Source organism: Amaranthus tricolor, chromosome 15 (assembly GCF_026212465.1).
Source record: "Amaranthus tricolor cultivar Red isolate AtriRed21 chromosome 15, ASM2621246v1, whole genome shotgun sequence".
NCBI classification, from domain to species: domain Eukaryota; kingdom Viridiplantae; phylum Streptophyta; class Magnoliopsida; order Caryophyllales; family Amaranthaceae; genus Amaranthus; species Amaranthus tricolor.
In genome coordinates this window covers 1298317-1368875 of record NC_080061.1, presented here as the reverse complement: position 1 = coordinate 1368875, position 70559 = coordinate 1298317, and the positions used below count along the sequence as shown (strand labels likewise).

The 70559-nt window shown below is 31.7% G+C and overlaps 10 protein-coding genes and 1 non-coding gene across 17 annotated transcripts in view; 2 read left to right on the top strand and 9 right to left on the bottom strand.

Annotated features, from left to right (window-relative positions):
- Window positions 1-144, bottom strand: part of LOC130801736 (uncharacterized mitochondrial protein AtMg00810-like) — a 1149-nt gene extending 1005 nt beyond the window's left edge. Inside the window, exon 1 of the mRNA XM_057665618.1 lies at window positions 1-144. This exon is cut by the window's left edge and continues 1005 nt beyond it. Coding sequence (XP_057521601.1) covers window positions 1-144 — 144 coding nt within the window.
- Window positions 145-11953: 11809 nt separating this feature from the next.
- On the bottom strand, window positions 11954-14363 carry LOC130801735 (GDSL esterase/lipase At1g29670-like). The gene is made up of 3 exons (XM_057665617.1): window positions 13712-14363; window positions 12719-12971; window positions 11954-12174 (listed from the first exon to the last, which is right to left on the bottom strand). The coding sequence occupies exons 1-3, from the start codon at window positions 13820-13822 to the stop codon at window positions 11954-11956; spliced, it is 585 nt and encodes a 194-aa protein (XP_057521600.1). The 5' UTR covers window positions 13823-14363.
- A 9-nt stretch (window positions 14364-14372) lies between these two features.
- On the bottom strand, window positions 14373-16033 carry LOC130800888 (GDSL esterase/lipase At5g08460-like). The gene is made up of 3 exons (XM_057664610.1): window positions 15809-16033; window positions 15244-15301; window positions 14373-14963 (listed from the first exon to the last, which is right to left on the bottom strand). Exons 1-3 carry the CDS (start codon window positions 15906-15908, stop codon window positions 14618-14620), a joined length of 504 nt encoding a protein of 167 aa, XP_057520593.1. The 5' UTR covers window positions 15909-16033; the 3' UTR covers window positions 14373-14617.
- A 14241-nt stretch (window positions 16034-30274) lies between these two features.
- Window positions 30275-37950, bottom strand: LOC130800886 (RNA polymerase II transcriptional coactivator KELP). Of its 2 annotated transcripts, none has more exons than XM_057664608.1 (3): window positions 37540-37949; window positions 35477-35582; window positions 30275-30582 (listed from the first exon to the last, which is right to left on the bottom strand). In XM_057664608.1, exons 1-3 carry the CDS (start codon window positions 37867-37869, stop codon window positions 30494-30496), a joined length of 525 nt encoding a protein of 174 aa, XP_057520591.1. In that variant the 5' UTR covers window positions 37870-37949; the 3' UTR covers window positions 30275-30493. The 2 variants fall into 2 exon arrangements, with proteins under 2 accessions (XP_057520591.1, XP_057520592.1); XM_057664609.1 differs by lacking the exon at window positions 30275-30582 and adding an exon at window positions 30999-32392 and having other exon boundaries at window positions 37540-37950.
- A 4857-nt stretch (window positions 37951-42807) lies between these two features.
- LOC130800885 (ycf20-like protein) lies at window positions 42808-45402 on the top strand. The gene is made up of 3 exons (XM_057664607.1): window positions 42808-42897; window positions 43122-43294; window positions 44718-45402. Exons 2-3 carry the CDS (start codon window positions 43131-43133, stop codon window positions 45160-45162), a joined length of 609 nt encoding a protein of 202 aa, XP_057520590.1. The 5' UTR covers window positions 42808-42897; window positions 43122-43130; the 3' UTR covers window positions 45163-45402.
- Window positions 45403-49301: 3899 nt separating this feature from the next.
- On the top strand, window positions 49302-51945 carry LOC130800882 (ycf20-like protein). 2 transcript variants are annotated; one of them, XM_057664602.1, is made up of 3 exons: window positions 49302-49503; window positions 49817-49959; window positions 51312-51945. In XM_057664602.1, exons 2-3 carry the CDS (start codon window positions 49844-49846, stop codon window positions 51754-51756), a joined length of 561 nt encoding a protein of 186 aa, XP_057520585.1. In that variant the 5' UTR covers window positions 49302-49503; window positions 49817-49843; the 3' UTR covers window positions 51757-51945. The 2 variants fall into 2 exon arrangements, with proteins under 2 accessions (XP_057520585.1, XP_057520584.1); XM_057664601.1 differs by having other exon boundaries at window positions 49787-49959.
- A 427-nt stretch (window positions 51946-52372) lies between these two features.
- On the bottom strand, window positions 52373-55601 carry LOC130800884 (uncharacterized). 5 transcript variants are annotated; one of them, XR_009039505.1, is made up of 4 exons: window positions 55149-55499; window positions 53232-53474; window positions 53020-53129; window positions 52373-52659 (listed from the first exon to the last, which is right to left on the bottom strand). XR_009039505.1 is itself a non-coding variant. In XM_057664603.1 (4 exons), the coding sequence occupies exons 1-3, from the start codon at window positions 55412-55414 to the stop codon at window positions 53040-53042; spliced, it is 570 nt and encodes a 189-aa protein (XP_057520586.1). In that variant the 5' UTR covers window positions 55415-55601; the 3' UTR covers window positions 52373-52659; window positions 53020-53039. The 5 variants fall into 5 exon arrangements, 4 of the variants coding, with proteins under 4 accessions (XP_057520586.1, XP_057520589.1, XP_057520588.1 ...); XM_057664603.1 differs by having other exon boundaries at window positions 53020-53100; window positions 55149-55601; XM_057664606.1 differs by lacking the exon at window positions 53020-53129 and having other exon boundaries at window positions 55149-55601.
- On the bottom strand, window positions 55536-55607 carry TRNAQ-CUG (transfer RNA glutamine (anticodon CUG)). Its single transcript has one exon. It is a non-coding gene; the product is annotated as a tRNA-Gln (tRNA).
- A 1629-nt stretch (window positions 55608-57236) lies between these two features.
- LOC130800881 (F-box protein SKIP8-like) lies at window positions 57237-62067 on the bottom strand. Its single transcript, XM_057664600.1, has 3 exons — window positions 61373-62067; window positions 59075-59271; window positions 57237-57733 (listed from the first exon to the last, which is right to left on the bottom strand). The coding sequence occupies exons 1-3, from the start codon at window positions 61802-61804 to the stop codon at window positions 57472-57474; spliced, it is 891 nt and encodes a 296-aa protein (XP_057520583.1). The 5' UTR covers window positions 61805-62067; the 3' UTR covers window positions 57237-57471.
- Window positions 62068-64047: 1980 nt separating this feature from the next.
- Window positions 64048-68141, bottom strand: LOC130800880 (SUN domain-containing protein 5). Its single transcript, XM_057664599.1, has 4 exons — window positions 67591-68141; window positions 65518-66830; window positions 65345-65430; window positions 64048-64467 (listed from the first exon to the last, which is right to left on the bottom strand). Exons 1-4 carry the CDS (start codon window positions 67847-67849, stop codon window positions 64242-64244), a joined length of 1884 nt encoding a protein of 627 aa, XP_057520582.1. The 5' UTR covers window positions 67850-68141; the 3' UTR covers window positions 64048-64241.
- Window positions 68142-69481: 1340 nt separating this feature from the next.
- LOC130800879 (probable inactive ATP-dependent zinc metalloprotease FTSHI 1, chloroplastic) overlaps window positions 69482-70559 on the bottom strand; it is a 6874-nt gene continuing 5796 nt past the window's right edge. The window contains exons 14-15 of the mRNA XM_057664598.1: window positions 70475-70559; window positions 69482-70000 (exon numbers count right to left, since the gene is read on the bottom strand). The exon at window positions 70475-70559 is cut by the window's right edge and continues 165 nt beyond it. Coding sequence (XP_057520581.1) covers window positions 69812-70000; window positions 70475-70559 — 274 coding nt within the window. The 3' untranslated portion in view covers window positions 69482-69811. The remainder of the gene's footprint in view (window positions 70001-70474) is intronic.

Below are 70559 nucleotides of genomic sequence, written 5' to 3'. Positions count from 1 at the left end.
ATCCTGTTTGGATTGTACAAATCCTTGATGTAACAGTACAGTGTGCAGCTTAAAAAACCATTGTCTGCTTGCTTGCTTCAGCCCATATAGGGATTTGTTGAGTTTGCAGAACTTATTCCCAGGATTTTCAATTCCTTTGGGCATTCACATGTATACTTCTTCATGAAGATCACCATGAAGGAAAGCATTGTTAACATCTAATTGAAATATATCCCACCCTTTGCTTGCTGCAATTGCAATTAAGGCTCTTATGGTTGTCATTTTGATAACAGGCGAGAAAGTTTCCTCATAATCCACTCCAAATTTCTGTGTATATCCTTGAGCAACTAGTCTTGCTTTGCATCGTTCTAAAGTGCCATCTGGTTTGAGCTTTACCTTGTATACCCATTTGCATCCTATAGCCTTTTTTCCAGGAGGCAAATCAACAATGTCCCAGGTGTTGTTCTTTATTAGAGCATGTATTTCCTTGTTCATAGCTTCAACCCATTCTGACTGTTCTGATGCTTCTTTATAATTTGTAGGTTCTGCAGTATTGCAAACATTTGACACTAAAGCAAGATGAGTTAGTGGAAGATCAGAAAAAGATACGAGATTACACCAATGTTTGATGGAAGGACATTCATATTCACTGAGATAAGAGGGTGGTTTGGTGGGTCTGGAAGACTGTCTGAGAGGAGGATTAGGTATAGGTGTTATGTCTGAAATATCAACAAGGTTTGTATGTGAGGAAGAGGGGTTAGAGGTGAATATATCAAGAATATCACCTGGTGAAATAGATGTAAAGGGTGTATGTGTGGGAAGATATATGGTAGAAGGGAAATCAGTGGAAGGAGATGGTATGGAAGAGGATACTGGGCATGGATAGTGAAAAGGGAAATGATGTTCATGGAAATGAACATCTCTTGAAATTGAAATTTTGTGGGTGGTTAAATTTAGAATTTTGTACCCCTTTTGTGTAGGTGAGTATCCAATGAAAACTGATGGTGAAGCTCTGGGGTTGAATTTAGTTCTGTGAGTGGTGGAAGAAGAAACAAAACAAAGACAACCAAATGTTTTTAGATGATCAATAGGAGGGTTTGCGTTCATATAATTTTTCAAAGGCTGTGATGAAATTGAGGCTTTTGAGGGGCATTCTGTTTATGAGATAAGTGGCACATAGAATACATTCACCCCAATATTTAATTGGAAGCTTGGATTGAAAAAGTAAGGCTCTTGCTGTTTCCAAGAGGTGTTTATGCTTTCTTTCAACAACACCATTTTGCTGAGGTGTGTTACTGCAACTGGTTTGGTGTAAAATACCTTGATTGAGATAAAGCTGTTTGATTGATCCTTCAGTTAATTCCAGAGCATTATCAGACCTTATACATTCAACCTTTGCATCAAACTGAGTATTTAAAAACTTCAAGAATTGAGCAATGACATTAGTAACATCAGTTCTTGATTTTAAAAGAAACACCCAAGTGGATCTAGTAAAGTCATCAACTATAGTAAGAAAAGAATTACATCCATTATAGGTGCAGTGTTTGTAAGGACCCCAAACATCTAAATGTAACATTTGAAATTTTCTAACAGTTTTTATGCTACTTATAGGAAATGAAGATCTAGTTTGTCTAGCTGCTGGACATATAGTACATATGGAGTCACATTTATTAGGATTCAAGTGTATGTCAGGTTGAACAAGCTTTAAGTGATCAAAAGGAACATGCCCTAATCTTAGATGCCATAGTTTAGCAGATTCTATAACAGAGATGCAAGCAGTTGATCGTATGAGAGAACCAGCCTGAACATTGTAGAGACCAGCTTTTACTTTACCAAGAACTTGTGGCACATTCATTGAAGGGCCCTGTACAAAGCATTTATCAGCAGTGAATGCTATTGTACATTTCTTGTCAACACATAATTTGTTTACAGAAATTAAATTGTAATGAAAGTCAGGTACATGTAGGACATTATATAAAGTGATGTGTTCATTCAATATGACTGTGCCAGTGTTATGAACTAAGACATGTCTACCATCAGGGATAGTAATATTAGTTCTAGTATGCAAGATTGAATTATGTGTAGAGAATAGCCTCAAATCAGAACACATGTGATCAGATGCTCCACTATCCAGAATCCAAGTATTGTTTGTACAGGTTAAAAAACAAGAAGGTATACCTGCCATGAGAGCCTGAACATCATTGTCATTTTGAATAACAGTTTTTGTATCAGCTTCAGTATCATTTTGAGGTTTATTCAGAAGGTTAAGAAGGTAAGTTCTGAGTTGTTGTTCTTGATCAGTTTTGGAGGAGTCTGTTGTAGTCGGATGTTTTTGATGAGATTGGTTTTCATCTGTACATGTTGCTGCAAATTTTTTTCCTTTGTCCTTGTAAGCAGTGTACCCTGATGGATATCCATGAAGCTCAAAACACCTTTCTGTGCTATGACCAGGTATCTTACAGTGATCACAAAAATAGCTACTAGGTGGTCTTTTGTTACCATTTCCTTGCATAAACCTTCCTCCTCTAGTTTTGTTCTGTAGGAAGTTTCTTGAGTATCCGAAATTTTGTGAATATGGTTTGTAATCATTGTATTTTCCTTTGTTGCCTGCCAAGGCAACAGTCTCAACAACTGAAGTATTGTTTGCAGTTGTGAGTGCTTTGTGTTTCTCTTCCTGCATTAGTAACCTATAAGCTTGTGTAAGATTTGGCAGGGGATTCATCATCAAGATATTTCCTCTCACAGATCCAAATTCATCATTCAATTTCATGAGAAATTGCATCAACCTGAGATCTTGCTGTTGCTTGAAGATCTTTTGAGTTAGATTACAGGTGCATTGATTACATGTGCATGTAGGTAAAGGACATGCTTCACTGATTTTATCCCATATTCCTTTGATTTCAGTAAAAAAATTCAGCAACATTTTTTGAGCCTTGCATAATCTCGGAAACTTGTTGTTGGAGGGAATAGAGTTGCGGTGCAGATACATAGCCATATCTTTCTTCAAGATCGTCCCAAATGTCCTTGGCTGTTTGCAGATATAACACACTTTTGGCAATAGTTGGATCAAGATTGAACAAGATCCAGGATATCATTAGATCATTGCATCTTTTCCATGCTGAATACAATTTATCACCTGTTGTTGGTTCAGGTATACTACCATCAATGAAACCTAATTTGTTTTTGGATGAAATTGATATTAACATACACCTCTTCCAATCTCCAAAACCTTCCCCATTGAATTTGATGGATACTAATTGACATGCTGTGCTGTCTGTAGGATGTAAGTAGTATGGACTGGTGAAATCTTGACTTTGAGAAAGATTTTGTGATGAATGTTCAGCCATAAGCAAAGGATTAGGGTTCAGATCTCAAAAAACAAATTTGAATTTTAGGCGAGAGACGGAAGAAAAAAAAAGAAAAGCGATGAAGAAACAGAAGAAACGAAAGAAAATCTAAAAAAAACTCAGTTAAAAGAACAAAAGAAAGAAAATCAATCAAACCGTAGATTGAAACGCATTCATTCGAACAAATCAAAAAAAAATCAGATTCTTGATGTATTGATCAAGAATTCCAGAAACGCTAAACATCAGATTATGAAGGTGGAAGAAGAAATCAGCAGGTTGTTGTCCCGCTCTGATACCATGATGAAATCAGCAAAAAACAAACCGTGGGAAAAACATAGAAGATCAGGAAGAAGGAGGAGAAGAAGGAATATCGAAGAAGAACGTTTTCTGGAATCATCAATCGTTATTCAAAAGAGGAAAAATAGCCTATATATATACATGAGGGCATTTTTGTAAATAAGAGGGTTAATGCCTTGCTATACATAGTCAATTACAGAAAAAATAAAACCGAAATAAAACCGTAGCGGATGACAAGTCATCAGCTCCAACAAAATCAATACAACATATATAGTATTTCGTAATCCATCTCAAACTTTAGTAATATGGATTATGGAGTATCTAAAAAACTTAATTAACGGTACTTTTATATAGAAATTATTGTACTTACACTTGCATGGTGTGTTTCAACTTATTTTTGTGTGGCGTTTGTTTCAATTTGTGTTGACTACATAATTTCTTAATCTATGGAGTGGCAAAAATTAAAAAACGTGTCAAAAAAGCTTTTTTCCTATCATATATAACTACGTTATAAAAATATTTTTTTTAAAAGTTTATTCAATTAGATAACTTGATTCAAACTCGATCACAATTAAACTGATGAGGATTGGATTTTTTAATTTCTTTTAATTTGTGATCTAATCTATTTTGAAAATAATAAGGTTGAAAACTTCTATTTCAAATATAAACTATTTTGACACATTTATATATAAATTCTCAGAAAAAATATTTTGTTAAATAATAAGATTGAAATAATATATTTAATTTAATATAAGTTCATATATAAATCCTATCAACTTGATCTATTTGTCAGCCACAAACAAAGTGTTAGGTTTCAAAGGCTTTTGTAAAGTGAGCATCTTCTTAGAACTGCAAAATTCTAACTTTATTGATATACTTCTTCCGTTCCATAATACTTACTACATTTCTATTTTTGGCAATTTCATATTATTTGCTACATTTCCGTTTTTAGTAATAAAACAATGATTTAAAATTCTATCTACCTCTATTTTTATCCTACTCTATACTCTATACTCTATAATAAAATATATACTATACTCTATAAAGTAACCTAACAACCTATTTTTTTTTTCTTTTTCAATTAACAATAATAAAATATTATACTCTATAAAGTAAACAATCAACTACAGTGTAGGTCAATCACTTTTTTTAATTCCCGTGCCCATGCAAATGTAGCAATAATTATGGAACGGAGGAAGTATTTAATATACCAATAGTATTCTTGTTAAAAAAAAATTATTGAAATATTAATAAATTTTTAAAATAAAGATATACCTTCATTCTGTTTAACAGTCTTAAGGATTCAGATTTTAAAAAAAATGTTGGTATCAAAAACTTCAAAAGATTTAGAAAGTAACTTTTCATTTTTATGTGCGGCCGACCAACTTGACAAGAACATTAATTATTCAATTAGTATGATTCTTTTTGTTTGTATATTTATTACTCCAGTTAATTGTCAATTGTGATAAAGATATATGTATTCTATCCAATGCACTTATTTAATCTTTAAAATTTTTAATTGTGCATAGTTAAAAATTATAAAAAGTTGATGTGAATAATTCTTGCATTGAGACGAATTAAACAAGATCATACTTGATTATGTTTTAACTTATAGATTAATAATAAAATACAAATTAAGAGTAAAAGATAAATAGTGTCCAAAAATTAAATAGGACATTACTAGTGAATTGATTGGAGTATTTTTTTTTAGTCAGCTTCAAATTTGACCTTTTTTTTATTTTCTTATTTTTTTACATTATATTCATAATATGATCATAATTTTGTTTGTATTTTTTATGAAAGTTTTAATGCACTAATAATATAAGATATAGGTCTAAATTTAATCAAAAAATAGTTCTAGATGGATTCAATAAAACTAAATTTAGAACATTAACTATCAACCTCAATTTTTATAATTTACAATATTTTATTGGCTTTAATGTTGTTAACGTCTTGAATGGATAAAATATAATAAAATAACTTCATATTTAATTTGTGCTGAATTGTTAGTTTGCACGTTTAACTTGTTCCATGATTACTCAATAATAGTATAATATTCTACATTCTAATTGTTCATGCATATTGAATTATTGGAGGACCCACTATCATAAATAAAAGACCAACATCGTTCCCCTTGACTTAAAAAAGCAATGAGCCGCCGGTTTGAATTTCAGGCGGGCCAATGACTAATGACTAAAGTGTTTTTGGACCAAGTTGTTTGGAGTCTTCTATAATTAAATCACCCTAATATCACCAAATCAAGATAGCATATGAGTGAATATATATTAACCTAACACAAATTCTTAAATAAAACGCTTATGATGAGACTATTTTTTTGAACTGATTTAATATACATTTATTATTTTGAAGTAATCACTATAATCTTATATCTTACCCTTATCAGAGAAGACAATGAGATTAAGCCAAATATGACCTTTAATTCTAGAAACAGATGTAAATGAAAACATGTTGATCAATTTATAATCATATTATATTATGTTATTATTGATCAAAAAGACTTTTAAATGTAAGTGTTTATTATTATTATAATAATAATATTATTATTATTATTATTATTATTATTGATAATTAAAATATAGTTTTATGACACATGAAAACACCCTCACTTTAAAAGAAAAGTAACATAATATGATAATTTGATTAAACTATAAAAAAATCAAGTTTTTATTTATCTGTTATGAATAATTTCATCTATTAATTATTTGCAGCAGATGAATAAAAAGTTAAATCATTTTGGACAATTATTTTGCTATAAATAAAAAGATTTATTTATTATCACTAATTGAAAATCCTTTGTGTTAGAACTTGTAAAAGCTCAAGTAAAGTTCCTTAAGATTAATTGGGTAAGCATCCTTGGAATTATAAGCTTTGTCAGCCAAGATTGCACTACCAGCTGAAGTTAAATGTACACCATCCATGAACAAGTATTCTTGTCTGTTTTTGCATAGTCTACCGTTTCTTGCGCAACTACCTGATCCAGGGGCTAATTCACAACACATACCACGCACATACCTCATACCTGTGTACAGATAATTAATAGTCAATGTAAATTTTATTAATATTGAATTTTTATAATTTTTAATTATGTACAATTAGAGATATTTAAGATTGAATTAGAGCATTGAATAATGTGTCAAAACTAAATGAGATAATTGATGATAATTGGAGAGAATAATAAACAAATAGTGTCTTTTATTTTGCTGTACGTTATATTATGTGAAATCATATTTAATTTGTATTAATATATATATTTTTACATTACTAATTTAATGTAATTTGAAATCACATTAAGGGACTAGTAAATCCAAACAGTGTGAAAACAAGAAATTTAGTAGTGATATGTAGTTATAATATTGCATAAGTAGTTGATCAGATTTGCCTTCTAGAGGTCAAACTGACATGATGTACATCTTCTTCAATCCATCATAACATATGTATATTTGTGGAATATTTATTTTTAGGGCATGTTTAGATTGGGTGTAATAAATAATTAAAGAGGGAAATAAAGTCAAACTAATAAAATACAAGTACATAGAGACATATTTGAAGTAGCTGAGATAGTTGTGAATAACGTAAAATGAGCATAAGATAAAAATAATGAAGGAAAAAGAAGATGATTTCACTGTTATGAAGGTAATACATTTCTCACCCTCAACTAGGATAAATATTTACCCTACAAAATTGAAAGCTCCCTTCATTTTTCATCACTTTGCAATCATTCTTCCACCTCTACAACAATCAAATTTCACTAATTTCTCATTTATCAACTTCATTTTCTTACTTTGACTTTTTTTTCATTCCTTAAATATTTACACCTAATTCAAACATGTCTTTAATAAAAACATAAACGGCGGTAATTAAAAGTATTCATGATATTGATATATTTTAGCCTAATACTTTTAAATGGTTGCATAAATAATTAGCTTTTTTCTGTAACATGTTCAGAAAAATAATACAGTACTTTATTTTTGATTATTATCTATACATTTTTTATTACTGATGCACGTATTGTAGTACTCGTCCAATTAACTTGTGTTGTATTGTTGTATGTGCCGGATACGTTTATACTCAAATTATTGACTAAATGAGTTATACTTTCAGATTCCACATATAGTTTTTTATGCGCTTAATGTATTGGGTATGATGATGTGTGATACTCTAAATAAATTCTAATACGCGTATTAATAGATTCCTATAATAAGATTTTGATTCTCACTTTTTGTGAAAGAATAATTCTTACGATGATGCCAATCATACCATAATGTTGCACTCTAGAACTAGGAAGAAGGGATGAGAAGAGACGATCGGGAGAGATCTTTAATTTTAAAATTTAAGGTCTTTATGATATAAGTATAATTTAATATTTGATACCATAATTGAAATTTTTGTAAAGCAAGAGTTATAGGTTTGACTAAAGAGCCCACCAAGCAAATTATATTATTCTATCAAATCAAAATTGACGTTGATCTAGCCGTGTGTAGAGTGTAGATAACACACACTAAACAAACATGCAAAAGTAATTAGCCACTTTAATAAGACAATGTCTTAGTAAATAATAGTTATTAGTAAGGTAAATAAATCACTCTTATGTGTTAGGATTTGATAAGGTGAGAGTTTTGTTATTCTAATTTATCTTTTTTGATTTTGTTTATTTTATTATTATTCTTTTTGTCTCTTTGTGGTGATTTATAAATCACGATTATTGATTAAGAATTTTGGTTATAATAATTAATACTCCCTCCTATTCTTCTAATTAGTCCCATTTGACTTTTCACCATTTTTAAAGTGGATCAAACGAGACTACTTAGAAAGGAGAGAAAAAGGGTAGTAAGTAAATTATTAATGGTTTTTCATTAGACAATTGTAATAAGATAATGTGACTAAGAGTAATAAAATAAAAAATAAACATTATAAATAGAAATGAGATTAATAGGGTACGATGACTTAATTAATCCTATTTAAAAATGAGACTAATAGGGAAAATAAGAGGGAGTACTTTTGACTAAGCACTAGATGCCCAATAAAAAGATCAAAAGTTTTATAATATATAAAATATATATATTTTAATGTGGACTAAATGATTACTCAATACGCGAGTTGTACATAATAAAAGCTGGTAAAAAAAAAAAAAAGAAAATTAAGAACTTAAAAAATGAGTGGAGAATAATTAAGTTACAAGATGTAGCTTGTTACGTTGTGTAATTTGGCCTCTATGCTCTAACCACACGAACACAAAGACATATTGCTGCATCACTTCCAAGGTTGTTACTTAAGTAGAACTCAACCTGATCACCAATTTTAAGGTTTCTAGCACGAACAAAGTCGAGCCACTTACCTTTTATTTCAGGCCTAAAATAGAGACCATTTGGCCTGGTGACAAAGCGAAAGGGCCAATCTTGACAACCTTCTTGATCAAACACTTTAAAGTCGACATCATAGCAACCAAAAGGACGATTCAGATCTGGTAAGCATCGTAAAATTTGTAGCAACATATCCACACTTTTAGTCGGACATGCTAATCTATGTTTTATGTCTGTGCTCGACAATATTTTCTTAACGATTGGATTACCATTGGCCGCCATCACTTGTTTTCTCTGCTTAATTGGCTAATTATTAAGTACTAATTGATGATTCTAATGCAAAAATTGGATGAGAGTGAATTATGAGATTAAATTGAAGCATATATATAATGTTCCTCTCAGTCAAACTCTTGTATTCTATGTAGTGGATTATGTCAAAGATTCTATTACAGTTAGATGATGTGATTCAAAGGATAGACCTTACATTTTTTTTAAATATTTGTAACTAATAGTGACGATATGTGTTAAACACAAGTATTTTTTCAATACCTTGAATATTAATGCTATAATAATCATAAAAAGCTTTAAATTTTAAACTATTACTTATACTCTTTTCCTTGGTTTGAATTATTATCGCCTTAGGATTATAAAATTCTTAAATGCATTATGTATACGATACGAGATAACATACTACTATTATTCATAATATTTTATTTTTAGTATTTAAATAATTCATTTATAATTTGTTTTAAAGAACTTATATAGTATTGTTTCTCGATCACTCGTTTGGCTATATAGTATATGAAAACTTTTTCTCATAAATATAGAAAACTAAGTAAATATATTACCATGCATATTAAATTATTAAAACTCTTCTAAAATGGCAATATTACATCACTTCTAGAAGACATGAACACGTAGAAAATCCGAAAACAAAGATAAATTATGGATGATGTTTTATCGTTATTTAATATGATTAATTAGATGGTCCTACAAAGGTAACAAAGTTAAGACTATACTTGAATATCTCTACTAATTGTGACCACAAATTAAGGTCTTAGAACGATGTGGGTCAGTTGATAGTGCTTTGTCTTTCAAAGATACATCTTCTATCCTCAACACTATATTATCTAATATAATTAAGCTATCCTTAATCATAAAACGTTCATAGTAAGACGACTTTAAAATAAAAAATATATATTCATATTTTTCTTTTTATTTTGTATTATTTGGATTAATTTAATCTATATAATACGACATGTCACACAGAAATATCATTTTATACATTACAATTTGTTCAAATCAAATATATATATATATATATATATATATATATATATATATATATATATATATATATATATATATATATATATATATATATATATATATATATATATATATATATATATATAATCTAATCTTCTAATTTTAATATTTAGTTAAGTATAGGCGATGACAATTTGTCATATAATCACATCGTGACCCATTCATGTGGATACGAGACATCCTTGGGCTCAGGCCCACAAACCCACAGGTAAAGAGTGTTGACTTGCACACACTCTAATTGGTGAGGTTCATTGTTTCTCAAAACCATATGGTAGTAAGAGTATTAGCTCACCCAATATATATGCAAATCCACAATTAACTATTTTATCAATGTGAGATCTTATTTCACATGTGAAGTATTTTCAAAACTTCGATTAGGCTTAAAAAATATGATTATAGGAGTATAAGATATGGATGAAAATACCATAATAAGAAAAGTTGAAATCAAATAAGTGGTGAAAGGGGAAAAATGAGAGACTAAGATTGCAACTTGCAAGAGAGAATTAAGGTGAGAAAAATGAGGATATTGTCATACTTTTGAAATTTATATTTAATTTTTTAGAACAATCTAATATAAAATTTGCAAAAGTGGGAGAATTATGTATTACTAGAAAATATATAAGTAACAATACTATATATATATATATATATATATATATATATATATATATATATATATATATATATATATATATATATATATATATATATATATATATATATATATATTACCACTTCTAACTGATAATGTTTGATAATAATCTCAAAATTATATATTATTAACTTAGTGTTTTGTTTTTTAAGTTGAAATAAGATGAAAGTTACAGAAATGCGTATGCTGAGGTGGATGTGTGGACAAACTTTGATGGATAGAATTAGGAACCAAGAGTTTAGAGACAAACTAGGGGTAGCCCCTATATCTGAAAAAATGTGAGAAAATAGATTGAGGTGGTTTAATCATGTGCAGAGGAAGACTTTCGACACATCTTGAGTTAAAAAAGCAATGAGCCGTCGGTTTGAATTTCAGGCATATATGGGTTGGGCCAATGACTAATGACTAAAGTGTTTTTGGACCAAGTTGTTTGGAGTCTTCTATAATTAAATCACCCTAATATCACCAAATCAAGATAGCATATGAGTGAATATATATTAACCTAACACAAATTCTTAAATAAAACGGTTATGATGAGACTATTTTTTTGAACTGATTTAATATACATTTATTATTTTGAAGTAATCACTATAATCTTATATCTTACCCTTATCAGAGAAGACAATGAGATTAAGCCAAATATGACCTTTAATTCTAGAAACAGATGCAAATGAAAACATGTTGATCAATTTATAATCATATTATATTATGTTATTATTGATCAAAAAGACTTTTAAATGTAAGTGTTTATTATTATTATAATATTATTATTATTATTATTATTATTATTATTGATAATTAAAATATAGTTTTATGACACATGAAAACACCCTCACTTTAAAAGAAAAGTAACATAATATGATAATTTGATTAAACTATAAAAAAATCAAGTTTTTATTTATCTGTTATGAATAATTTCATCTATTAATTATTTGCAGCAGATGAATAAAAAGTTAAATCATTTTGGACAATTATTTTGCTATAAATAAAAAGATTTATTTATTATCACTAATTGAAAATCCTTTGTGTTAGAACTTGTAAAAGCTCAAGTAAAGTTCCTTAAGATTAATTGGGTAAGCATCCTTGGAATTATAAGCTTTGTCAGCCAAGATTGCACTACCAGCTGAAGTTAAATGTACACCATCCATGAACAAGTATTCTTGTCTGTTTTTGCATAGTCTACCGTTTCTTGCGCAACTACCTGATCCAGGGGCTAATTCACAACACATACCACGCACATACCTCATACCTGTGTACAGATAAATTATATTTAGTTCAATAAGTTCCGATCAAAATAATACATACCATGTAATTAATCTAACAAAATGACTAGTGACACTGACACGTACATAACAAAAACAGCTAGTCTCTTAAGAGACTTAACTCAAGCTTGGCCCATTAAAGATTAATGCCTATTTATATTATCCTTAATGCCTACTTACCGTATTTTTAATGTCTACTTACATTATTCTTAATGTGTACTTATAATATTTTAAAAAATATATAATGGGCCAGCCCAATTAAATGGTCTCTCAAAAAGACCGTCTCTCACAAGAATTTGTGGACCAAAAAAGAAACACAAATTCTTGTATGAGACGGTCTCACCGTAAGGCATGTCTCATACTTGGATTAAATAGCCAATAATAGAAACTTTTAGCTTATGAGCTTCTTATTTTGTGGTCGTCTTATCGTGAAACGGTCTCATACAAGACAGCCTAAGGAGACTTTAATCTCGTTTTGACCGTTTTTCGTAAAAACTAATTCTGAAATTTGAATAAAATATGTAATTATACCTGTTGGTTGTGGATTATTAATCACGTCTAAGAGAATTTTGGCAGAATTGAGTACAGAAAATTTAGCCAAAGGCATGCCGAGCTCTGCTTTCCTTTTAACCACACGAAGTAACTGCTCACGGAAACCCATAACTGCTGAATTAAGTTCATCTACGCAAGTTGTTTTGTTTAAGAATTGTAATAAAACAGGATTACACCCAACTGGATATACTGATACCAACAACATTTTCCTAGCTCCCAAATCGTATAACGTCTGCATCAATGTACCACCGTTGTTGTACAAATTCTGTTAGTCCTAGCAAAGTTGAATATTATATTTTATATTTTATTATTGTGATTTATAAGTTTTCTTTAAGTTTAATATTTCGTAATATTTTATTTCTTTAATTTAGTTCTAATTTCTTGTGTAAATAGAGATAATATCTCTCATTTTATTTAATACAAACAAAGTATTCAAAACTCCAAACTCTAATCTCTACTTTTAGTCTTTTACTATACTCGTGATTTTCTTCATTGTTCCATGTAATTATCGTTTTGTTATTTGAAAATTATTAGAATTTTTTATAAAATTTGTTAGAGTATATATAACATTTCACTATCAGCTTAAGCTTTGGCGTGTCAAGGAATAAACTCTACCAAAAACTTAACCTGATGTGTTATACATTCTAATTTGCCCTTTTACATGAGAACCTTTTAGGCTAGAAGTGTGGATGCAACATAAGCTTCTTGTCATGCTGGCTCTAATACCATATAAACGAATCATTCAACCAAAAGCTTAAACTGATAGTTAGAGTCTCCATGATATGTTATATATTTTAACAAAAAAATAAATGAGCTGAACTCTTGGGGATCTATTTTATCTCGGTTTCCTTCCATTCAAAGAACTTGTTAAGTTGTTAGAATTCAGCTGGCGATTGATCCTTGCAAAAAGTTCAGTCGATTGACAACGTAGAATTAAAGAAGATTAGTTAGTAGTTGATGAAGGTGATGTACCTTGAGGTGATTAATATAAGCATTAATAAGCTCTGCAGTAAAAGGCGTCCAATCTTTGCCAGGATCGGTAAGGTACCGTAAACTGTGGTCGTTATTTCCCGCAGCCACCATAAACAAGTACTGAGAAATTATATTTCTTGATTTGCCCCCCAAGTAATTCTCCAACTTCCGCAAAATTACATTTTTAAGATTTTGAATTTGTTGGTACGTAGATGTGGCCCCCTGTTATGGAAAGAAAAATACACATTAGGATCAACGGCATAACATTAAATTGTAATTTAATTCAATTTTACCTCCATGCAAGATAATGAGGAAATTTATATTCAGGCGTATATTTAGGTTACGACCCTGATAATTTGATATAAAACTCTATTAATTAATATAGAATATAATTGTGTTATATGTGTCGTGAGTTGTTGGTGGATTCTTACGTGACCAAACGCTCTATAATGCCTTGGTTTGATGGGCTATGCACAGTGGTGACTGGTGAAGCCACATGGGGGGTTAGCACACCTGACAGGGGCTCAACCCTACCCAATTATATTACGTTTCACTTTTGCGACTTGATTTTTTATTCAGCTATTTTTATTTTTATTTTCTGATTTCTCCCCTTTAATCTCGAGTGTCTTGAAAACTCAAAAGGAGCAATTAAATAGGAGAAGCAAAAGTTGAACATACAAGCCGGCCTTTTCTAAAGTCCCCGGCCAAGAGAGCAGACTCGACTTGGGGGTCTTGGCCAGACAACTTTTAAGGTATGTGTTATAAGTACAACCAAGTCTACTTGGGCCAATCCAATCTATCCCAATGCATCGTATTCTTTCTTAGATAATAATCCTAACCTCTAGTCTAAACACTAATAAAAATGTTCAAGATCCGGCGCTGTTAATGAAACATGTAGGGATAGAACTATAGATAATTTATCAAAGTCGTGCCCGTTTCGTTGAGGATGCCCGAGCCACCGGAAGCCAAATTGACACCATAAAGAATGGAAAAATTCTTGGTTTGATGATCAAGAAAAGATGGGACAGTTGGAAGTTTGAGGTGGGCAGTGATCTGATCAGCTAGATTGTTGCCATTGCTAAATCTGCCTGTGGGCCCAAATCGATAATCAACTCCATATGGCAAGTAATTAGCTTTGTTTGAGTCACCAGCAGGAACAAGATTGTTGTTTCCATAATCAACAACAGAGCTTCCCATGATAAATATACCTTTCAAATTATTTCTATTTCTTTTTCTTGATGCCGGATAATTGCTGTAATATATGACACAAAAGAAAATTCTTAAAATATATACTATAATATTTAAATTTTTAGTTGAATTCGTTCCTTGATATAGTATCAGTGGTCAATGTGATAAGATGTTATAAGTCCGAATAAAATAGCTAGATATTAGACTATAGTGATGCAATATCAATCATTAAAAAAATTAAATATTTTAATTATAAATTTTCAATTGAGTTAATTATATCAATCCGGCTCATAAAAGATATACTAGTTAAAGTTATTATTTTTTACAAGTAACAACGAACATACCTATTCTTATCTTTGTATGAAACTTTACTTGAAATTAGTTCCCTTCTACTATTAATACCTGTACAATTAGAAACTGTTTTAAACGAAGGAAATAAACTAAAAATATAAAAAAAAAATTAGCAAAAAAAAATACAGTTGGAAATAAATATAGTAAAAAATAGTTTATAGGTAGAAAAACATTTATGGATGTCGTGTATTTCCACTTGTAATAGAACCACAAGCTATCATAACTTATGATTACTATATGAGGATGTTCTTGCAATTACGCGGTATTGTTAATAGTCAATTTACTTTTTTATCAAAAAAATCACTATAATGTATTATACTAAAAGTCTAAAATTACTTATAGGTTACTACGTGAATTAATAAAAAGATTTCAATGTAAAAAAAGTTATAAACTTAGAATTATATATAAAAAATTAAAAAAATATTTATTTTTCTTTTCTTTTTTAAATAAGAGCACACCAAATTAATCTTGGGTTAAATTTATAATGATTCGATAATTATAAGAAAAACAAAAAAGTAAAAAGATGACTTAAATATGGTAAACTACTCTAATCTTTACCTGATGTATAAGAGTCAGAAATGATATCTGTTATGGTCTTAGTAGAGTCAAAAAGAAGAATATTTGCACCAGTTAATTCATTTTTAAGATCATTCACCATAGATTTTAGTTGGTCACTATATATGTTAGAAATAACATTTTTCCTATCTCCATTGCTTAAGAAAAGGTTTCCTCCTCTATGAATCAATGGATGTAATTGAAAATTTCTTGCTCCCAAGCTGTATAATTTCTGTTATGTATAGTTTACCAACCAAAATTACAAGAAGATTAGACTATCATTATAGTTATAATTGATAGTGTATATAACATATTATGAAGTTTCAACCATTAATTTTAAGCAATTGGTTTCCTTAATATGGTATCAGAAGCCAGCATGATAAGAGGTTACTGTTTTAAATCTCAAGTACCCTTAAAAGTAAAATATACAATGTCATATATGAGGAATGTCTGTGTTGCATTTATATTTCTCACCTTATGGACTCTCGTATGAGGAAGAGCGTTAGAGTATATAACACATCTTAAAGTCCTAACCATCAACTTAAACATTTAGCTAAGTTGATTCCTTGGCAATAATAAATAGTTCAATGATCAAAGCTTACTATTGATGCGTTTAAATTTCGATCCATAAAATAACGATCCCTGACATATCTTATAATTTATAACTTCTCCTAACACAAGAATCATTTGGAGTTAACAGTGTAATGCAGCAAATATCGTCTTAATTGAACTACTAATAAATATTCTATTTAATTTCAAAATAAAGAAATAAATATTCTATTTAAATAAAATTTGTACACGAAATTTTATGTTATTTGATGTCGAAGAGCTATTAACAAGCTAAAAGCTTAATTAAATTTATAATTGTGGCTCTAAAGTATTGTATAATATATATATATATATATATATATATATATATATATATATATATATATATATATATATATATATATATATATATATATATTTTAGAAATATTACATTATCATACTACTTCCTTTGTCCAGTAGGTTTTGATACATTTTACTTTTTAGTCCGTCACATTAAATTTATAACATTTTTATTTTTGACTATAACTCATAACTATTTCTTGAATTTTTATCTTCATATTTAATATATCTTTGTACTTTATCCATGTATTTCTTCCGCTTCATTAAAAATATTGTTTTTTTTTTTTACTTTTTCTTAATATTTCGACAACATATACTTGCAGCAAATACGGTAAAACAGAGGAACAATAATAATGGTCCTATTTTTAACACAAAATAATAATAATAATAATAATAATAATAATGTAATAATAATAATAATGAGCTGGAATTTACCTGAAGTTGACTATGGTAAGTAGAGATGAGTTTATCATCATTTTTAAGAGCAATAAAGAAAGAATATTCAGGAAGAATTGCAGTTCTATGTGACTTTTGCTTGTTCTCAATAGCTGGCAACATCACTTCTTCAAAGTGCCTTATTTGTTCATTTAAGTCCATCATCTTCCCCTATTTCACCATAAAAATTAAATATTCAGAATATGACTATTATAATATGAGGGCTATTTGTTATAATATTTATACAAATTAGAGGTGTTCATTTCGTTAATCGAATTAGACGATATTTTGAGTTGATTTAAAATCGGATTTTGTATTCATATTGTTTTTTTAAATTATTAATTTATTTTTTATGTCGGAGCACTACAAATTCGGTTACAAGGTCGAGTGAATATCTAACCATCGAATCTGTTTTAAATACCTAATACAAACCATATTTAAAGACATAATTATTTGTACAGCTAGTCTCTTGAGAGACCGTCTCTGAGAGACGTATCTCAAATCCAGCCCATTGAAGATTGATATCTACTTATCATATTCTTAATGCCTATTTATACTATTTTTAATGCTTACTTATCATATTCTTAATACCTACTTTTAATATTTAAATGTCTACTTATAATTTTTTAATACCTACTTACAACATTCTTTTTTTCCTTTCTACTTACAATATTTTACAAAATATATAATGGGCGACCCAATTATAAGAGACCATCTCTCACAAAGTGTTATTTGTAATATGTATTCTTATATAGGAGTATTTAAATTTTGATATGACTAAGTTTTCATCTCTTTACATTAATTAATACAGTTTTTTTTTATTCAACTTAAATCCTGTAAAATGTTATCTCTGAAAATTAATTAGGAAATAATCACATAAGGAGTTAAGGACATAGTAAATCATAAAGAAATAACTATCCACTAGTAAAATAAACGAAACTATTTTATTTGGTTCAGAATCCACATGCTACTTGATTACTATTTGTATGTGATTATTGATATTATATATTATATTATATTTTCTCTAATCCGTATAGATTTTTCTCGGGACTCTTTAATCGCACTCTTCTTTATGGGTATGGCTACTGTCATTCTTCCTTCCCTAGATCCTAATCATAATTTTTTATGAGCGGGATACACTGGATATTGTTAGAATAATATATTTTATTCAATAGAATATGTTGTATAATCAATCTGATTGTGTAGGATATTATGTGAACATTTAGTTTCCTAAACTATAGATTGTATCTTTGTATATAATATCATTTCAATCAAATGAGAAGACAACCATTCAACCAAATTAATCTTTCATGGTATCATTTGCTTAGGTTTCTTGCATCCTAATCCCCTCCATCTCCTCCCTTTCTCTTGTCTTTTTCTTGTTTCTCTTATGGCTTCTCCCACAAAAATTCATCCCGTAACTTTGGTTAGTAATATTAAAATTAGTACAGTGTATTCAATGTTTTTGAGTATTTTATAAGCTAACTATATGTAGTTGGCACATTTAAAATCATAATACAATATTTATGACAAAATAAGTTTAGTATTCAAAAAAAAAAAAGTTTAGTATTTAATTATCTATTTATTAATTTAAATGATAATTACTCCGCAATTGTCCATTTTTGCTCCTATTAAACTTGCCAAATCGGTAAATCAATTCTGGAGTACATCATGAGTCTAAATTTTTCATTAATAATCTTAATTAACCGATGAGTGAAACGTGCAATCTTCTTTGAAGAATTTATCGCATGCAATCGCACTGACCAATCCAGTCGTTTAGTTGCAAGTTGTACATGATCTTTTTATGACATCGGCAAGTAAAAATATGTACTATTTGTTATCTTCATATACTTTTTCTATTAATTTTTTTTGTTTATTTTATTTTCTTACGCTTTTTGAAGCAAACTTTGTGTCTTAATCTTAAATCTTAAGTATGCATCATAAAAAATTGTAAAAATTATATATTAATAAATTTTGCATTAAGACGAATTTAACAAGATTTTATATGAATATATTTTATCTCTAATATATACTTCGAAAATCAAATTTAAATTTCTCTCTTTTAAAGTGGACAAACAAAATAAAATGAAACATATATAATTTTATAATATACTTTTTAATAAATTTTAAAAAAATATATCTAAAGATATCGAGCTTCGAATACATACTTTAAAAACCATGAAAAAAAAATAATAAGAACATCAAATGGGTACAGTGTCATAGTTGTATAACATAGGGGACTTCCGATATATACTACACTTAATAAGCAAAGCTAAATAGATATATGCTATATATTGAAATGCTTTGAATTAATTATACTCGGTGTCTTCATTTTCTTTTGTTTTTCTTTTTTATAAATACTTATCTGTCCTATTAGATTGCATCAAATAGAAAAGAGTATTTTTTTTAAGCAATTGATAATAAATGAAGAGAGAGAATGAATTACGTGAATAAAATTAAAAGAAAATTAAAATATATGAATGAGATTAGAAAAAAGTGGTGGATCATTGTCCAAAAATAAAAATGATGAAAATTAAATAAGACGGACCAAAATAAAAAATACTACATATTTAATAGGACAGAGGGATTGTTCTATTTAATGAGGGAAAAATTAAATATGATTTTATAGATTTATGAGTTAAAACAGATGTATTTGAGATCATGTAATAAAATTCGTCTATATGTATTAAAAGTTTTATAAATTTTGGAGTACAAAATGTGTTTTGAAAATTATTTTTAAAGTAAATACGACAAGAGAAATGAAGTGTTTAAAGAATAGTATCCAATAATGATTAAAACTTAAAAAAAAAGGGTTTAGATACACCCCTAAGAAGATTAGTTACAAATATGTCTAATGGGACAAAATAAATGAAGTGTTAAAAGACTAAAGTGTTTAAAGACTATAGCCATATAAGGCCTTTATATCCTGCTCTTTCAAAGCCAAGAGTTTCACGTTGAGGCTCTTTGCACCTCCTAAGGATCATCATTTAATTAAAATTCTAATATCAATATTAACTTGTCCAACATAAAAACAGAAGAATAGTAGATAAATTAGTTCAACAAACAAATAAATTAATGATGAGTGTTCAGTTTGATCGATTTTATACTAACTTTGGTGCATATGCTCTAATTTAAATTATCATGCCATCAATTGGCTAATCTCGTCTAAGTATATGATTTAGAATCATCAGATGAATGTTAAATTGCAATCTTCATCATCGATATAAATAGTTTGTTTTTAATTGACCTTTAATATATAGAGTAAATTTTATCTATAACTTCTCAAAATACGAAGTAAAAAATATTCAAATAAGCTATTTTACTATCGTCCATCATATTAACCGATAAAAAATCTAATTTTACGGGAATTTCGAAAATTGAGAAATCAAAAAAAGATTTGCACTATCAGAGAAAGTAAGAAGTTTATACCATTGCTAGATGAGTTTCGTGGAGGGTTCCATATACACCAAAAGTAAGGGGGATGTCATGAAAATCAATCATGTATGGTGGAAAGTTTCCCTTAGATGTGGGGGTGTCAAAGATGAACACCCCCTTAAACCCACCGCTATTTGTCGTTTCTTTGGCATTGCACATGGAAGCTAGAAAAGCAATGAGACAAAGGGAAAGGACAATATGTAAGATATTGCGCAAGTATTTAGTCATGGTGTTTTATGGTTGCATTGCTTGCTTAAAATAGAGGAGGTATATATATAGGAGAAAGTTTCTCAAAATGTGAAACATGTGAAGGAAATCAACTCCAATCAAATTATAGCAAAATGAAAAAGAACAAATAAAAATTAAAAAGTACAGTAAAATCGAAGGACAAAAAGATTAAGAAATTCTTAAGATGAATATTGTCAAATTAGAACTAATACAATCAAAAGCTTAAGCTGATAGTTAAGTAGAATATACTATATATACTCTAACACGCCCCTTCACACACAAAACTCTTTGGGCTAGAAGCGTGGACACATCACTTGCCCTCCTCATACCTGGCATTGAATCATCATCAACCCAATATCTCGCTCGAAAACAGGGTCTAGGTGAGGAAAGGTGACGGACAATCCATACCCGTACTTCCTTGAGAGGGAGTACTAAAGAAAAACGGTCAATTTTACCCCTAAAAGATGAGAGCCCTGCATAGAGAGGAATATTCCTCTTCAAATAAGGGATGGTTTAGATTTCAACTCATGACCTCTTGTCACCTTGGCTTTTGTTACCATGTCAAAGAACCAACTCAACAAAAATCTTAAGCTAGTGGTTGAAGGCCTATGATATGTTATATACTCTAACAAAATATTATTGTAGATATAAGTTCAATGATAGCTATGTGGTTTACGAAAAAACTCACTTTAAAAAAATAATTAATATTCCCTCCAATTCAGAGTTAGTGTCTAATTTGCTTTTTGGACACTATTTAGATCTCACTATTAATTAGTATTTAATTCTTAATTATAAGTTCAAATATAGTTAAGTGGTATCTTGTTTAATTCTTCTCAATGTGAAACTTATTGATGTCAACATTTTATAAATTTTAATCATACATAAATAGAAATATTATGAATAAAATTAACGTATTGACAACGTATAAAAAGTAAATATGACATTAAATCTAAATTAGAGGCAGTATCATATAGCAACAGATATCAAATGTCTCCGAAGAGACGCAACACAGATATATTATTGCATTTAACTGAAAATTTTCCATGTATCGATGTTGTGACAAATATACTATTAGTGCAAGTTGATTAAAGGTTAAACACTGATTTGGGGTTATAATATTGTTGTGTTGTTATTCAATAATGATAATGTGAATATATATCCAGGAGTACCACTTAGGGTTACCTAAAATAACTGATATACAAAATATACACTTGCCCTAATTGCAGATATTCTAAATATATTTGTTACCATAATCTAACACTCCCTCTCAAGATGGGTTGTAGGGTCGCCAACACCCAACTTGCATAAAACTTCAAAGAACTGAGTTCCAACTACCTTCGTAAGAATATCTGCTAGTTGATCCTTTGATTTAACATGTGGAAGTTTGATCACTTTGGCTTCTAATTTCTCCTTTATGAAATGTATGTCGACTTCTACATGTTTTGTGCGATCATGTTGAACTGGTTTCTGAAATGTTGATTGCAGCTTAATTATCACAGTATAGCTCACAACTCCTTGTGGGAGTGAATCCCAGTTCAATTAGTACCTTTCTCAGCCATAGTACTTCTGTGATTCCCTTTGCTACACCTCTAAATTCAGCTTCTGCACTGGACATAGCAACCACCTTTTGTTTCTTGCTTCTCCATGTGACTAGATTTCCTCCAACTAGAGTAAAGTATCCTGAAGTTGACTTCCTGTCATCTCTATCCCCTACCCAGTCTATATCTGTATATGCCATAAGATCAAGATGACCATTCTTTTGGTATAAGACCCCCCTTCCCGGAGATCCTTTGAGGTACATGAGAATTCGATAAACTGCTTCCATGTGCTGAACCTGTGGTTTGTGCATGAATCGGTTGACTACTCCTACTGCATATGCAATATCAGGTCTTGTGTGAGCTAAGTAAATTAATTTCCCTACTAAACGTTGGTACTGCATTCGATCAGTCAGTTCTCCTCCTTCAATCATCTGCAGTCCATGATTCATCACCATTGGTGCCTCGATGGGCTTGCAGTCCAGCATCCCTGTTTCAGCTAACAAGTATAATACATACTTCCTCTGGGATATGAAGATTCCTTTATTTGATGTAAGAACTCCAATCCCTAGAAAGTATTTCAATCTACCAATGTAACAAACCTTTTTTTTCTCTTAATCTTAAATATGTTGACAAATTCAATAATCGTTTCGTTTTATTATTTTTTAATGCCGTTTTAAATTTTATTCCAATCATTCTTAAGTTCTTGATTTTTTTATATGTATAATTTATTTCTCTTAAAATAAAATATTAGGTTTAAATTATAAGTGTTTATATACATATATATATATATATATATATATATATATATATATATATATATATATATATATATATATATATATATATATATATATATATATATATTTGGTAATTGCATTTTTTTTTTCTTCTCTCCTTCGGTTGAATAATTATATTGTATTTTAAATATTAAGTCTAGTTAAATTACCTATAATAACTTAATCCTTTTATTTCCTATATTAATTTATGATTAAAGAAAAACAAAAGAATATATAATGATAATAATAAAATAAAATAAATAAATAAATAAAAAGAGTAACACGTGAAGAAAAAAATGAAGAAACACATGTCCTAATTCTAGTTTCTTCATTTTTTTTCTTGTCGTATCTTAATGTTTCTTACACAAGAAGAAACACAAATAAAAACAAAATACACATATATCTAGTACTAGCTAAGGGGAGGGAACAAAAAGGTTAACGTGGGAATTAAAAAGAGAAAAAAAAAATCAGAATTTTTAAAATAACTCAATAAAATACTCTAAAAACCCTAGAAAAATTCCTAAAAATCCTCAAAAATTACTTAATAATAATATTTAGTATTAATTGAAGAAATTCAAGGGAAGGAAGCTAATTTTGTGGCTAGAAATTCTACAACAAAGGAAATCGATTAATAATGAAATTATTAAAGGTATAAATTCTTACATATATTTATTTATATAAAATTATGCCCATAAATTTTATATGTGTTTATAATATATAAATTAAATTTTCTGTAAATTTTGGTGAATTAATTCGTTGTAATTTAATTTACATGATTTATTCATTTTAATTTCCAAAAATCACAAAATTTGATATAATTTTAATTAAAATAGTAAATATTATTTTTTTTCTGTACATATATATATACATATATATATATATATATATATATATATATATATATATATATATATATATATATGAGATATAAATTGTGTATTAATTTTTTGAATTATAGTTGAGTATAAATATTATTATTAATTTTTGCTAAAAAAACGCATAAAATAAGAAAATTCGTAAATTGGGTTAAAAATATATAATTTTGGATTTTTTTACTGCATTTTTTTTCATTTAAATAATTTTTGTGATGATATTTAAATTTTAAAGAAATAAATTAATAATCTATATTGTTATAATAGGCGAAAAGAAAGAAAAGTGAAAATAATAATTAAAATTATTTTATTGTGGTGAATAAAAATATACACCAACTCATTTAATAATAAGTTAATTTTTAAAATATTTTGTTTAGATTTTAATCTTAAAGAAATTAATTATTCATGTACTAAATCTAAAACTAAGCTATTAAGAAATTAATTAAATAAAATAAAGTTTTATTTTCTAAAAATTTGGATAAATGGGCTAGGATCTATAATAAACCTAATATGTCATTTTTAAGACATTTTTAGTATTTATTAACGATGAAACTATTTATTTTAAAATTTATAATAAATATACATTTAAGAAATTCATTATTAAGAAATTAATAAAGCTAATTGAAAATTAATCTATGTATAAATACTAAAGACCCATTTAAGTTTTGATTTAGTTTAAAAATAATTATATGTGAAGTGTTAAATTTATTTCTATTATATGTTGCATTTATATGAAAACAGTAACATAATAATAAAAAGGCTTGATAGTAAGGAAATGTCGAACCATGCTTCCGACATGTAAAAAACGTGGGACGTGTTTTTTGGCACGTAAAATACGGCGAACACAGTAAGGTTATTTAACCTGACCTGTGGCTCGAGCAACATTGTACTGGAGGAGTGACAACTCCCACTAAGTTAGGGGTTTTGGTTTATCTCACCCTAACAAGCCCTTACATATATCAAACAAAGATCATATGTGTTGCATTCATTAAATAAGTAATCGAATTCCACGCCCTAACACTCAAGCAGAAGTGTTAGTAAATCATGCCCTGGTACTCAAGAAGAAGGACCAGAAGTTATGTATATAAAATTTAACATAAAAAAAATGAATCCTCTATATTGCATAAATCCTTTTACATATTACTTATTGAAATGCACATATTTGTATACTTGTATTATGCTGACAAGTTTTTATACTCGGCTTATTAGCTGACCGATTTTCATTGGTAGTTCCCTTATAATGGGAGCAGATGCTGCAGGTGACTTTACATGAGGTTATTAAGAAGCTATTGTATCGTTTATGTGATATGAGGATATAGTATGTATGTAATTTATATAATATGGGTATGTAATAACGATAATTATGTATTAAAGCAAGATGTAATATGTAAAATTATATTTTAATGATTTAAGTTTTATTTGTTTTTTTGAAAATACCGTTTTGTTTTATTTCTTTTTCGCAATAATCACGGCTCGATAGACTTCCGCTTTAGCATTACTTACTATTATATTATATTAAATCTATATTTAGAAAAGAACAGTCTGTTACAACCAAGGTCCTTCATCTCAAACTCTTGGAATAGCCTTTTTTTGAGATTTACTATTTCCTCTCTATCATCTTCGGTAATGATCATGCATCGACATAAATTATCAAACATGTTATTCTCCTTCCTCTTCGTCTAAGAAACAAGGTGTGATCCGAATTACTTGGCCTGTAATCGAATCTCTTCATCGTAGAGGTAAATCTTCCAAACCATGCTCTAGGAAACTGTTTCAACCCATACAAAGCCTTCCTCAATCTACACTCCTTATTCTCTGAGAATCCTGATGTAAACCCTGGTGGAGCTTCCATGTAAACTTCCTCTTGTAACTCTCCATGAAGAAAGGCGTTTTTGACGTCAAACTGATGAAGGGGCCAATCTAAGTTTGCTGCAATACTAAACAGAACTCGAATTGTATCAAGTTTAGCAACTGGAGAGAAGGTTTCTAAATAATTGACCCCATACGTCTGGGTGTATACTTTTGCCACAAGTCGAGCTTTGTATCTTTCAATCGTGCCGTCTGATTTGTATTTGATTATGTACACCCACTTACATCCAACAACTTTTTTTTTTATTCGGTAAGGTGCATTTTTCCCATGTGTCATTCTTCTTGAGAGCATTAGCCTCTTCCTCCATAGCTTTTCTCCAATGGGTGGAGGTTAGAGCTTCTTTGACTGTGGTTGGGTCTTTGGTTGCATCTAAGGCTGCCTTGAATGCCAAGGCACTTTATGAAAAATTCCCTATGTCAGACTTCTCAACAGGATATCTCGATCGTTTTGCTTCATACTCAGGATCATATCTTCTTGGAGGAACACCTCGAGTGGAACGAGGAGGTAACACATACGATGCACTGTCAAAATTCTGACCGTCATGATTCCCTATCTCAATTGTATCTGTGACAACTTCCTCAGTCAAAGCATCAACAATCACATTATCATTATCAGTGCCTTCTAAAACATCCTTATCATGATTCGTACAACTCACATGATGGTCAGACAGGATTGGTAGTGGCAGAGGAGTGGACAAAACATCTTGGTGAAGCGACTCTGTAGCATTGCCTACTTGATATGTTGGGTCTAGGTTGGACAACCATGGACTAACTAACCATCTGAGATCGTCATCATGTTTCTCCCCCTGACATCGAAGATGGTGGTAGTAGAACTCATTCTCGATGAACTCGCAACCCATGGTGGTGTAGACTTTCCTAGTCAGGAATCATAACACCGATAACCTTTTCGATTCCTTCCATATCCAATAAGAACACATTTTACTGCTCTTGGTTCAAATTTGTTTCTACCCTTGTCGAACAGTGAACAAATACTGTGCACCCAAATATACGAGGAGGTAGAGTATGCGAGGAAGGTATGGGAAAATGGGTTTGGAGAGTAGCTAGGGGTGTGTGATATTGAAGGCTTTTTGTGGGAAGTCTATTGGTAAGATAATTGGCAGTGGCAATGGCTTCAGGCCAAAGGTAAGTGGGAACATGGTAATCAAGCATAATAGCATGGGTCATCTGAAGAAGTGTGCGATTTTTCCGTTCTGCCACTCTATTTTGTTGGGGTGTGTCTGGACAAGAGGTTTGATGCATAAGGCCTTTTTGTTTAAAGAATTATTTCATGTTAGAACTAATGTATTCTCTACCATTATCAGTTCGAAACATGCGGGGTTGGATTTGAAATTGGGTACAGATCATATTATAGAACTCAACAAACACACGAAACACTTCAGATTTATGTCTAAGGAAGTAAATCCAATTCATCCGGGTACAATCATCAATAAATGTAACAAAGTATGAAAAACCATGTAATCCTACGATGGGAGCAGGACCCCACACATCAGAATGAACCAGCATAAAAGGCATATCAACTTTATTCAAACTACTAGAATACGAGTGTTTATGGCTCTTCACAAGAATACATGTTTCACACTTAAACTCAGATTTTAGCCCTACAAAATTTAGGAAAAAGTTTCTCTAGATACCCTACAGATGGATGTCCAAGACGTTGATGCCAAGTCCATAGTTGCCTTTCTTCTGACCCGCGAACAAGAACCACTTTGCCTTTTTGAGTCTCCTCTTCCAAGTAGTACAGTCTACCTCTCTCAATACCACGCCCAATAATTTTTCCTGTCTGAGCATCCTACACAATACAACATCCGCGTTTCATGAGAACAGTACAATCAAGATCTCTAGTTAATTGACTCACTGACAATAATTTATGCGAGAGGTCAGGGACAAATAAACAATTTTTAAAAGTGAGATTTTTCGTAAAAGAGATAGTTCCGGCTTCACTCACTTTAATCCCTTTCCCATTAGCTGTTTTAATGATGTTTTTCAGCGGTTTGTCATGAGTCAAAAAATCATTCGGCTCATATGACAAGCACCACAATCAAAGATCCAACCCCCTTCAAAATAATATGAAGTATTAAAAGAAGATGAAAAATTATGGGATGGTAGATGTGAAGCACGTGGCTCCTGATTTTCGCACCCCACTCCCCTTAACCCTATCTTTTGTTCCTGTGCGTCGTTTGAGAGAAGGTCTCCTTCTCTTTCTTTGATACCTTTGATATTCATGGCTGCCCCTTGATTCTCTCCTTCCTCCATGGATGAGTGTTCATTTGTGCTCCAACCTACTGCTGCTCTGGCGGTCCGGTTATGATCAGAAAACCGTGCCGATTCTTTTGCCCCCTTTTTCTTTGTATCCGGCCACCACTCAGGGTAACCCACGATTTTAAAGCACTCGTTTTTTGTGTGTCTCGTACTACCACGGTGGGTACATTTTAGGTGAGATTTATCGTCTTCCCGCCAGTAAGTTCTTCCTTTGACAGCAAATACTCCACCGATGCCCGATGATTCCAGATTTGATGAGGCTCCTTCTTCATGATACCACGCCTCATTATTTCTTTCCTTATACTCTAATCACCGTTTCCTGTCTAATTCTCCTCTCTGTTACTCTTTCCCACAATTTCATTGTGTGGCTTAGAAGTTTGATACCTCTATAGTTCCCGCTTACTTGCGCATCGCTTTTGTTTTTAAACAACGGTATAAGTGTGCAATTCCTCCATTCTTCTGACATGTTATGTGTTCTCAAAATAATATTAAAGAGGTTAGTCAACCAACTAATGCCCTCTTCTCCTAAACCTCTCCACACCTCAATCGGGATGTTATCTGGCCCGACTACCTTTGTTCTCCCCATCTTTTTAAGAGCTTCTCTTACTTCTCCTGTGGTAATATCACGTGTTGACCCATATTCCATTGATCTTTCGAAGTCATAAATTTGATTATCTGCCCCTTTTGAACCCCTAGACTCATTGAGTAGCTGAGAGAAATATTGTAGCCATCTGCTTCTCCCTCTCTTTGGCGTCAAGCTTCCGATACAAGTCCTCATAACCACGGTTTTTTGCCTCCGTTACCGCTTTCTTTGTCGCCCGCTTTGCTTCTTTATAGCTCACTCTCTTTTCTATCCTATCCTCATCTTCCGTGCATGCCATAAGTTCCTTAAATCTTTTGTTTTTATCCTTTATCTTCTTTTCCATCTCATCGTTCCACCACCACGACTCTTTGAACACTTTTGGTTTACCTGACGACACCCCAAGATCTCTTTTGCCACTGTTCTAATGGTTTTTGCCATGTTCACCCACATTTCATTCGCATCCTCTAACTAACTTGGGAAGCCAATAAATTTATCTTGCTTGACAGGATTGTGACCATATCCCCTTTGAATCTCCCCCACATGATCTTTCTCCTGGACTCGACCTTCTTCTCTACGATTTTCTTCCTCATCCTGAAAACCAATACTAAAAGTCTATGTTGGGTGGCATCTTTGTACCCAACACCACCTTACAATCCAAGCATGAGGGTCGATCTCCCTTGTGCACTAAGAAATAGTCAACTTGGGTTGCATGCACACCGCTCTTATATGTGATCAAATGCTCTTCTTTCTTTCTAAAGATAGAGTTTGCTATAACCAATTCTTTTGCTAGCCCAAACTCCAACAAATTTTCCCAACTCTCATTCCTTGCCCTCAAACTCCAATATATGCTACATGAATCCTGTATTTACAAAGCTTATTGGCCAACTCCAACGACTTGGCTTCTAGGGTATCTATGTTCCAAGACCCCACTCTTAGTTCTAAATCCTGCTTACGTTACTCCCCGACCTCAAATACAAGATGTTCACTGATCGCCACTATCAAAAATTACATCTTCATTGAAATTTCTCAATGAGTTCACATTTGTCAATAAGTTCCCAACATTGTAGTTTATGGTTTTGAAAAGGAACAACACTGTTTAAAGTCTAAATAAAAGAAAACCATGGCATAGCTTGTTTATTTATGTGTCAAGAAAATAATACAATAAAGTAATTGAAGTTGATATAATTTAATTGTTGTATAATTTATCACATCTTGTCACATCAAACATATAATAGCTCATTTTTATATGTAAAGCTAAATATTTCACTTAGTAGAATGAGATTCATGTCCATAACCTAGACTTTTGATATCGTGTGAAAATAAACTCAACCAAAACTTAAGTTTATAGATGAAGTCCCGAAACAAAGAATATAGGAACCTTATATAATTTTTGATATTTAGAAAATTAAGTGTTTTCGTCAACCATTAATGATAAAATAAAGACCAAAAATTTGGCGTTTGTAGATTTTAAACTTCTAACCAACAATATCACAGCAAAGTAAATTACCCACCGAGTTACTTTGATCGATAATATGAGACTATATTTTGAGATCTTATGCCATCGAACACCTTAAATGGGCCTAAAACCGCCCTAAATGTTATATAATCTATCATTGCGATGCTATCAAGGGCCACAAGAAGTCTCGAAATTCAACTGCATCAAAACAAGCATCAATACAACTTATGAACAACAGAACAACAAAGAGCAAAATGCTTCATCTGTTCTTTAGTCTCCAACATAATAAACCTAATGTGTTTAAAGTACATGGTCTCAACTTCAGTTCACCTTCCCTCCATTTTCTCGATTGCTTCCCTTATAGCCGGAAAATTCTTCTTAAAAGATGACCATTGCTCTGTGGTTAAGCTGATTCCTGCACGTACAACACCGAATCATGCATATAAGTAATTAACCAAAACAGTAGTATCATAATGAAGCACTAAACCAAGACCATTTATATGTTGGATAATGATCATAATGAAGCACAGTTCATAGCATTGACAATTAAAGCTACAGCAGGTACTCCCAATACACCATATAGATGTTTTATGTAGGACTTTCGTAATACCAATTAGAATATGCAACAATGATAAACATCATAACAAAGGAAACTGGTTGGGAGTAGGGCCGGCCCTAAGCAAGTGCAAGCCATGCCTAGATCTAGCGCCCCAAAAATTTTAGTTTTCATCTAGTGCTAAGGTTTCAACTTATATATATATATATATATATATATATATATATATATATATATATATATATATATATATATATATATATAGTTTAGGGGCCATAAATAATCTTTCACTCGAGCCCCTAAAAACCCAGGGGCTCTAGACTTGGGAGTCGGGTTTGTGTTTTGAGAAACACATTAGAGTTCAAATAAATTATTTCCATTTTGATGCAACATAAACGACAGGGAAACTGTTCATCATCATGGAGCTTAGCAATAGTACAAAACTTATGTTTATACGTATTAAAATAAATTTATTCAAATCAAATTTGCGAACTGTATTACGATTATCTGAATCATAGAGTGGACATTTAGAGATCATAGAGTGGACATTTAGAGACGAATACAGAAAATGTAATTTACAAATAAAAAGAAAGATACTTTCCAGAAAAGAAAAAGAAAAGAAGAAAAGTAGCCAAGATGTCAGGGTCAAAGATCACAATGAAGCAGCTTTTTATCTTGTGTGATCTCTGATCTCTCCCTCCCTTCCCTTTCATATTCTATCTCTCTTTTTATCTCCCTAAAAATCCATTCTTTTTATCTTTGTGTGACCTCTGGCTCTGATCTCTCCCTCCCTTCCCTTTCATATTCTATCTCTCTTTTTATCCCCTAAAATCAATTCTTTCTATCTTCCTCCCTCTTTAACATCTTTCTCTCTCATCTGTTTTCTCTGATGCATATACTTCATACATTTAGTATCACTGTATCAGCAACCTACAACCTGCAACCTCAACCTTCTTTTTAGCTTTCTGAAATATTTACTTCCTTCGTTTAATACAGTTCAGAGTTCACTTTCTGATACTTAAAGTTAAAACCGTATTACTAGCAGTAAGTACTTACACAGAAAACTCCCACCTTCTCTTCCCACTTCTCACCCTATATTAGTGGTCTTCTCCCGATTTTTTTCTCTTTGTCCTCAATATCCCTCTTTATTTCTCCTTCCTCTTCTTCATTTTTCTTAAATACCCATCTCATATTAGGTATTACTTATTATCACCTGTTTCATACACTGTTGTAGTGTAATCATGCTAAGCATGTGTATGATGAAGTGTAAGCATGCTAAACACGTGTTTAGTAAGAATTGTGACAAGTTAGTTTGATTGTTGCATTGGTATATAAACTAACTAAATGTAAGACACAAAGCATATGAATAACACTGTATTCCTTCTTTCTTCTGAATTTTCTTCTTTCTCCCTCTTTTTTCTATCTTTGAAAATCAGTTCTTAATTTTAAATGGTTGTTGAAGATTCAACAACCATATCATTGGTATCAGAGCCGGTCGCTGCCCATTCTCACATTGCTTTCCTTATTTTCTTAAGTACGCACACCACCCGACTGTTAAATTCTTGACAGAGGGTTGTATACAGTAGTCATCCTCCAAGAGTATTCAAGATTTTGATCAAGATATATCTTCCATTTCCTTCTCTGCTTACCTTAATCATCAATCTGGCCCCTGCAACTCTCAAGATGATTGCCATGGAGGAGCAAGTTAAGACACTTGAAAAGAAGCTGGAAGAACGGAATCAAAATATGCAAATTTTGATGCAAATGGTGCGTGACATTAAGGAATCACAGAGTCAAGATTCCCCTAGAAAATTGACTAATGGGGCTAATTCCACCAGGCCTCAAGTTATGATACCTAAACTACATTGTCCTTCTTTTGATGGCAATAACCCACGCTTATGGCTCAAGAAATGTAGTCGTTATTTCAATTTATGTAACATGGCTAATGAATCTAAAGTGGAACTAGCTTCTTTATATATGGTTGATAGGGCAGAAAAATGGGTCACTAACTATCTAGCTGTTAGGAGGGACATGATGGTGGAATGGGATGATTTTATTGTGGATTAATAGCAACATTTAGGGATGATGATGGAGTATGTTGTAGAACAATTCAATAAACTGCACCAAGTGGATTCTTTAGAAGGTTATATTGATCAGTTTCAGGATTTGAGGTCCGCCTTGTTGCAAAATGATCATGTGCTTTCTGCTCAGTATATTCTTGAAAGTTTTATTGGTGGATTGAAGGAGGATGTTAAGCCATTTGTAAGAGCCTTTAAACCTAAAAGCATTTCTGAGGCTATAAGATATGCAAGACTTCAAGAATCACAACTGAAGGCTAACACTTCTAAGACTAGCTTAAAACCGTTTTCTCAACCTACAATTAAAGCTCAACAAAAAGATCATCAAACCAACTACCACAAACCCCCTTTACTTCCCACACCACAACCTAAATACACAACAAAACACACACAAAAATCCTTACCTCACATACCTGCTGATGTTAGGGCTCAAAAGATTGCCCAAGGATTGTGTTATTATTGTGATGAAAAGTTTGACATAAACCATAAATGCAAATTTAAAGAACCTCAATTGTTTACAGTAGAAATAGGTCACTATGAAGAGGATCAAGTGTTACAAGAAATCAAGAAATGTTGATTCTGTGGAAGTTGTAGATGAGACTCAAGGGTATGAGAACTTAGAACCTCACATTTCTGTCAATGCCTTAACCGGAAACCTATGTTTTAGCACTATGAGGGTGATTGGGATGGTCCATAATCATCCAGTACACATTCTTATAGACAGTGGCAGCACTCATAACTTCTTAGATCTAGGATTGGCTAAGGAGTTAGGTTGTGAATTAGAACACATAAACCCTCAATCCATTACTGTAGCAAATGGCAACCATATTCCCTGTCAAATGAAGCGTAAGAGTTTTAAATGAATAATGAATAAGCAATTATTTGAGACAGAAGTCTTGTTAATTTCCTTAGGGGGTTGTGATATGGTGTTAGGTATTCAATGGTTGAGAACATTTGGACAAATAAATTGGGACTTTGAAAAGTTGTTGATGCAATTTCAATTGAATGGCAATTTGTTTTCTTTAAAAGGGGTTCCACCTAGCAAATTGAAGGTAATTGAGTATCATCCCAGCTGTAAGATGCTCAATAAAGCTGCCCAATTTTGTATGATTCAAGTAAGAGACTTAAAAAAACTTCAGAATATTACAACTGATGGTAAGTTAGATAGTATAGAATTGCAAGTATTGAAAGAGAATATTTATGATGTATTTGCTGATCCCAGTGGGTTACCTCCCTTAAGAGGAGTTTTTGATCATCGAATTCCCTTGAATAATAAGGCTGGCCCAGTAAATATCAGACCCTATAGATACCCTCTTAAACAAAGGGATGTTATAGAACAGTTGGTGCAAGAAATGATGGACAGAGGAATAATCCAAAATAGTTGTATTGTCGGTACACCTATAGCCGTTCTATTAAACCTTCATTCACAGCAGTGTATTTTCGGTACACCTAGTTCAACCCAAAAACGAGTAAAGACAAGATGAAAATTATCATCAAAGGCCAGCAGAATTGCGGAACAGGGTGAATCCAAAACAGGATCAGCCTGCACCAGCACAAATGTAAGTTCTAAAGGTTTTGTTCTCTACTATGTCTAGCCTGGATCCAGATTTCGAAAGGTTGTAGGAATATCACCCAAAAAACAAAGTGGGGCCTCTATTAGAAACCGAATTAATCAAAAGACCTTAAAAGATTCTAGTTTAGGAACAACATTGGTGGCTCACTATAAAAGAGCTTAAATAGTACCAAAATGGAAGCAAGATACAGTTCTTAGGTTTCACTAGAACAAATATGTACAAAGCTAGAGGAACTAAGATTCATGAAGGTGATGTAAAACTAAGAAAACACTTAAAGGTATAGCTGGATTTTGAAAAAACCATTTGGAATCAGAAAAACCTTTAGAATTGTAAGTGGCAACAGAATCAGAGGGTAGATATCGAACTTTATAATAAGTGCAGATCTACTTGATTGACTTGTACGTCGAATGCCTCAGCTAGATTTTAGCAATTCAAGACGGATTTAAATTTAGCATCCACATCAAAATTCATACTTCTAGCCTATGCTTCTACAGAGTTCAGACAGTTCACTCTGCTACATTCTACAATAAAGATTTTTGCAGCATTTGCCATCATGCCTCACAGACCATATTTAAAAAACAATGAAGGTAGCATGTCATAAGGTCCAAAGAAGAGACAAGGTACAGAAAATGTTGATAGAAGTCACAAAATTAAGGGTTTGACATTACTGTTGTTTTTGTGGCTTAGGCACAAACATATATTTGGGTATCAAAGCATGACATTATGTACCAACACAATTGACAATCAGGCACAAAAGTTATAGATATGAAGCATATTGACACATTATCAGAAGCTGTCTCACACAGTACAAACAGACTACTAAACAGTAAACCTAAGCAGTCACCTCCCACAAATTAGGTGCTAAGGATTTAAAACCTTTTACTAATACATATTCAAGGCAAACAGCGAGAAATCTATAAATATCATTTGAAAAGAAAAGGCAAGGGAGTAGGACTATACACAATGTAAACATCAGTATGCCAACAGAACACACCACTTACGTAAACAAAATGCAGTTAACAGCAGAGACCAAAAGTACCAACAAATGTCGAGCAAAAACATTATAGTTATTGGCAGAAAGTAAGACCTTAAAAGTCATACCTTTGGAGGTCGGAAGATATTTTCCATCTTTCTTGTAGTATTCCCTTATTGACACCAATGTCCTTCCTCTGAAATCCTGAATTGTCACTCTTCGCTTATCTGACAGCTGCAAAAAAATACAACCAATTAGAGCCATTCTAATAGAAACCTTGACCTTCCAATCTTGAAACCTTTTGTCTATAAAATAATCAAGATGAAACCTTTGAATGGGAAGCTTAAGAACTCAACCAACTGCTCTGCATACATGTAAGAATATTGAGTATTACTAACCACATAAACTTTTTGAATTAGATACTCCCAAATCTACCATCTGGTAAACCTTATGCTTTTGCGTCTCTCCCTTTTTTTTCTTCATTTCCTGAAACTCATCTCTCTGAAGTTATTTTTCCGCCCGCAAAATCTTCTTACACAACATTTTCATATCATGATCTTCCAACATCACAAAACTTATGCTCATAGAAAGATCTTAAATCAGCATATCATGACTGTATTTCAATCCAACACTACCTACTTAACCTCGAAAAGACTGCCATTTACACAATTTTTTTTCTTTTTCCCTTCATTAGTTGAGCTTCAAACAAACATAGATATGAGAACAGAAAACGACCCCAGTGTAAGATAGGAAATGTACACCCAATTTCCTAAGAGAATAGGACTAACCACTAAGCTAGTATCACTTCTCTTCCATGTTTTTAATTATTATTTCGTCTAAACATTCAAAACATCGAGATTATGCCATTTTAACCAAACAGCATTCTAAAAATTTACAACGCACACAATCATATCAAACTTAGACAAAGATACGTTAATATTCCAGGTTAGCGGTCCATGTCTCTAGTTAACTGTTAAAGCAAGTGCCAATATTCATAACAATGACGTTAACTTTGAGACTTAGACAAAGATACGTTAATATTCCAGGTTAGTGGTCCATGTCTCTAGTTAACTGTTAAAGCAAGTTGCCAATATTCATAACAATGACGTTAACTTTGAGCAGTTAATCGAACATACTTTATCTTGTACTTTGGAGAGGAACAAATGTGTCGTATGTGAATGGTTTAAGGTTTTGAACGATCGATGAGGTGCTTAATGTGAGGCAAATGAGGCTTTACAAAAGGTGGGAACCATGCCTTGAACGAGGCAAGGCATGGTATGAAGGTTGCTCAAACAAGGCAACACGAAAACAAAGTCAAAAGTGGGTTGGAATGGTGTGCTCGTTCAAGGCACTTTAAGTGCTCGTTCAAGCACATTGTGCAGTAGGGTTCTGAACTGAGTGCTCGTTCGAGCACTTTGCCTAGGACGTTGATTTGGGACTTTTGAGCTACAGTTTGCATTGATGGGCATTGTATTCCTTTGGTTAATGCCATGTTTATTGATATGTTTATTGTCATAGTTAATTGTGTGATGTAAATTTGAGTTTATGGTGAGTAATGATGTGGTTCTAGAAAAATATATCCTTCCTCTAAAAGGGAGCATCATTCATAAAACAAATCACCACAAACACATATTGTTGAGAGAGCTTTACTTTGTTGAAACTTGAGAGTGTTCATCATAGTATTAGCATTTGTGATCTTGAGAGAATTGTTCTCAAGATAAGGGGAGGTTTACTATACTTGCAATTGTTGAATTCAATATAATAAACTACATTTGAGGAGAGGTATCCAAGATACCTCAATGAACACAACTTGTGTTCATTTTGCATTTGATTTTCATCTTGTTTTACATTGTTGAACACTTTTGAGGCTTTCATTTCATTAACAATTAGCAAATCAAAATATGCTGTTAAAAAATTAAAACCTCCAAAATTATTACTATGAACCAGAACAACAATTTTAACATTTCCCCAACAATAACCATAAATAAAAACAGGAGATAATTACAATTTGAGAAGAGAAGAGCCAACTAGGGTTTTGCAAAATCATTCAACAATCACACAACCAATACAAAAATTTATACTTTCAAAATAATTACTATAAACTACCACAACTATTCTAACATATCCCTAACAATAATCACAAATAAATATACAGCAAAAAATAGAAATTGAGAAGAGAAGAAGAATTAACCCGACAAACGATGAGATCGCCATCATCATCATATTCTCTCCCATCGTTATTATTGTCTTCCTCTTCTTGTTTTTCTTCGACTTCACCGGTACTAACAGCGTCGTTTTGCTGCTGTTGCTGTTGTTGATGTTGTTGTTGTTGTTGTTGTTGCGCAAGAAAATCTTCGACAATTTGACGAACAAACTTCTTTCGAGAAGGTTCAGAAAGATCGATGCCGAGCTTCTCAGTAGCAATTTGGCGAATTTTGAACTCTGTCATCGCTTCCATGTCGGCGTTGCGGAGAACTTCTAGAACTGTTTCTTCCACTTTCTCTTTCGTTGCTGCATCCATCGTCACTCTCGAAAGAACTCCTCTCTTCTGTCTGATAAATAAAAGTGTTCTTTTTACTCTCGAACGAGCTCCAACTTGCACAAACTTTTTAAAAGGAAGCATGGGGTTACTAAAATTCGTCATCCCTTTTTATTTTATCGCCACCTCTTCTCAAAATTACGTATTTGCCCCTAAAATTTAAAAAATTACAAAATTGTCACTGAACTTAAAACTTAATTAATAAATGTAAATCACGCTTAATAACACTATTAAAAATTTAATGCGGAAGATTTGTCTATATATATCGAATTCTGAGATGCGTATGAAGTACGAATTCAAACACGGTACTATCTCTCTAAAAACTATTAAAGTTGTAACCCGTAATTGGTTAAATATGGCTAACGAAAGCGACTATGCGTCGGATGCGGTACGTAAAATTTTCGATTGGAATCGTTGGAAATTTTAAAAAAAAATAAACAAATCGCACAAAACCGGGCGATTGAACCATGGTTCAATTGCACAAAACTGGGCGATTAGACCATGGTTCAGTCGCATAAAACTGGGCGACTGATATTAGGTCCAATCGCCCAATTTTCTGCGACTAAACCATGGTTCAGTCGCCCCATTTTGTGCGATTGTTATATTTTTTATTTTTTTTTAATTTTAATTTACTATTCATGTTTTTTTTAATTATTATTATTATTATTGTTGTTTTAGTTTTTGTTATTTTTTTATTATTGTTATTACTATTATTATTATTATTATTATTATTATTGTTGTCATTATTATTATTTTTATTGTTGATAATTTTTTTTATTTTTTTCATTTTTTTATTTACGTAATGTTTTTATTATTATTAAAATTGTTATTGTTCTTGTCATTATTAATTTGACTTTTCGTTATTTATTTATTTATTTATTTATTTATTTATTTATTTATTATTATTATTATTATTATTATTATTATTATTATTATTATTATTATTATTATTATTGTTGTTGTTGTTGTTGTTGTCATTATTATTATTATTATAATCATTAATGTACTTAATTTATATTATTTATATTTCAAATTTGCAGGAGTTTGAAAACTTTTGAGACAACGTAGACTACTCCGGTAGCTTTGTGATGTCACTAACCAGTTCGTGTTAGTGGACTGTGAGGGTCTGCTCTCCCGTGGCGACTCATTATCGACAAAACTACGTCCTGCGAGCTCATATGCGGCAGGAGAACTCGGGGCGCCACGTTCGAATCTGCCTTCGGGGCCCCGAACAACAATCCGTCCATTGGGCGAGACTCAGGACCTTGGAACTGAACATCATCAGCATCATTATCATCATCACTATAAACCCCCCAACTACTCTGGAGGTTGTCAGCCTGGTCATCAAAATGAGTACGCACTTGGTTCAACGTACTCGACCTTTGGGCCTCACTGTGTCTGACAGCCTCTTCCTGCCTAGCCTCCTAGCAGAACCCGTTACCCCCCCCCTCTCATGCGGGTCCCCTCTGAGTAAGGTAGGCCTAGAACTATTACCTCTCAACAATTGTCTAAAAAAAACCCTTTCGTTTTCCTTGATTATCAGCCATTTTCTACAATTTTTTACAGTTTCATTAAAAATTAAAAATAATAATATTTCTAAACAAAATAATAATCAAAAATTAAAAATGGAAAAAAAAAAACAAAAAAAACCAAATAATAAATTAATAATTCAAACATAAATAATAATTTAACAATCAAAATTAAAACAAAAAAAATAAAAAATAATAATCACCTATTTATTATTTATTTTTTTTAAATTTCAATAAATTAAATTATTATTAACTATAATATTAAAAACAATATATAAAACTTACTAAAAAAAATTATTAAATAAACATTACAACATACAAATTTACATTAATAATCTATAAAACAAAACATAAACATATATTTAATAATAAAAAAATAACAATCACAATAATAATAATCAAATTAATAATAATAACATTAACAAAAATTATAACAATAACAATAATGACATACTTCAAAATTTATAATAATTATTCCAAAACATACGAAAAAAAATAATAATAAAAAAATTATTTATGAATCGTCCAGAATTGGGCGACTGGACCCCGGTTTAGTCGCCTAAAATTAGGCGACTGAACCGGGCTCCAGTCGCCCAAATCTGGGCGATTCATATTTTTTTTTTAAATTTCAATAAATTAAATTATTAATAACTATTATATTAATAACAATATATAAAACTTACTAAAAAAATAAATAAATAGACATTACAACATACAAATTTACATTAATAATTTATAAAACAAAACATAAACATATATTTAATAATAAAAAAAATAACAATCACAATAATAATAATAAAATTAATAATAATAACATTAACAACAATTATAACAATAACAATAATAACATATTTCAAAATTTATAATAATTATTCTAAAACATACGGAAAAAAAATTATAATGAATCGCCTAGATCTGGGCGATTCATAGTTTTTTTTTTTTTATTTTTGCAACTAATTAAATTAAAAATAAATTACTTTGATTAATAATTTGCGGATTGAACTTAATTTTGCTCCGAAAATTAGCTTTTGTAAGTTGGTTTTTAGTTGTGGTGAGAATAATTTTAGTGGGAGTGTGGTATATGTAGAAAATTTTATGTTCAATGGCAAAATCGTAATTTTTTAAAAATCCAAGGGCAAATTGGTAATTTACTCAGGTGGCGGCGATAAAATGAAAGGGGTGGCGATATATAAAAATTGGAAACATTTACTCCACCTTTATCTTTTTACTTTTCGTGTTTATTTCCTTTTATTTAATACTACCTCCTTCTGCATAAATGTTTCATTTGATTTTTTGCACTATTTACTTATCACTTTTAATTTATATTTTTTACTCTTAATCTATAAGTTAAAACATAGTCATGTGGGATCTTGTTTGATTCGTCTCAATACAAAGATTATTAATATCAATTTTTTATAATTTTTAATTAAGAATAGTTTAAGATATTAAGAGTTAAAATGTTGTCTCGCAAGTGTGAAAAGTCAAATGGGACATTTAGGCTGAATAGGAGGAAGTCACAATACTCATTGAGTCATTGTTTTTAATAGAAATATATTTATTCATATAATTATATGTAATATTATTTTGGTAATTTTGAACAAGAAATAATATAGTCATATAAATTTTTTATATTCTTCTTGAATGTTAATTTTTTTAGTATCTAATTTTCATAATTTTTCAAGTAGTAAAAAAAGAGTATTTATTATCAAAATAAGCATTAAATTATGAGTCTTAATTTGTAAAAGTTTAAAAAAATAATGAATCTTCACTTTAAATAATTATGAATTTTGGTACAATTTTCTATGGACATGTAGGATTCCCCTCTTGTTTTTAGGTACAATTTTTTTTATTTTTTAATTTACTCCATCTTAATTTCATATTTTTGGTGTTTGCAAATATTTTTTTAGGAAAAACTACAAAGAATAATCCAATATTTTCATAATTTTTCTACCATAATTTCACCTATTAATTAACCATGAATAATTCTAATTTTATGCGCTTTTTCCTAAAGTAAACCATGTAACCTAATAACTTGCTATTGCAAGTTTTTTAAAAGAAAGGATAAATTTAAATAAAATGTCAAAAAAATATTTAAAAAAACGTTGAACATAAATGTTAAAAAATGTCAAAAGTTTTCTCTAATTTCACATTAATTTTTAATTAATTTTTAGTTTACTTTTTTGATGAATTGTAATAAGTCATCGAGTTACCCAAGTTTACTTTAGGCAAATACCCTTAAAATTAAAATTATTCATAGTTAATCAATAAATAGAATTGTTATAAAAAAATAATAAAATATCTAGATTATTCTAGGTAATTTCTCATATTCTTTAATTTTAGCATAGAATTATTTTTCAATATACTCTACCTCAATTTCATAGTTAATTTAACGGTGGTGTACCGGTGTACCTAAAAATGAGAAATGTTATAGTGCAAATAATTATAGTTAATTTTACTATACTCCACTCCTAACAGTACTTATTGATCTTTAACAGCAACTTATTGATATTTAACAGCTACTTATGTTAAAAATAGTTAATTTTACACCTATTTTTACCAAATAAACGCTACTTTTCATTTTCCTAAATTGCTAATGTCTCATTGATTTATCTATAACTTTATTTATGTATTTATAATTCCATCCACATACTTATTTATCTTACTTATTTCTTTCATTTATTTATCTTGTCTATTTATTTTTTGGTCAAATTCATTTAACAACTAAGTAAATTTAATTTTTTAACAAAACAATAATAAAATGGAGGATAGTTGAGTTTATCGGTAATATATTCCTTAATTTATCACAAATGAAAAGAATTTCCCAAACATTTATTTATTTTTAGTTTATTATACTACTCTTTCCGTTTCCTTATGTTCTTTTTATTTACTTTTTGCATAGTTTTCAATGCAAATTTTAAACCTCAATATCTCTAAATACGCATAATAAAAAATTATAAAAAATACATAATTAAAAAATATATATATTAAGACGAATCTAACGAGATCTTATATAGATATATTTTATTTTCTAAATATGTGTCAAAAATATTAATTAAATTTCTTTCTCCTTAAATTAAAATATTTTAAATTGAAAAAAATATAAGTAATTAGAGAGAGCATTTTTGATCGAGAAATCAACAAGAAGTCGTACAATAATTGGTGTTTCATGTTCACTCAACAAGTCGCCCTGTCAACCTCCCCGATTGTCAAATGGAGAAAAAAAACATAATATCGTGAAGAGGATATATTTGTCATCTTCAATGTTCATGGTTCATGTTCTTATCCCTTCGAGGCTTCAACAACTTCTTCAATGGCTCTATTATATTCACTCGCTTTTTTTTATAATACCACTCACTATTCATTTCCTACCTCATTTCCCAGGCAAGTTCTTCATTCACTTTTTAGTCAATTAAATCCTAAAATTTTAAAAATATTAGGGTTTTTTTCCAAAATAATTGTGAAAATTTATTCGTTACCACCGGTTAGTAATTGGTGTTTGTCTTTTACTTTTTGGATTCGATTAAGCTCAACTGGGCAAGAAATGTGACAATTAACTGAATATTTTAACTTTAATCAATCTTACAAGTAATATGTAATTAATTTAGGGTTTGGTAAAAACGTGATTTGTTCGACATTTAACTGATTTTCTATAATAATTTCTGTTTAAGGTTGTCATTACAAATTTGCAATGTTGATGTGTATCAGATTTCTGAGATGGGAACTACAATATTGCAGACATTGTCACTGTTGCTTTGTAAAGAAATGTACTTAATGCAGCATCATGTTTCGACGATATACTCCTGCCAAAGGAACAAGATAATGATCAGCCAGGCTGTGACAAAGTTTACTCCACCATCACCATTTTTCCCCAACAGAAGGTGTGTAGAGCTGCAAAGAAGTATCTAAGTTTAATGAGATTTGCTATGTTCTGTTGTCTTCTTTGTGATATGATGTTAATTTTGTGTCCTGGGGTGTCGTGCATTTTAAATTAGAAGTGATTTTGTTACTTCTGAGTTGCTGTTTTTAGCCATTGCCCTCACCCTTCCCCATTACCTCTTGTGTTCGAGTTAGAATCTGAATTCTGATGCTGTGGCTTATTTGTTAGAAGGTTATGGATGAGGTAATGCCGTAATGGTAATGATTTTGTGTAATGGAAAGTTCCATCTCAATCTACGTGGTGGAAATTATATATCCGAAAACATCTAATTTCTTCATAAATCGCGTTTTCCACTCTACTAGTTTGGTAAACATTACCTTGTAGATTGACCTACTTGTTTGTGATTTTTTATCCCCAACCAAACTGGACATGAGTCCATTGAGGCTTACTAGTTTGGTGATTCATTGTGATGATTCCAAGTGAGAGGAATCTACAATTTGAATTGAACTATTTCACTGCTCGAAAGTATGAAATATTGGGGTTTGGGGGGCATGCAAGTTTGAATGCGGATTTGGTGACAACTGAAAAGTTTTTGATGGCTATGGCTCAGAATAGTATATGTGTATTGGTCTTCTTTACTGAAGAAGTCCTTCCAGTTTAGGTAGACCTCTTTCTTTCTATTCCTTGATATAAACGGGTTTGTGTTGGACTAGTTATTGATGTTACCTTTAATTTTATTTGGAGCTCAAACCTTGAGTCAGTATTTTTATTTCTGGTGAACAAACGGTAACCTTTAGCTTGATGAATTTTGGTTGATAGCATATTAGTTTTCTGAAAGATTGATATGTTTGTTAAAGTATTTTTAAGCTTCACCTTTGTCCAACATAATACAGGTGATACGACTTATCACTTTATAGTCTCATTATTAGTTGTTAAGTTCCCTCTAAGGCTTTAAACTATGGGTGAAGTTCTTCACATCCATGATGTTGTACCCCTTTTGTAAATCTGCAAACTTCTGCAGTTGCTTGATGCTTAAAAACAGCTCTGCAGCTCTTATATGTGGTCACCTACTGAAGCTGGCCTTTCTTTTTTTGATTCTACACTTCCACTTGACGTCATTCATCTGATTTGTGTTTCTGCAAGCTGTAAATTTATCTAGGCATACATTACCTGCTAAATTATATAATCTGAGAGATTAATTTGCAAAATGAATATGCATTCATTTGATTTAGTCAGTAAGTTGCTTGAATGCCTTCTTTTCCATGTTATCCAAGGAGCTTGTTGCATTGATTTATAGTTGAACGATTCCCTTTTGGGTTCATTGTCTTAGAATCATGCCTTATTAGTTGTATATACTCAGATATCAAATTTGATTTAGTTGTCTAACTTAAGCCCTCTACCCTTTCCCTTTATTTTACGAGCAGGCTTCAAGGGAAAAGGCGTCGTTGGGGAATCAAATTCGCTCTAGACACCGGTGGATTTCCCACAAATGGTAGTCAAGATAATGACATCAATGAGGACTCTCCTGGTCTTGGTCAAACACGGCTTAGTAGGATTTTGATTGCAGGTGGCAGACAGCTGCTAGGAAAGTTAAATTCAGCAAGAAAAAACTTCCCCATGAAGGTTTTCCTTCTTTTACTGGGATTCTACTCCGCAAATGCATTAGCAACAATACTTGGTCAGACAGGTGATTGGGATGTATTAGTTGCTGGTATTGTAGTTGCTGCCATTGAGGGGATAGGTATGCTCATGTACAAAAGAACGACATCATCAAGTACGAGACTGCAATCTTTAATTGTGCTGATCAACTATTGGAAAGCGGGAGTTTGTTTAGGGCTTTTTGTAGATGCTTTCAAAGTGGGTAGCTGAACGATTCTCCTGCATTCATTTCTACCAATAGCATAAATGTAATCTGTACAATATCACTTTCTTGTACAACTCTTCCTGTTCTTTTTTTTTTTTATGCTAGCTAGCACTTGAAAATATAATATATTGTAAAGCTATTTTGTTTGTAAATTGACTAGAAACACAATATTACAATTTTTGATTCCTTGTTTTCATCTTGGTTAAATGGTTTGTGAAATTTTGAGGATAATGATACATAGATTGCTGTCAGATAAGTGTATGATGTAGCTTCGATTGGCCAACTATTTCGCATCTATCACCAATCTCATGTCTGAGGGCTGAGACAAAACAATGGCAGCCTCAGAAATCAGTTCAGATGCTTACGAATTCAAAATTTATTGGATTTATGCTGGTTTTTGTATATCTTATTTGTTTTAGCTTTTCAGGAACCTACATCATAATAATGAACATATTCCGCTAATAGAAACTATGATCAAGGTATGGGGGCAGTTAGACCTAATCTAAATTGATAAGAAGATTGCAGCCAGTGAAATTTTCAGCTCTACTTGAAAGTAGCAAATGGTAAAATTCCTAGGATCTTACTTTTGTGTGTAACTCAATCAAGAATAAAAAGAACATAACTATTAGAGATTTTGAAATTGTTAAAAAGAAACATAATGTTTAGAACAAAGTATTCCCCCCCAATGTGGAGGGTTAAGCTATACATTCTTTATTTGCAATGACAATTTACAAAATTTCACTAAGCAATCCCTTTTCACATCAATCCAACACCACAGTGTTAAAGCAAGTGCCAATAATCTTAGTGATGACGTTCACTTTAAACATATAGTCGAACATGCTTTGTCGTGTACTTTAGAAAGGGTCGATAAAGATGTGTCGAATATGGGTGGTTTAAGATTTGGAACGGTTGATGAGAGTTGTTTGATCAAAGCAACAAGAAGAGAGGCTGACTGTGAGTGGCTCGAACAACCGCTCGGTCGAGCGGGGGTGGCTCGACCGGTCGAGCGAGGGTCGAGCAATGTGTGCAGAACAAGTCAGTAGCTTCTCTGGAAGCTCGCTCGACCGAGCGAGGTAGTGGCTCGGGTCGAGCGGAAGATCAGAAGACTACATTGGATTCTGTTTTGGTCAGAATTTCTGTGTAGACATTGAATAAGAGCATTACTTCTTGGTTTAATGTAATGTTTATTATGATGTTTATTACTATGGTTAATTGTCATAGTTAATTAGGATGTTAATTGTGAGTTTATGGTGATTTATGAGGGAATACTAAGAGTGATGATTGATGAATACTTTGCATATAAAAAGGATTCATCACTCATAGTAACACACACCACAAACACACATATTGTTGAGAGGGCTATTGCATTGTTAGAAACTTGAGAGTGTTCTTACTTTGCTTTAGTATTTGTGGTCTTGAGAGATTGTTCTCAAGACAAGGGAGTTTATTATACTTGTAATTGTTGAATTCATTATAATAAACTACATTTGAGGGGAAGGTATTCAAGATACCTCATAAACACTTGTGTTCTCATTTTGCATTATATTTTTCATTTGTTTTTCTTTGTTGAACCTCTTTGAGGCTTGCGCTTTCAACCACAGCATAGAATACAGATCAATTTGCTGATTGTTTAACTAACCCTTGAACTGCCTTCTATTTTTTCCTTTCTTCCTGCAGGAAAAAATAGGTGTTATCGTAGACAGAAAGCCGAAGTAATACAGCAACATTTGAATGCCTAAAAAATGATATTAAATTCGGGTAACTATTGCAAAAATGTGGATCATATCAAGTGCAGGAATCTTGTACCCTATGGCTATAAGTTTTGAACAGGGAATCACGTTTGTTTAGGGTATGTTTGCCAAATGGTTTTTTTCGTTGGTTTTTAGATTATAACTTGTATGTTGGTCAAATAGACGAAAAATGTTATTAAATGACATAGTCAGTTGAAAAGTGACTTTTTAAGTAAAAAAAAAAAAAACAACAAAAAAGCTACTATGGCCTATGGGTAGCATTTTCATTGGTTTTGCTTGTTAACCCATATTTTCTCTTACAAAAACCGGTAACCAATAACCAACAATTATTATTTACCAAACTCTGTATAATAGTTGGCTTAAACAAGTAGCTTAAAACTAGCAAATCATGTAATTCTTCATTGTACAATAGTAATTGCGGAGTACTTTTTTATACTCCCTCCTATTTTGAGTTAAACAGTCTTATTTATTATTATCATTATTCACTTATTACTCTTAATTTGTATTTTATTCTTAATTTATAAGTTAAAATATAGTTATGTAGAATCTTGTTTGATGTGTCTCAATGCAAAAATTATTAATATTAATTTTTTATACTACCTTCGTTCCTTTTTATTTGTTCACTTTAAGTTTTTCCACTTTAGAAAAGAGAAATTTAAATTTGATTCGTAAAGTATATAATGAAAACAAAATATATTCATGTCGGATCTTGTTAGATTCGTCTTAATGCAAAGAATTTTAATAATTTTTACATTTTTTTATAATGCATACTAAAAGATATCGAGGCTCAAAATCTGCTTTGAAATGCATACAAAGAGTAAAGTGGACAAACAAAGAGGAATGAGTAATTTTTGATTGGAAAATTCTACGTGGTAACCCCGAGGTTTTGGGTTTCCCACGTGGTAACCAAAACTTTTAAAAAATCCACGCGATAACCCTGAGGTTACCAAATTGTTTCACCGTGACCTTTTTGCACATTAAATGTTAGCAAGCGTTAATTTCAAAGTTTTAAGGCAAGTGTACGCCTATCTATTTATGCGACTCACCATTTCAAATGCCATCAGTTTCAACATTTTCTCTCAAAACATAAATCCTAACTCTACTATCTTTCATCCAAATCATATTTTTCCCCTCAAATCCAAAGATGGTAGAGTTATGGTTTAAGTTTCTGGGAAAAGGTTAAGACTGATGGCATTTGAAATGGTGAGTCAGATAAATAGGTGCACACCAGCCTTAAAGCTTCAAAATTAATGTTTGCTAACGTTTTATGTGCAAAAATCTCACGGTGGAACAATTTGGTAAACCTCAGGATTACCACGTGAATTTTTTAAAAGTTTTGATTACCGCATAAAAAACCCAAAACTCCAGAGTTACCATGTAAAATTTTTCTTTTTAATTTAATTATGAAGAATTGCAGATATTAAAGGTTAAAATATTGCCTGAATAGAAAGAAGTATTATTCATATAATCATATTCAATGTTGTTTCAGTAACTTCAACTCATACAAAAGAAATAATATAGTCATATAAATCTTGTTTTATTCTTTTTAAAATCTAATTTTTAATATTTATTTTTCATAATTTTTTGTGTAGTTAAAAAATAATAATTTCAAAATAGGAAAAATTACTTAGAATAATCCAACCTTTTCATGATTTTCCTACAATAATCCTACCTATTGATTAACCATGAATAATCTCAACTTTGGGGGGGTATTTGCTTAAAATAAACTTGGGTAACCCCCGATGACCTGCTATAGTAAGTAATTCACCAAAAAATAAACTGAAAATTAATTTTAAATTGAGAAAAATGTTAAAAATTTACATAAAAAAGTTTAAGTAATAAAAAAAATCATAATGTTTTTTTTTGACATTTTTTCGACATTTTATTTTTTAAAAATAGAACTTGTTATAACAAATCATCCGGTTTATTTTAGGAAAATACCCCAAAGTTGGATTATTCATAGTTCATCAATAGGTAGGATTATTGTAGAAAAATTATGAATAGATTGGATTATTCTATGTAATTTTTCCTTCAAAATATATATTAAATCATGTGTAATAAGAAATGTAGTAAGTATTGGAGTAATAAAAAATATCTTCTATATTCTACTCATAATAATAAAAAACTAATTATTATTTAATTTTTTTTTCTCATTTTTCACAATATATTACACCTTATTTTTTTTCTCTTTGATAAAATACTACTTCTACATATGAGTCTAAATTTGTAAAAGATAAAAAATTAATGAATTTTCACTTTTAAAAAATTATTCTTTTGGACTTTTGGTACAATTTTATGTGGACATGTAGGATTTACCTCTAATTTTTAGGTACAATTTTATTTTTGAACTTGTGGGATTCACCTCTTGTTTTTAGTTTATTTTACTATTTTTGATTTGATTGAGAAACCAATAAGAAGTCGTACAATAATTGGCGTTTCATTTCACTCAATGACTCATCCAGTCGCCCTGTCGACCTCCCCATAACCGTCTGTCCGCCATTGTTATCCCTTCATCAACTTCTTCAATGGCTCTATTATATTCACTCGCTTTTTTATAATAGCACTCATTATTCATTCCCCTACCTCATTTACCAGGCAAGTTCTTCCTTCACTCTTTTTTCGATTAAATCCTAAAATTTTAAAAATATTAGGGTTTTTAACCAAAATAATTGGTGTTTGTCTTTTCCTTTTTGGATTCTTTAAGCTCAACTGGGCAAGATTTGTGACAATTAACTGTTTTAATCTTACAAGGATATTGGATTGATCTATATGTAACTAGTTTAGGGTTTAGTAAAAACGTGATTTGTTCGACATTTTTGCAATCAATAATTTCTGTTTAAGGTTGTCATTAAAAATTTGCAATGTTGATGTATATCAGATTTCTGAGATGGGAACTCCAATATTGCAGGCATTGTCACTGTTGCTTTGTAAAGAAATGTATTTAATGCAGCATCATGTTTCAACGATATACTCCTACCAAAGGAACAAGATAATGATTAGCCAGGCTGTGACAAAGTTTACTCCACCATCACCATCTTTCCCCAAGAGGAGGTGTGTAGAGCTAAAAGAAGTATCTAAGTTTAATGAGATTTGCTATGTTCTGTTGCCTTCTTTGTGATATGATGTTAATTTTGTTTCCTGAGGTGTGTTGCATTTTAAATTAGAAGTGATTTTGTTACTTCTGAGTTGCTGTTTGTAGCCATTGCCCTCACCCTTCCCCATTACCTCTTGTGTTCGAGTCAGAATCGGAATTCTGATGCTGTGGCTTATTTGTTAGAAGGTTATGGATGAGGTAATGCCGTAATGGTAATGATTTTGTGTAATGGAAAGTTCCATCTCAATTTACGTGGTGGAAATTATATCCGAAAACATCTAATTTCTTCATAAATCGCGTTTTCCACTCTACTAGTTTGGTAAACATTACCTTGTAGACTGGGTTACTTGTTTGTGATTTTTTATCCCCAACCAAACTGGACATGAGTCCATTGAGGCTTACTAGTTTGGTGATTCATTGTGATGATCCCAAATGAGAGGAATCAACAGTTTGAATTGAACTATTTCACTGCTCAGAAGTATGAAATATTGGGGTTTGGCGGGCATCCAATTTTGAATGTACATTTGGTGACAACTGACAACTTTTTGATGGTTATGGCTCAAAATAGTATATGCGTATTGGCCTTCTTTACTGAAGAAGTCCTTCGAGTTTGGGTAGACCTCTTAACTTCTTTTGGAGCTTAAAACTTGAGTCAGTATTTTTATTTCTGGTGAACAAACTGTAACCTTTTGCTTGATGAATTTTGGTTGATAACATATTGGTTTTCTGAAAGATTAATTTGTTTGTTGAAGTATTTTTAAGCTTCAACTTTCTCAAATGTAATACAGGTGATACGACTTATCACTGTATGGTCTTATTATTAGTTGTTAAGTTTAAACTTAGGGTGAAGTTATTTACATCCATGATGCTGTTCCCTTTGTGTAAATCTACAAACTTTTGTAGTTGCTTGATGCTTGAAAACAGCTCTGCAGCTCCTAAATGTGGTCACCTACTGAAGCTACCCTTTCTTTTTTTTATTTTTGATTCTACACTATTCCACTTGATGTCATTCATCTGATTTGTGCTTCTGTAAGCTGTAAATTTATCTAGGCAAGCCTGCTAAATTATATAATCTGAGAGATTAATTTGCAAAATTAATATGCAGTCATTTGAATTAGTCAGTAAGTTGCTTGAATGCCTTCTTTTCCATGTTATCCAAGGAGCTTGTTGCGTTGATATATAGTTGAACTATCCCCTTTTGGGTTCATTGTCTTAAAATCATGCCTTATTAGTTGTATATACTCAGATGTCAACTTTGGTTTGTTGTCTAACTTAAGCCCTCTTACCCTTCCCTTTATTTTATGAGCAGCCTCCAAGGGAGAAGGCGTCGTTGCGGAATCAAATTCGCTCTAGACACCGGTGGATTTTCCACTAATGGTAGTCAGGATAATGACATTGATGAGGACTCTCCTGGTCTTGGTCAAACACGGCTTAGTAGGATTTTGATTGCAGGTGGCAGACAGCTGCTTGGAAAGTTAAATTCAGCTAGAAAAAATTTCCCCATGAAGGTTTTCCTTCTTTTACTGGGATTCTACACTGCCAATGCATTAGCAACAATACTTGGTCAGACAGGTGATTGGGATGTATTAGTTGCTGGTATCGTAGTTGCTGCCATTGAGGGAATAGGTATGCTCATGTACAAAAGAACAGCATCATCAAGTACGAGACTGCAATCTTTAATTGTGCTGATCAACTATTGGAAAGCGGGAGTTTGTTTAGGGCTTTTTGTAGATGCTTTCAAATTGGGTAGCTGAACGATTCTCATGCATTCATTTCTACCAATAGCAACAATGTATTCTATACAATATCAATTTCTTGTACAACTCTTCCCGTGCTTGTTTTTATATGCTAGCTAGCACTTGCAGATTAAATATATTGTAAAGCTATTTAGTTTGTAAATGGACTAGAAACTCAATATTACAATTTTTGATTCATCGTTTTCATCTTAGTTAGTTAAAAGGTTTGTGAAATTTTGAGGATAATGATACATGGATTGCTGTCTGATAAGTATATATGATGTAGCTTCGATTGGCCAACTATTTCGCATCTATTACCAATCTCATGTCTGAGGGCTGAGACAAAACAATGGCAGCCCCAGAAATCAGTTCAGATTCTTTCGAATTCAAAATTTATCGGATTTATGCTGGTTTTTGTATATCTTATTTGTTTTAGCTTTTCAAGAACCTTCATCATCATAATATTGAACATATTTCGCCAATAGAAGCTATGATCAAGGTGTGAGGGCAGTTGGACCTAATCTAAAGAGATAAGAAGATTGCGGCCATTGAAACTTTCGGCTCTAACTTGAAAGTAGCAATGGTAAATTCCTAGGATCTTACTTTTGTGTGCAACAGTGACAAAAACTCAAGATTCAATCAAGAATAAAAAGAACATAATTATTAGAGATTTTGAAATTGTTAAAATGGAAACATAATGTTTAGAACAAAGTATTCCCCTAATGTGGAGGGTTAAGCTATATATTCTTTATATTAATGACAATTTACAAAATTTCACCAGTGGCTTTCTCCACTAGACTTCAGTGAAAATTTCCAAAAGCAATCCCTTTTCACATCAATCCAACACCACAGCATAGAATACAGATCAATTTGCTGATGGTTTACTAACCCTTGAACTGCCTTCTATTTTTTCCTTTCTTCCTGCGGAAAAAAAGGCGTTATCGGAGACAGAAAGCCAAAATATTACAGCAACAATTGAATGCCTAAAACTATGATATCAAATCCGGGTCACTATTGTAAAAATATGGAACATAACAAGTGCAGTAATCTTGTACCCTATGGCTATAAGTTGTGAAGGAATCACATTCATTAAAAGAGGGTTTGGCAAATAATTTTTTTCATTGATTTTTCGATTTTTGCTTTTATAGTGGTCAAATAGCAAAAAAGATTTACAACATGACTTTTAAGTCAGTTGAAATTGACTTTTAAGCAAAAAGAACAAAAACCTACTATGGCCTATGGGTGGCATTTACATTGGTTTTTGGCTTTCAGTCAACCCACCTTTTAGTTGACTTAAACAACTAGCTTAAAACTAGCAAATGCGTGTAATTCTTCATCCAGTGTTGTTTGTTAAACAGATACCTAAGACACGTATATTGGAGAATTGAGATCTGCAAATCATAATCAAAAACTTGACCATTGCAACAGTAGTTTCCAAAATTGTCATACTTTGCTGACATTGTAATTAAGCAAAGTTAAAGATAGAATCATACTTTGCTGAGAGTTCATCCAAATCATCCATGGAAGTTCCCCCTTTGCCACCACCAAATGCCACTTCATCCATGCTTTGACCACGTCGTCTGTAGTTTCCACCCGATGCAACAAAACCAGGGCAAGGCCTATAAGCCTTTATCGGCCACCAACCAAAACCGGGGACTGTAGCAATCCCACCTTGGATCCGACCATCACCATTGCAACCTCTTTCTATCTCCTCTCTTCCACAAGCCTTACAACCACTATACATACACGATGACAATAAGATGAAAGCAAATGCACACAAACACACCACATTCTGATGCAAATGAGCCTTAATAAAGAGAATCCAAATAGAGATATTCAACAATAGAGCCCATTTCTTTTGGAACTATGGAGTATTGACAATACAATCACTACATATTGCCATATGCAACAATTGTGGTGGGTTGAGACTTGAGACTAGTATAGCTGTACAGTAATCATTCAAGGAACTAACTCAACCAAAAACTTAAGCTGATGGTTGAGGCCCCAGATTTGTTATATACACTAACAGTCTCAACATTAACCATGCATCGAAAACAAAATAATGCCCTTATTTTCTCGACAGAGTTGTCATTCAAGTTTCAATGTAATCAATAGTTAAGCTATTATAAGACATACATTGATACACTTGAAAGTGAAATAAACAAAAATGGCATCTAATGGACTTCTTAACCTCTAAATTGTGCAAGGAGCACATTCCTTTTAGTTCGTCATTTAAAAACTGCAAGGTCATATCTTCAAAGCTGGAACCCTTTATTGAGTCCCTCACGGTTTGTATTTCTAGCAATGGTGGTCAGGGGGGAAAGGAGGGGGAAGCAGGAAGGAGTGTGATTGTGTTTTCCTTCTAAATCATTCAAACTTCGGGAGGGTTTGATATATTTTAAGTGAAAAGAAAAGCAATACTTTCATTCCATCCCATTCTCATCCCCATATCTAAAGAGAAAGGATTCATCACTCCCCTACCCCACCTTTCTCTTCTAATTCTTTTAAAATATGTCATATTGTTTGTTCTAATGCTTGTCATTTGTTAAAAACACCATTGAACTCTTGTAGCAATTTAAATCATGTTAAAGCTTCCAACTTCAAAACATGCATAACAATCCCCATGACAGGCAAACTTGATAAATCTGTAGCATATGTAGAAGAGTAAAAAATAGAAACTTAAACAAGCCAAACGACTAATCATCATCATCGTACCGGTGTATCCCGCCATAGAAAACTATAAGCTGGGTAGAGGACTAGCCAAAATACAACATTTTCATATATTTCACAATTACAAAATATATCAATAGGGCTATTTATAGATAAACTCCTAACCAACCAAAATTAGATCACTAACCATATACTAATTGAACACTAGATCATAATCTCAATAAACAACTAACTTCCCATAAATAAACCTACTAACTTATCCATTCCCCTTACTACTAACCACTAATTTAACAACTAACTAGCAACAAGAGTGGGAATAGGAAAAACTAATTTTGGAGCATAATCCAACAAAATCATCTTATTCGGTTTATAAGACTGTGTTTGGCTAGATATAATATCCTCTACCATGATAAATGCACAAAGAGGGACAAATTTTCTATCCCATTTCTTAACCTTCATCCTTCTTTCCACCCTGCCATACCAATTTTAATGTTGTTTTTCCACCCAATTTATGCACTGCTCAAAGTAAGTAATTACTCATAAACCAAAAATCAACAAAAATAAAAACCCCATGTTCCTAATTTCCTCAAAACAATTCCTAAAAGAATAGTTTAAATAAACACCCAACAATCCTACTCTAATCTAATTAATAAAGTAGGAAACATCAGCTCATTATCATGAAAGACAAATATATAGAAACAAACAAACTTAGGAAAACATGAAACAGTAATAAAAAGTACCTAAAATTCAAAGGGAAAGCATCAAGGTCACTGTTATCATCATCAAAAGATTCAGAAATTGAAGAGGATGGTGGTGGAGAATCTTGTTGTTCATCAACAACAGATGAAGAAAAAGAAGTTGAAGAAGACAAACAGATAAAAGGGGAAACTTTATTATGTTGGTGGGTAGATTTCAACTGTAAAAACTGAGAAGAAGAAGAATTAGAGTGATGATTATTGACGAAGAAGAGGGATGGAGAAGGTGATGAACATACAAATGTCTTCATTTTTTGTTCTACCCACACTCCAACACACACACACTCCACACTCCTTACTCCTTTGTTGTGGTCTAGTGGTTGAGGTTTGAGAGAACGCAAAAGGATAAAAGTTGCTTTTTAGAAGGGAAAAAGGTCCTACCGAGACTTGAACTCGGGCTATCGGATTCAGAGTCCGATGTCCTAACCACTAGACCATAGAACCGCTTGTTGTAACGTTTTCTGACTTAATTTATTTATAATACTTTACATAATTTTTCTTTGTTAGGATATATTGTCGTATTTGCTATTTGAAATTGCTAGATTTATTTGAAATATAAGGCTAAACATTAAATAAACTAGATAAATAAAAAAATTATGAATTTAGTTTTATTAATAGTTTTTTATAATTGAAGGTTAAAAGACATCAATTATTTGAAATAAATAATTTGAAATGTGGGAAAAGTTAAAAGACATCAATTATTTGAAATAAATAATTATGCTAGATTAGTGAATGTGGTAAAAGTAAAAATAAATAATTGGAAATGTGGATTCATATTAGTTTTTTTTTTATTAGAATCTTGCTGATAAAATTTTTTAAAAAGTAAATATAATTATTTATGAAATGACTACATCGACATTTTAGTTTACTAGTGTAGAAACTCATGCAATGCACGGTTTTTTAACATCGACATACATAAACACATGATATGAGAAAAAAAATAAAGCTATAGATATTATGCAGTAGAAACATTCTATTTTGACAGGCATATGTATTAATTATCTCTAAAATTTAAAATTGTCAATGATATATTATGTAGTATATTATATTATTTAAATATTAAACTTAACTATAAATAAATGCTAGTCAAAATACTTCAATGGTAGAGATATTGGTCAAGATTAAAATTCATGTTAGTTTTCTTTAGTCAATAAATAAGTTTCATTTTCTCTTTAGTTGAAACACTTGCAATTTTTCAAACTTTTTTGTATAATATATGTTGTATAGTATGATATGATGTCAATAATATATTATGCAGTATGTTATATTATCTAATTTACTCAATTTAACTTTAATTAAATTTTAGTCAAAAATACTTTAATGGCAAAAAAAAATTAATAAGTTCAATGTCATGTCATTTTTTGTTAGCCAATGAATGGATTTCATTTAGCAAACTCTTTTTAGCTGTAACACTTGTGCATTTTTAAACTTTTTAGTATATAATGTATGATAATAATGACAATAAATCATTAAATTTTTTGAACTTTAATTGAATTATATAAACTCGTGGATTTATAGGGAAATTACATTAATTAGCCGTCTTTGAAGTTGAATCCTTTCTGGCGAAGACCAACACAACTTAATTTTGTATGATGAGTTAATTTCAAGTCTGGTCAAATTGACTCGAAACAAGTGCCAAATTATCATCATTGATAAACAAACAGACTTGTCAATTGTGTTGCTTGAAAGGATAAAACGAGTTTACTTGCTCCACAATTCGTGAGAAAGTGAGGAGCCAATACTGCTCGAGTTTCCGCCAATAGAATCTTAGAGTCAATCTGAATTTTACTCATCAATAACCCTTCCAAATTCAGTCTAAAGAACTAATCTTAAAACTATTTTTCATAATATGTTTTTAGTAGCTATTTATAGGTCGGATTGTGGTTTCCGCCAACAAAAGTATCAATTAGTCCCTACCTGAAACTGTTCTATATATCTTTTTAGTAGATATATAGTTCAATCGAAGGAATAGCAAACAATCTCATTTACGTCTTATGGTGTAATCTTCAGAATCCCAACTTAAATCTTTGATCTGCCATCTATGGAGGGGTTATGGATAGGTCAACACGAAACTTGGCGAGAATGAAAAAGAACATTAATAAAATTGGAAGGGCGAAGAAATAAATACAACATTCTCAAAGATGCCTTCGTGAAACAGCAGCCAAAACTTGAGGGTAATAATAAATTCATTGGGTCATTCAAATGGACACAATTACTTCCCAACTGATTCCTCTCTGAAGATAAATGATTCTGTATTCTTTTTCCAGTTTCTACTATATTCATAATTATTAGCTGTTTTCTACCTGACTTATGCATGCATAATCTGTTGATCCACATCTTCGTCAGCCAGCATCACCGAGCAGTGATGATGGACCATGAACCACCTCCCATCCTGATTCTCGAACACATTAGTCATGTTGTATGGACCGGCATTCATGTCAACGAAGGTTTTCATGGTAACCCAAGCCATGTCAGTCAGAACTCTAGCCCGCACATCACGAATCTGGAAGCCACCTGCTTGTTGCTCCCAGTTAAACGCCATCTGCCAACTACCCATTACTGCGTTATATCTGGCACAAGATAAAAGGATATATCAGCTTCCCATAAAAACTGAATACCATATAATTAGTTTATATATTTCCAGAAAAAGAAGAGTACACCAGAACCTTTCAATTCGCAATGTTTATTTAAAGCCCAACGAACAAACAAATAGTTACAGATACGTTAATCAAAGAACTAATTATTTTTTACTCGTAACATACAACCAAGCAAATTTTAAGACAGATATCATGTACACATCTGGTTTACAATGAGCCAAATTAGGATATACATCAAGCGAATTTTTTTTGTGGTGATAAATATCACCATGGAGATCCCAAAAAGCAATTTGGAAATGATGGAAGGATAGACCACAACATGGCAGCTTGCCAACATATTTTATCAACAAATACCACAGCTAGAGAAAAACAACAAACCCAATGATGAACAATTCATCTCTTCAGACCCTTCGTGGCATGAGGCATAACTAATGGCAAGAGGAAAACAGCCATTATAGAGTTTGACCACCTAAGTACGAATATATTACAGTCTGACGGTCGTAGTTGGAAAAGAAGAAAGACAATAGCTAATATAGCATAAAACAGATCCAAGTAAAGAAAGTATGAAGGAAAATCTGACATGCTGCCTTGATCTTTCTTTGTGTCGAACATGTCATTTGACTTCGCTAATCTCCTCGCGAATTGAAAATCTGTTATGGGCTAATTTTTTTGCCATTTTGAGCGAATTGCAAATTCAAAAAGCGAATTAGCTAGCGAATTATCTTCACTCATAACGGCAGCAACCGGGAAAAGAAAATTCCTATTCTATTTACCGAGAAGAAAGTACCAAATGAGACTAATATTATACAAAATTACCTTATTGTCAAAGCATTTTAAAAATTAATATATGTATCTAACATTATAACAGGGATAATTTTATAAAGGGAAGTTTAATCAATAAGAATCATTATAATTTTTACACATACATTCCATTAACCCAATCCTATTATGTGAGGCTCCCACCTCAAATCCCTCGTAAAAAGAAGACGATATATAATTTGGTATGAAATGCTACTCATATGAAGAATTTGACACAGAAAACTAAATAGAAATTCAGAGATGATCTATTAACCCACATACAAATTCAATGACAACTTAGTCATGTGCATCTAATTTAATTTAATTTCTCAACGACATATCCAAAGTCAAGAGTCAAGACACATTTACAGGTGCACAAATTAACCGTTGATATTTGTTAGCAAATAAGCAGTTCCAGGACAGCACATAAATAAGCAAACAAGGGTAGAGGGAGCAGCAGTTATACAATATACAAGTACATCAGATTTACAATTAAAAAGAAGGTGGACATCATACCCTGTAAAGAGCTCTCCTGAAGCATGAATACATTTCACATAGTCAGCATTAAGCCAGAAACGACTCATTGCTGGAAGTGATCTATCCCTGATGATATTAAAGAATTCTGCATTAATATTCACAATTGCCCTTGTAGCTGCATAGTAAGCCTTCCAACCATTAGATGGTCTGACACTGTCTTGTTCCAGAGTAAAATCCTAAAAGATACCATGAAGGTGAATCAAGTATGTTGAGATTAGAATATGAAAAATGCTAAAATACCTGGGAAGAAATCATAAGGACAAAAAGATCATGTACGGGATCCATTTTAGAGGGGGGCAAAGAACTCTCAAGTCTCAACAGTTAAACAAAAATCAACTACAACAGTTTTCCGAGGTTCATGCTTCTGAAGCTTGAAAAGAAGCATCAAATACACATACATATCTAATCAGAAAAAATTCATGTAGCATACACAACAATATCCTTATAGGCTATAAACAACCAAGGAGAAACTTATCAAACTTCACATAAAATCTTCAGATACATGGCTGAAAGGTGATCCGTGAAAAGCAAACATTTTATGTCTCAAAAAGCAAAATGGAACTCTATTTTCCGATAAATGTTTCATTTTATCTTTGGAAGGCACCCCATAAGCATGGCATGACATCAGTCACATAACTTTTATTTTTACATACACTACTTTATACTAGTATATTATAATCAAATTCAAGTCATCCAGAAAGCAGACAGCAGGCTATAAATTGCAGTTAATGGACAAATCAAAATTGCATTGAAGTAAATTGAATAGTTTTCCTCAAATCTTTCTTCTGTCTATGCTACTCAACAGTTTAACATAGCAATAAATAAATAAGCAGATAAATATAGAATACATCAAGAGTTCAAGACAATATCATACCATCTCTTTTCTAGTTCAACAAATGTAAAAGAGACAATCATATAAACCAAATCACCAACAGACATTCATCCTAAACCAAATTAGTTAAGAAAACAGATTGCGACTCTTTGTCTGGACAAGGGAACAAAAAAGTGAAATCATCTGCAAGGCATACTCCATACTGCTCAGGTATCAACAGCTTTCTTCGCACTGTTTTAACAAGTGGCATATTTCAACATTTCAAGATGCAAATTCTAATGAAGTAGCCATCATGGCTAGCTTGCCGGGGTTAAAAAGAACAAGAAGGTTAATGCAAAGGGGTTCAAAAGCATATTCTAAGCACAAGAAAAAATAAAGAACCATACATATCACATCGAAAAATTGCAAAGTAAGCCGTTCATCCCTTTGAGTTTGCCTCCACGCCTCCGACACATTAAAAACCTCACACATGAAAGGAGAATGGACCAAACTGAAGGGCACAGAGAGAACAACAAATACAGCTCACTGAAGCAACAAGCAAGAATTGTTATTGGTTCAATACGGTATGCTGTGTGCCCTAAAAAAGGTTCCCTTCAGGGGTAAAAACATAAAACAGAACATATTAGCTAGAAGTAAAGCCCGTTAAAAAGAATGCCTAAACACTCTCTCGAGTCTCGAGTAAAATGCACATCAAACTCTCTAACCGGAACTCACGTCCAATGAAATATACCAACAACTTGTCAACTTGTAAGCAATGAAGCACCTAGATTGAACACTAAAAACACTGAATGAGTGGCAACCCGGCTCTCCAAATCAGAAAATTAAAAATAATAACATCAAAAAACCGCATTCTTAAGGGCTTTCCATTCAAAACTCCAAAAATGTTGTCAAATCTTGTGACTAATTCTGAATATCATTTTTCCTATACATCAGGACCTGCTCAACGACTCAGCACACAATGCACCTATATACAACCCCCAACACTCAAGAACTCCTATCCAAAATCAATTACACATTCATTCATAACTTATTAATAACTACACCGAATGACAGCCTTTTTATCTACAAGACTACAACTATTTTTCCTATTCATTCCTCCAGAAATTTAGTCAAGTTTTAATGACTAACTGAAACCAAAATTCTTGTACAATTACCAGCAACAATATTCCAATCAAATCACCAATTGCTAAACAAAACCGCCAAGAATACCCCAAAATCACAACAACAACAATTACAGTCAAATGCTGATGAACAGAAGTATAATTGGTAACAAAATTTACACAATTTACATCAACGCCGTGAAGGAAAAGGACTAAATTAGACAAGAAAGAATCATGTAATTCCAACTACATCACCAACCCACTGATTAGCATCTTCACTGTTTATGTATAACCTTATAAATTTATGGATCAATATCTAACTTCATAAAGTCAGCAAAGATATACCTTATGATAGAGAGCTTTCCAAGCATTATCATCATTAGCAGCTTTCCGCATAAGCGAATTCGTCATTGAAAGCCGGCAAAGGCTAGGATAATCCAAATAGCTGAGTGCATGCGTCGTAATTTCAGGTACCAATTGCTCCATCATTGAGGCACCTGTCTGCTTCTCCGCCGCCGCAACTAACGACGGCATTTCTCCTCCGTTCGCCGCCGCCAAAACGACACCGTTACAGTCGGAACTACTACTAATAATAATATCCTTCGATTGTCTCTCCGTCGTGAAAACCGTTGTTCTTCTCCTACCACCTCTCAACGACTGAGAGGAGAAGGGAGAAAATCGAACAGCGACAACAGCGAAGATAGAGAAAAATAAAGTTACAGCGATAACTACAATGAAGGAATGCCATGATGTAAAGGATAATACGGCAACCTCCATTGATAAGACATTAAAGCCTCAATGTACATATAAAAAACCCTAGAAAATAAAAATTTGTGCAAAAAATCGTCGTTTTTTACAGAAAATTTGAGCGAAGATAACTTCGATTTTTTCAATAATTCGAATTACGGGATTGAAAACGTCGATGAAATGAAAAAACCAGAAATCTTTCGCTAATTCAAGGGACAAGGAGGATTTGCAGAGGAGAGAGAAAATGTGAAGGATTTGTATGATTATAACTGATAATCCAAATATTAATTTTCGAGGTGTTAAAAATTGTAATTTTAATCAAATTGGAGGACTATTTATGTAATTTCGGATTTTGAAGCTTTAAAGTGACGTTATTTTGGGAAGATCTGTTTTTGGTATTTTAACCATTTTGACTTTGGAGTCAAAGTCTAACTCACGGTAATTAAGTTAAGTAATCAAGGGGTAAATATCATTTTAAAAATTAGATTTTATCTTAATTGAAAATAAAATATTAATATTAAATATTTTTTTAAGTAGATTATGAAAAAACTACTCTAATTATTTAGTTTTCTAATTAATCAAAAAAATAAATATATAACATAAACATAAGTTGGTGACCTTGATAAGCTATTTTGGTCAATAACAAAAGTTAATAGTATGACAATTTTTCATTAACAAGTTTCCTTTTAAGAGTATGATGTTAAAATAAAGTTACACACCTCTCTTAAAAAACATATATAATATATTAGATGTTGATAGACTTGATCAAAATCATTCTGAAATCTGATTAAAAGTTCGTGAATCATATAACTCGAACATTTTAATGCGATTAAAAATAAATTAGACTGAAAATGACTTGACTCAAAAAAGACTCAACTAAAATGACTGACTTAAAATTAACCTGATTGTCTAGGTGATATATATGCTATATAATATTATTATGAAAATGTTTTTTTTTTGTTTTTTTTTTTTTTTTTTTTTGCAAATACATTTTATCTTTTTATGCAAAATAGTTTTACAAATTTGAACAACAAACAAATTATCATCTGACTTCTAGTTACTTATTTTAATGCTTTGGATAATTGATATTAGTATCAAATTATAGAAATGCTTCTTTGCTAAATGCTTCACAAAAGTTATGTTGTTAGCACCAATATGAATAGACTATTGTAGGTTGTAAGTAATGATAAAACATTTATGCAACATCATTCATTTAATCTGTATTTGCAACCATCACTAGCATCTAAATGTATGAGTATTATGTGAATATACGTTTTCAGTCACGATCGCGGTAATATTAAGAAGGTGTTCTCTTCAACTTATTTTTTTGACTTATTACTTATTTTTATTGGAATCAGATTAGATCAGATCAGACCAGATTAGATCAGATCAGATCAGATCAGAACTATTCAGATCAGATCAGAAAGTTTCAGATCAGACCAGAGCAAATCAGACCAGATCAGACCAGATCAAACCATACCATCATTATTATTATTATTATTATTATTATTATTATTATTATTATTATTATTATTATTATTATATTATTATTTTTATTATTATTATTATTATTATTATTATTATTATTATTATTATTATTATATTAATATTATTATTATTATTATTATTATTATTATTATTATTATTATTATTAATCATTATAACTTAGTATGTAATATTAATAATAAGACATAATAATAATAAATAATAATAATAATAATAATAATAATAATAATAATAATAAAAATAAATAATAATAATCATTATAACTATTCAGATCAGATCAGAAAGTTTCAGATCAGACCAGACCAGATCAGACCAGACCAGACCAGATCAGATCAGATCAGATCAGATCAGATCAGACCAGATTAGATCAGATCAGAAAGATTCAGATCAGATCAGACTGAATCTGACCAGATCAGATCAGATCAGATCAGACCTTAGTAAATTCAGATCAGATCCAATCAGATCAGACGAAGAGAACATGTCCTAAGTAATGATTACAGAATAGTTTCGCAATCAATATAGATGATTTTTCTGTAATCAAAGTCTATTTTAGGTTACAGTACGCCCAAAACTATTATACAGTGAAGTCGAGTGACGGAATGTGAATGTGATGTTGAGTTGTTGACACTATGAGAAAGCCTCAAACATGCATATCCACACAAACAGAGAAACAAATACAACAATGTAGGCCCAACAATCTCATGTATAAAAAGTGTTGAGTTCCTACATTGAAGCCTATAAAAACTAAGTCTTAGCCTAAGTGGGGATTTAAAAAAAAGGATCATTTATTCAAAAAGCTGAAAGTAATCCATTAAAATTGCTTTTACAAAGCATAATGCTATTCTACCTAATACATCTCTGCCCCAACATAAGGGGCAGGAAGCAGTATGGGCTTTATGGCACTGACTAACTTGCCGCCTTGACATTCTTCAGTGAAGGCGAAAAATGGCGCAATGTTCGACTAAATCAATGTTATTAGCATCGTGATGCCACTGCTAAGGAGTATCAACAACCAGCCTCTATTTGTGGAGACATTGCTGCCTCGAGAAGCTCCAAATGAGAGCAAAATCCGTTTGGAGACGAGCTTGAGGAATGCTATACACAAGAAGCACAAGCTCACTAATAAAACAGCTAGCTCCTTGTTCTGTAGACTTGCCTGATCCTTCTCTATGTTTTCGATAAGAGATCTGCGTTCGAGAGGACAGTGTTAGATGATAGGAACTGAGAAGCAGTCATTGAAATGTGGAGAGGGTGTCAATTGAGGAAAACAAATTGCTCTCCTAGACAAATTATCCATAACCATGATCAACAAAGTCCTACAAAAAATTGTATTATCTCTGTGCAGAGGCAGATTCACATGCCCTCATGCGCCTGCACGTGAGGTCAATGCATTTCCCAATTTCTTGCTAGTCGAAAAATCTCCGAGCCCCGTATTATGTGTATCAATGTATATGTCCCTTATTTTGATGGGGTCAAAGATTTATAGTTCTTTGGTTTCAGATTATAATGGACTATGTGTAAATGGCTCATTGAGTCAGATACGCTTCTTATTTATGTGAAGTTGCGCAACATATTTGCTACCAAGGGTTTATCTGAAAGAAACTCTTTGTTATCACTAACATGAGTGCGATTGCATACATCCCACTCCCCAAAATTTTACTTACATCAGAACCATGTATGTATGGTGTTGGTGTAACGGAATGGAATGTACTATCACATTATATGTTTTTCTCTCAAATTTCAACTTCTTTTATTGTCTATCCACTCTCAATTGCTCATTGTATTTCAAACACCATTTTTGCCAGAGATAGATTTTACAAACAAAATATCAATGTGATGCCATGACATAAAGTAAACCAGTTGGTAAGAGTTACCAGTGACCAGTGTCACATGATTCACTAATCTCCTCGCGAAGAACATATCGAAAAAAGCAAATTATGACCAGTTTTGGGCTATTCTTGGTCAAATTTGAGCGAATTGCGAATTCAAGAAGCGAATTTGCTAGCGAATTATGTTAAACCGGGAGTTACAAAAGAAAAGCAGCAAACTGGGAAGGCCACTGACCTGAGGATCTTATTTTCGTCAACCAGCTCTTCAACTTGCGAGGAGAAGACCGCCTTCCATATCTCGGTGTCTTCCCTTTGCTTGTCCTGTAAAAGTAAGAATTATTCAACATCGTTAGAAATCGTATCTACAGAATACAGCGACTATGTTCTAAAGAACAAGCGAAAAAATACCGTTTCTTCCTTCCACTCAATTAGTTCTTTGATTGCATTTCTTTCATCGTCTATCAAAGAAGTAACTTTCGATATCTCTTTGTAGATTTCAGGGACATTATCGCGTTGTTTCTGGTCTAACTCCTTGAGATACTCTTCCAAAACCGACAAGTTCACTTCCACCGACCTCACCTTCTGCATCAAAATCTTTAGTACAGTGTCTCCGGGAATTCTGCTATTCGACTTCCCCACCACCGGATCAGGAATCTTAGTTGTGCCCGGACTCTTACTCGCATCTGTATTAGCCTTTTGCTCTTCGCTACTTCCATTCTCAGCTTCACTACCGTTATTCCCATTAGCTGTAACATTCTGAGGCCTGGCAGATTGTGCTCCGGTAGAATTAGTCTTCGATACTTGCTCGCTGTGAACAGATCTGCCAGATGAAACCATTAGATCTTCAAGCATCCGTTCAATAGCATCCACACCGTAAACTTCCAAGACACTCAACGTGCAGAAATGTTCTGAGCCATAATGACTGATCAAACTCAGGTTCAAGTAAGTAACCCATTTGGGTTCAGGCAGAACAAAGGTCTGTGCTTGCTTAACATTAGCAGCAACAAATTTTCCCATAAAAGACCATGCATCAGTCGGGTAAGCCAAGCTTCCCCACAATTCGAACTCCTTGAAATTCGAGGAGTAGTGCTCAAAATTCGCAATCTTGACGGAATCTACCAAAGTCTCTTCCGCAAGCTCAACTACCACAAACTTATCTGACACAGAACACGGGTTTATAAGATACTTGTCGTGATCCTTCCCTAAAATGTTGCTTGCCCCTTTTGCTACCTTATTATGAGCCACGACTTTAGCACCTTTAGCAGCCGAAGCATAATTGTAAGGAGTTCCATCCGGTTCCATCCGATGAAAAACATTAGCTCGTTCATCAGAGGAGACTAGACCTTTTCCGGGTATAGATGTATTTTGCGTTACATCGAGTTTCAAATAGGCGGAATCCATATCCCTTCCGTGTTGATAGTCCTCTAGTTTGCTGATTCTTTGATCTATTCGACAAGACATTTCGCACACTAACCGAGTGTATCCTAGTTTTAATATGTGAAAGACCAATTCATCTAAGCCTTTATGCCTACAAACCGAGTAACTAGCATTTAACGAACCTAGTCTTTGAACGGTAGAAATGTTGATGTTTATTGATTTATTATCCTTCGACAAGTCGTATGAGAATTTATCAAGAGTAATGTTGCGAACATTTGGATTTCCGTTGCCTACAAGCTTACCATCGGATAACAAGCTTCTATAATTAGGGTAGTGATGAGTTTCTGGACAATAAAATGAACTTGGGTCAGCTTCTTTAGCTCAATTGAAACAAACTACCCAGCAATACTTCTATATACCACATTGAAGCATCAAGCTTAAACTACAACAAATTAAAATAGGTAATTATGCAATTTACGCAGTAAAATATAACAAGAAGAAATCAAAATGTTCAACATTTTTACACAAACAATATGGGAGAAAGGATAAATTTGTCATTGTTTTATACACAATAGGATCTTTACGTTAGTCAAAAGATAACTTTGGTCAAACCATCCAATGTTAATGTTTTGGTAAATTAAGAAGTTGAAACAATTTATTGTTATAAATGAATTGTTTTTAACAAACTGTTCAAACACCCTATCAGCTAACAGCTATTAGCAGTTTGACAAATACCCAACTCTCTCATTTCTCCAACATTTTGACCTCAATTACAAACACCCAACTCTCTCATTTCTCTAACTTTTTGACCTCAATTATAAACACCCAACTCTCTCATTTCTATAATTTTTCGACCTCAATTAACACGTGGATTATTTTCCAAAAAAAAAAACTGATCAAATTAATTGATCAAATCAGTCATATGGCTTTTAGCCTAAAGTTCTCTAATTTTTCCACATGAATTATCAAGTGGATTATTTTCCAACAATGAGGACCAATATTGACCAAAACTCCAAATTAACAAAATACTCAAATAAACAAACACAAACCCAGAAAACAAAATCAAAAGGGTACATAAAAATTGAAAACAAAAGAAAAAATTACCTCCATTTCCATTTCTGAGACAGACCTCAAAATAGAACGAGATGACGAAGCACCAGCTTAATGAAAGACAAAGTTCATAAAAGCTATTATTGTTATTGTTGTTATTGTTACTCCTTTTATCTCCATTATCAACCTTGTTATTCTCATTATTCTTTTTCTTTTTGTTGTTGTAACATCCAAACACTTGACCATTTCTATGACTTGAATGAATACCAGGTCTTTTTACATTATACCCACCACCATTTTTAGCTTTCTTCATACTTCATCCGTCGCATACTAGGATAAAATTTGTGATTTAAGATAGAATTCTAGCTATTTCAAATAGTAGTCAATTGTTAAAGGGCAAAAACTAAGAGAAGAAATAGAGAGGAGGAGAGTTAAAGCCTAAAAAGGGATGAATTTAAGTTGAAAAAGGACAAGTAAATTCAAGATTTTGTATTTTTTGTAATATTTTTTTTTTGGGTATTGAAGACATGATTTGTCGTTTTGGATCTGTTGTAGACTTGTGGAGTTGCGTTTTACATTCTTAGATTTCTCCAACATCCTCGGAAACTCTAGTGGTTATTATTTGTGCCGAGGTCATTGCATTTCAATGGCTAAGAACATTTGGTACATTTATATTAGTGAATAATATATATATATATATATATATATTTTTAAAGGAAAATGATATTTATATCCCGCAGTAAACAAACGTAACTCGGTTAGTTAGGCGGTTCACTTAAAATAAATTGTTTTAACTAAAAGAATTAGAGTTATAGATAATTTGAAAATTCCAATTCGAATCAACTAATTCGACATATTTTCCACATTCATAAGGAGTCCGTCTATGTTTCTACTTTATGTCGTCATGTATAAAAAGATAAATAGAGATATAAATTATTTTATTAGTTATTTATATTTGAAATATGTTTGTTATATTGTTAGGAATAAAGAGTTTAAATAAACTGAATTGAATGAAACTAAGTAAATAAAATTTAATAACTCAATACAAAATAATTTTGTAGAGAACAATGCCTAAAAATATTTATATATACTAACAATAGAAAAAAATGTGAGAACAATCATAATTTTTTTAGGTTTCATTAAGATTAGTAAACAAACTACAAATATTTACTATTCCTTTCATTTCTTATTGAAGTATTCTCACTGAAATTGAATCAAACAAAAAAAAAAAGTAATCTTCAGAAAACGTATGAAAAATTGTGAAATTGTATTATTAAATGAAAAGAGAATGAATTGTTTTGATGATATAAAAAAGTGTTTGAATGTGTAGTTAAGTTTAAAAAAGTATTAGTAAGATATATTTTCATAGAAGAAAATATTACAATGTAAGTAGAACCCTGTATTTTACTTTAATTTAATAAAGTGTAACCCAATAAGGTTAAAAGGGTAAGAAAATATACACATCCTTAACCTTATAACAAAAAAGCCTTTTTTAATTGACTCCTAATATCTAGAATATAAATATAGATAAATTTTTTGTGTAAAAAAATAAATTACTCCATTTGTCTCTTAGAATGTGTTGTCAATTTAAAAAATAAAATGAGAGCTTTATGTATTTGTTGTAGCAAACGAAGAGCATACGAAACTTCAAATGGAACAGAGGGAGTATAATCTTGTACTCCCTCCTATTCAGCATATGTGTCACATTTTTTTATGGTCAAATCATCTTAATTGTCACATTTCTATTTTTAGTATGAGTTTTTGACTTTTATGCCCTTAGTAGCTTTATCCTATTTTCAATTATAACCTCTATTACCCATACTAATTTTCCTCCCTTACATTAAAAACTCATAATACTACTCTCTTTCCTACCTTTAGAGTCTCACTTTTGACTGTCCTTAAAATCCGTAAAAAGTCAAATGGGACTCAGGTGAATAGAAGGGAGTATTAAATTGTACTTCAGGTATTTCAACAATTGCTACAACAAAACAATGATATGCTCAATTGTTGCTTCTTCTAAATGAACCGAAGAAACTAGAACATTGGGCTGGGCCAAGAATCCCTGTACAATCAAAACTCAATACATAGCGGCTTACATTTTCATGTCAAAATTTCAAACATCCTTTTTATTTGAGAGCGTACGAATGACAACTTCACGTGCATTTCCGCTTTCTACCTCGTCTCCAACAAGTTCAGTGCAGTTCAATTTCATCAAAAACACTGCGCATCAGGCTTTGAATATGTTGTTCGGTAGGTTGATCGATTACGTTGAAAGTCACACCAATTCACCATTTGATGAAGTTGCCAAAGCATGCTCTAGTTCATAACCGTTCTCCTCACCGAAGAATGGAAGGCTACCGGGATTTTCCTCCTCTAGGAGAAGGCTTATTGGTGTTTCTGGAGGGTATTTATCGAGGATAAAATCGATTTCTGCTCCACTAATCTCTTTTTGATTGAGTAAAACCTGATAAATAGCACACTAGGGTTCAAAACATGGGCATGATCACACAAATAGTGGGGGAAAAGAGACTTCTTACTTTTCTTACCTAAAAAATTAACAAATTTAGATGAGCAAAATGTTCTAGTCCTCAAGGCAAGTTACTCAATTGAGGGTTTCTATACGGTTTACACAACACAGACGTTGAAGGCACTTGAAAGAAAAAGTTGCTTAGATTGGCTTTTGACTTGTTGGTCATTTTTTATCTAATACACAGTCAACAACCAATAACTAATTTTACCAAATAATTCTTAACAGTTGACTTTTCCAGCTAGCTTCTTAAGCCAACAAAAGCAGTCAACTCTTTCAGTAGATCAAACAAGTCAACTAAAAAAACCCACAACAAACAGCCATTTGCCAACAAAATAATATCCGTGACAAGTATAGTACATAACATAAAAATCAACATGCCATGAGAGTTTTATAGAGAAAGAGACACACCTTCACAGATTTAAGCAAAGCTGCACGGTGCTGCCTAAGCAGCGAAACAGTTTTTCCGTACATCTTCCGTAACAACTCTTCGGTC

What these genes read in the sequence shown, in the direction of transcription:
- LOC130801735 (XM_057665617.1), bottom strand. Translation starts at nt 13,822, where the DNA reads ATGGTGGCTGCGGGAAATAACGACCACAGTTTACGGTACCTTACCGAT. An exon ending in CTTATATTAATCACCTCAAG is followed by an intron (nt 12,972 to 13,711) that starts GTACATCACCTT and finishes ACATTGATGCAG; the next exon opens with ACGTTATACGATTTGGGAGC. An exon ending in TAATAATCCACAACCAACAG is followed by an intron (nt 12,175 to 12,718) that starts GTATAATTACAT and finishes ATCTGTACACAG; the next exon opens with GTATGAGGTATGTGCGTGGT.
- LOC130800888 (XM_057664610.1), bottom strand. Translation starts at nt 15,908, where the DNA reads ATGGTGAATGATCTTAAAAATGAATTAACTGGTGCAAATATTCTTCTT. An exon ending in TTCTGACTCTTATACATCAG is followed by an intron (nt 15,302 to 15,808) that starts GTAAAGATTAGA and finishes CTAATTGTACAG; the next exon opens with GTATTAATAGTAGAAGGGAA. An exon ending in TCATACAAAGATAAGAATAG is followed by an intron (nt 14,964 to 15,243) that starts GTATGTTCGTTG and finishes CATATATTACAG; the next exon opens with CAATTATCCGGCATCAAGAA.
- LOC130800886 (XM_057664608.1), bottom strand. Translation starts at nt 37,869, where the DNA reads ATGGATGCAGCAACGAAAGAGAAAGTGGAAGAAACAGTTCTAGAAGTT. An exon ending in GCGATCTCATCGTTTGTCGG is followed by an intron (nt 35,583 to 37,539) that starts GTTAATTCTTCT and finishes ATTTTTTTGCAG; the next exon opens with CTGTCAGATAAGCGAAGAGT. An exon ending in ATATCTTCCGACCTCCAAAG is followed by an intron (nt 30,583 to 35,476) that starts GTATGACTTTTA and finishes TTGTACGTGCAG; the next exon opens with GAATCAGCTTAACCACAGAG.
- LOC130800885 (XM_057664607.1), top strand. Translation starts at nt 43,131, where the DNA reads ATGGGAACTACAATATTGCAGACATTGTCACTGTTGCTTTGTAAAGAA. An exon ending in CCATTTTTCCCCAACAGAAG is followed by an intron (nt 43,295 to 44,717) that starts GTGTGTAGAGCT and finishes TTTTACGAGCAG; the next exon opens with GCTTCAAGGGAAAAGGCGTC.
- LOC130800882 (XM_057664601.1), top strand. Translation starts at nt 49,796, where the DNA reads ATGGGAACTCCAATATTGCAGGCATTGTCACTGTTGCTTTGTAAAGAA. An exon ending in CCATCTTTCCCCAAGAGGAG is followed by an intron (nt 49,960 to 51,311) that starts GTGTGTAGAGCT and finishes TTTTATGAGCAG; the next exon opens with CCTCCAAGGGAGAAGGCGTC.
- LOC130800884 (XM_057664603.1), bottom strand. Translation starts at nt 55,414, where the DNA reads ATGAAGACATTTGTATGTTCATCACCTTCTCCATCCCTCTTCTTCGTC. An exon ending in GCTTTCCCTTTGAATTTTAG is followed by an intron (nt 53,475 to 55,148) that starts GTACTTTTTATT and finishes GTGTATGTATAG; the next exon opens with TGGTTGTAAGGCTTGTGGAA. An exon ending in TTGGATGAACTCTCAGCAAA is followed by an intron (nt 53,101 to 53,231) that starts GTATGATTCTAT and finishes TACGTGTCTTAG; the next exon opens with GTATCTGTTTAACAAACAAC.
- LOC130800881 (XM_057664600.1), bottom strand. Translation starts at nt 61,804, where the DNA reads ATGGAGGTTGCCGTATTATCCTTTACATCATGGCATTCCTTCATTGTA. An exon ending in GGAAAGCTCTCTATCATAAG is followed by an intron (nt 59,272 to 61,372) that starts GTATATCTTTGC and finishes GGTATCTTTTAG; the next exon opens with GATTTTACTCTGGAACAAGA. An exon ending in TCAGGAGAGCTCTTTACAGG is followed by an intron (nt 57,734 to 59,074) that starts GTATGATGTCCA and finishes ATCTTGTGCCAG; the next exon opens with ATATAACGCAGTAATGGGTA.
- LOC130800880 (XM_057664599.1), bottom strand. Translation starts at nt 67,849, where the DNA reads ATGAAGAAAGCTAAAAATGGTGGTGGGTATAATGTAAAAAGACCTGGT. An exon ending in TCTCAGAAATGGAAATGGAG is followed by an intron (nt 66,831 to 67,590) that starts GTAATTTTTTCT and finishes TTTATTGTCCAG; the next exon opens with AAACTCATCACTACCCTAAT. An exon ending in GACGAAAATAAGATCCTCAG is followed by an intron (nt 64,468 to 65,344) that starts GTCAGTGGCCTT and finishes TCTCGAACGCAG; the next exon opens with ATCTCTTATCGAAAACATAG.